General features: G+C 37.1%; 4 protein-coding genes across 4 annotated transcripts; 2 read left to right on the forward strand and 2 right to left on the reverse strand.

Moving 5' to 3' along the window:
- The first annotated feature begins 8,342 nt into the window (after window positions 1–8,342).
- Window positions 8,343–12,998, forward strand: gch2 (GTP cyclohydrolase 2). The gene is made up of 6 exons (XM_073828175.1): window positions 8,343–9,047; window positions 10,156–10,265; window positions 10,492–10,547; window positions 11,692–11,723; window positions 12,087–12,171; window positions 12,401–12,998. Exons 1-6 carry the CDS (start codon window positions 8,735–8,737, stop codon window positions 12,528–12,530), a joined length of 726 nt encoding a protein of 241 aa, XP_073684276.1. The 5' UTR covers window positions 8,343–8,734; the 3' UTR covers window positions 12,531–12,998.
- Window positions 12,999–13,374: 376 nt separating this feature from the next.
- cript (cysteine-rich PDZ-binding protein) lies at window positions 13,375–17,989 on the reverse strand. Its single transcript, XM_073828176.1, has 5 exons — window positions 17,879–17,989; window positions 17,511–17,576; window positions 15,025–15,079; window positions 14,835–14,938; window positions 13,375–14,217 (listed from the first exon to the last, which is right to left on the reverse strand). The coding sequence occupies exons 1-5, from the start codon at window positions 17,892–17,894 to the stop codon at window positions 14,153–14,155; spliced, it is 306 nt and encodes a 101-aa protein (XP_073684277.1). The 5' UTR covers window positions 17,895–17,989; the 3' UTR covers window positions 13,375–14,152.
- Window positions 17,990–18,225: 236 nt separating this feature from the next.
- pigf (phosphatidylinositol glycan anchor biosynthesis, class F) lies at window positions 18,226–28,616 on the forward strand. Its single transcript, XM_073827736.1, has 6 exons — window positions 18,226–18,419; window positions 18,668–18,917; window positions 19,007–19,098; window positions 19,176–19,292; window positions 21,768–21,876; window positions 28,165–28,616. Exons 2-6 carry the CDS (start codon window positions 18,690–18,692, stop codon window positions 28,276–28,278), a joined length of 660 nt encoding a protein of 219 aa, XP_073683837.1. The 5' UTR covers window positions 18,226–18,419; window positions 18,668–18,689; the 3' UTR covers window positions 28,279–28,616.
- On the reverse strand, window positions 27,639–50,373 carry rhoq (ras homolog family member Q). Its single transcript, XM_073827737.1, has 5 exons — window positions 49,881–50,373; window positions 49,276–49,334; window positions 34,587–34,751; window positions 29,238–29,333; window positions 27,639–29,110 (listed from the first exon to the last, which is right to left on the reverse strand). Exons 1-5 carry the CDS (start codon window positions 50,020–50,022, stop codon window positions 28,955–28,957), a joined length of 618 nt encoding a protein of 205 aa, XP_073683838.1. The 5' UTR covers window positions 50,023–50,373; the 3' UTR covers window positions 27,639–28,954.
- Window positions 50,374–72,089: the final 21,716 nt, after the last annotated feature.

Below are 72,089 nucleotides of genomic sequence, written 5' to 3' on the forward strand. Positions count from 1 at the left end.
TTACCGCTGTCGTAAATAATTTAGCCTACCGTCGCGTCACATGCACGTTATTTGTTTGGAGGCTATCCAGGACCGGCTTTGGAAATAAAGATGCCCAGTGACAAGGTAGAGTATGTTGTATGACTTTATAAAAGTATGAAAACCTTTTGTGAAGCCTGCCGTAAAGCAAGTCGCATTTGTAGTCTCATTTGAACTACAAAACCGCGACCCGACGACCCAAACTTACATAGTGCTGTTATGGCCGATAGAGGATCGCAAAGCGAATACGAAAGTGCCGTTTCACCCTGTTATGAGTTGATGAACCACTGACACGAGTTCGGAAACATTATTTTAAGGTAAAAACTACTCTTTAGTGTTGACAATTCTGCTTCCAACCTGTAGGGAGCGTTGAGGGAAAAGTTACTTAGTGTTGCTTTAAAGCACCTTTTTTTTTTAAGAGTGTACTATGACACATACAGGTGCATCTCAATAAATTAGAATGTCGTGGAAAAGTTAATTTATTTCGGTAATTCAACTCAAATTGTGAAACTTGTGTGAATTCAATGGACACAGACTGAAGTAGTTTAAGTCTTTGGTTCTTATAATTGCGATGATTTGGCTCACATTTAACAAAAACCCACCAATTCGCTATCTCAACAAATTAAATTATGGTGACATGCCAATCAGCTAATCAACTCAAAACACCTGCAAAGGTTTCCTGAGCCTTCAAAATTATCTCTCAGTTTGGTTCACTAGGCTACACAATCATGGGGAAGACTGCTGATCTGACAGTTGTCCAGAAGACAATCATTGACACTCTTCACAAGGAGGGTAAGCCACAAACATTCATTGCCAAAAAAGCTGGCTATTCACAGAGTGCTGTATCCAAGCATGTTAACAGAAAGTTAAGTGGAAGGAAAAAGTGTGGAAGAAAAAGATGCACAACCAACTGAGAGAACCGCTGAGAAAATCGATTCAAGAATTTGGGTGAACTTCACAAGGAATGGATTGAGGCTGGGGTCAAGGCATCAAGAGCCACCACACACAGACATGTCAAGGAATTTGGCTACAGTTGTCGTATTCCTCTTGTTAAGCCACTCCTGAACCACAGACAACGTCAGAGGCGCCTTACCTGGGCTAAAGAGAAGAAGAAATGAACTGTTGCCCAGTGGTCCAAAGTCTTCTTTTCAGATGAGAGCAAGTCTTAGAGTCTTGAGGAAGGGTGGAGAAGCTCATAGCCCAAGTTCCTTTAACTCCAGTGTTAAGTTTCAACAGTCTGTGATGATTTGGGGTTCAGTGTTATCTGCTGGTGTTGGTCCACTATGTTTGTTGAAAACCAAAGTCACTGCACCCATTTACCAAGAAATTTAAGACACTTCATGCTTCTTTCTGCTGACCAGCTTTTTAAAGATGCTAATTTTCATACCACCATACCACCTCAGCAGTGCCACAGACTGATCACCTCCATGCCCTGGGGCGCTGTAAAGGGGGGGTAAAAGATGACGATTCTCGGGGCCCATGACTGAGAGGGGGTCCAGAGGAGCCCCCAGTAAAAAGGTGGGTTTGTAAGTAGGCCTAAATTGTTAGTGGACCGCCCGTGAAAATGATCCTAGCCGACGGCACTTTTCTGTGCGTACACTTTATTGGCTGAATAATATTTACCTTCTGAATGTTGAGCTTTAACTGTTGAATAAATGCTGATGCGGGACAAAATGCCCGATTTCCCAACATGCTGAACTGAGCAATGCCATTGTACCATTTTAATAGGCTACTTTTAAACGATTATAGCTCAGTAATGTCAGTTTTATGTATTTTCTGAAAGGGGGTGGGATTTTTGTTGGGAAAGTCGGGTGAGAGACGCACACTTCGATTAGACTGGATAAACACATGCAGCATCTTAATTGTTAAGAAAATGGTCTATTCCTAATAAATGTCTCGAATATTTTGATTATGTCCAATGCTTCTCTTTCTTTTTGGAATTATTAGACACATTTCACATGTATTTTCAAATGCCTAGGTCTGTTTAATTTCCTTAATTATAAAATTTCTAGCACTATTTTTAAACGTTTATTCAAGCAATAATATATAAATTATCTCATGTATATGCTTGTTTAAAACCAGGGATTAAAAACGAATTCCAAGTAAAAACGGTATTTTTTCGTTACATTTCCAGAGAGCGAAACCAACGAAATTAAACATAATAATAACAATAATAACATATTTAATAAATTCAAGGCACTATAATTTCCCTATTCATTTGATACAACTATTATAGCTATACAGTTAATATATATAAAATAATATTATTTTGTCATATTCGTGATTTCTGAATTTATATATAAAAACTTCGTTTGAAGTGCATTCGTTATGTTTGTACAAGAAAATTTGTTAACCTAGCCTATTAAGTTGATTTAATATTCTTGATAATTTTTAGAAGAAGTTAAAAGTTAAGAAATTAGCTTGTAGTCTATATATATTTAGAGCTATAGGCTAATCTTTTTCTTAACTTTTATTACACTGTAGATCGAAATAAAATAATTCTTGATCATATAACATCAGAGAATCACTGACATAATTTAGAGTACTTCGAAAACGAAACTATGTAAATCTGTATAAAGGAAAGACAAAATAAATCACAACAAGAACAATCTGTGTTTTTCTTGTAATCAAGAACATTTCTTTTGACAAAATAACCTAATTAATGCCGAATGATGTTTGACAGTGAACGCATCTCCACCGCATAGCCGCATTTAATCGCTGGTGTCAGTCGCAAATATTAACAAGTAGGGCTCGCTGCAGCCTGCGGTGGACATCCAACCCCGCCCACATCCATGTGTGACGTCAGACACCACGCCCACGTCAATGCGTCATCGTGTGACTCCCCTCCCCATCGGTAGCTTTAAAGCGGTGCATTTCAAAATACTTCACGAAATTTATCCATGTAAAGTAGCTCTTTCAAATTCATGGACATTGATAATACCTGCAGTTTCTGTAAAACACATGATGAAGACTTGTGTCATTTGTTTTATAATTGTGAATTGTCTCTTAGTTTTTGGTCTGATGTTAGCACCTTTCTATTTCTGCAAAGAAATGTTAATTATTTGCTTTCTTTAAAAGATGTTATCTGTTCTTATTCTCATAAAAGTAAAATGATTTAGTACGTTGTTAACTTTTACATTTTGCAAGGCAAATATTATATTCATAAACAGAAATTTGCTAAATGCATACAAAATGTAATTTATTTTTATCAGAAATAGAAGTTTTTAAAAAGTCTTTAAAACAAATGAAAACATTTGTTGTTACATTTCACGGAGAACTTTTTTTCTGGTTATGCTCCTACAATATAATTTTTGTATATGTAAGGGAAAAGGAAGAAATTGAACAAAATTTGAACTATTGTTTAGTTGTTTCTAGGTTTTAATTTAGTTTTTGTTTATTTATTTACTTTTTATTTATACGTTTATTTTTATTTTTTTTCTCTCTATGGTATTAGTTTATTTTTATTATTATTTCCCCCCCTCTTTTTACATATTGTATTACTGTATACAGATTAAGCTTGTATTTTGTGTATCTGTATTTCTATTTCAATATTTTTGTAATGTCTAATTATTCTTTAATAAAATAAAATAAAAAGAATCCCGATGTTGTATGCATGTGCAAGAATGGCGGAAGTATTTTGTATCGGGGATGTAAACAAAACAGTTTGTATTAAATAATACAAATTAAACCTAGGTCATCTTCCATATGGAACTAATTACATTTGAACAGCTGGTAAAACGCTTGCTTTGGTTGATTAAAGTTAGGAAAATGGTAATTGGAAATAAAAGATTTAAACCTTACCCTATTTGTTTGTGTAATGACATATTCACGTTAATTATAATCGATTTTGACATAGCTTAGACAAGATCAGATTTAGACGAACAGTTAAGTTTTGTTATTGTAAAAGTAACACTTAGCATATTTTCATTTTCATCTAATTCTCTAAAGATATGTCCACAAATGTGAACATTGCTAATCGTATTATCACTATTTTAATATGTGTTAATACTATTTAATATGTTGGATGTGTGACGTGTTTGAACATGGGCGTGGCGTCTGGCGTCACACTTGGATGTGGGCGGGGTTGGATGTCCACCGCAGGCTGCAGCGAGACGCTCCTCAATATTAAAGGGTCAGAAAGCGGGTCGGGTACAATATTTTCTTTTTTTTTTGCGGTCCGAGTTGCGGGCGGGTTAGTTGAAAACGTCGGTCGGATTCGGGTAGTTTATACATTGACCCGCGCATCACTGAAGGCGATCGCGAACACACCCCTAACCCCCACCTTTTTTGGGGGGGGCCCTTAGCTGAGTCAGTGCACAGGGCCCAGAATTCCCAGCGACGCCCCTATCCATGCCACACCGAATTGAGGCAGTAATTAAAGCAAAAGGAGCCTCTACCAAGTATTGAGTACATATACAGTATATGAACATGCTTTCCAGAAGGCCAGAAGGCCAACAATTCACTAAGAATGTTTTTTTATTGGTCTTATGAAGTATTCTAATTTGTTGAGATAGTGAATTGGTGGGTTTTTGTTAAATGTGAGCCAAATCATCACAATTTATAGAACCAAAGACAGTCAGTTGCGTTGCTGTCTATGCAGGGTCAGAAAGCTTTTGGATTTCAAATTGGATTTCATGCCTGTGAAGCACTTTGAGTTGCATTTATGTGTGAAAAGTGCTATACAAATAAAATTATTATTATTATCAAAAATACCTTAATTTGAGCTCTGAAGATGAACAAAGGTCTTATAGGTTTGGACTGACATGAGGATGGATAATTAATGACAGAATTTTCATTTTTGGGTGAACTATCCTTTTTAATGTTAATCCTAGTCATTTAAGAATTAGTCTGTTGAATAATTAATTATAATTAATAATTAATTATAGATAAAATCTTGCAATATGAAGAGAACCAGTGTTGTTACATTACATGCATATCAATGTATATCAACCCTACAAATACATGCTTGTTCCTTCAAGGTTTTTTTCAACAGTTACTTAAACTCTTACTTTGCTCATGTACATGGGTCATGAACAGTGCACAAAGCCTAAGGGGCCAAGCATTTTGTTCGCCTGGTCTCCACGGTAACATGGCTTATTTGATCTGCTTGCATGGATACTGATTAGAGCCATGCTCTGATATCCTGATCTTGTCATACACTGATGACGTCAGGCCTGTTAACAGCAGAACAGCATAACCCTTGTACAATGTCACAGCAGGTCTACATTAAGCAGAGCATGCAGCAGGTCTTGCCACTTGTGATAAGAACTCTGGCTTTTTAGTGATCCTTCAGTTCAGCTCAGCTATATATTTTGGTTTCTGAATAGTTCTGAATTTAAATAGTCATTAATTACTCACCCTCACGTCGTTCCATACTCATAAGACCTTTGTTCATCTTCGGATCACTAATTAAGATTTTTTTTTTATAAAATCTGACAGCTTTGTCACATGTCACATGAACTATTTTATACATGTCTGGGGCTTGAACGTGCCAGTTGCATTGCTGTCTATGCAGGGTCAGAAAGTGTCATGATCTGGGCTGTGGGGCTTCCCTCAGCCACCTGAGGTCGCTGTTTTCCCTTTCCTGCACTGCACTTCTGATAGCATTCACCTGTCCTTGTCGTTAACACTGATTCACTCACATCTGTTCACTATTATCCGGTCTTTAAATACTCTCACCTTTCACTCCTGCTTCATGGCTGCATTGTCTTCTGTCTTCTGTGTATTTTGTGTTTCAGATCCTGGCTCTTGACCGTGTTTCTTGTTTTGTTAAGCTTATGTTTCAGTTTATGTTTAGTCTGCCGTGTTGGCTTTTTGTTTGTTTTGTTATAATTCTCATTAAAACATCTTCTCACCTGCATTTGGACCCAGACCTCCTATTTCCAACGTGACAGAATGCAGCCATCCCTAATGGGTCCAGCGGGGAAGATTTTTTTTTTTGAGGCGGCGGTCGGGGCGGCGACCATTCCCTCTGCTCCCAACACGGAGGGGATGTCCTTTGAGGCGGCGTCGGCAGCACGCTTCAATTATATCTACGCCTGCCTGGCGATGGATGCCCGTGTCGCAGAGGAGATGCGGAGGCGCCCCTTCGTTGCGGTGGGAGTGGAGACAGTGTGTCGTGGGAAGGCGGCGGCATCCACTTTCTCTGTTCCTGACACAGAGACAACTGCTCTCGTTGTTCCTGATGCGGCGGTGACCGCTCTCGCTGTTCCTGAGGCGGCGTTGACCGCTCACTCTGTGCCTGACGCGGCGTTGACCGCTCACTCTGTGCGTGATGCGGCGGTGACCGCTCTCGCTGTTCCTGAAGCGGCGGTGACCGCTCTCGCTGTTCCTGATGCGGCGGTGACCGCTCTCGCTGTTCCTGAAGCGGCGGTGACCGCTCTCGCTGTTCCTGATGCGGCGGTGACCGCTCTCGCTGTTCCTGATGCGGCGGTGACCGCTCTCGCTGTTCCTGATGCGGCGGTGACCGCTCTCGCTGTTCCTGATGCGGCGGTGACCGCTCTCTCTGTTCCGGACGCGGCGGTGACCGCTCTCTCTGTTCCTGACGCGGCGGTGACCGCTCTCTCTGTTCCGGACGCGGCGGTGACCGCTCTCTCTGTTCCTGACGCGGCGGTGACCGCTCTCTCTGTTCCGGACGCGGCGGTGACCGCTCTCTCTGTTCCGGACGCGCCGGTGACCGCGCTCTCTGTTCCTGTTCCCCTGGCTGCAGGGCCAACTCGTATTCCTCTGGCTGCGGGGCCCGCGGACGTTCCACTGGTGGCCAGGCCAGCTCTTGTTTCATTGGCGGCGAGGTCAGCTCACGTTCCTCTGGCGGCAGTGTCCACTCACGTTCCTCCGCTGCACGGGCTTTGCCCGCCATCCCTCCCCCTGATGCACCTTCCACCGTTCCTCCTCCCTCCAGATTTTTTTTTGTTTGTTTTGGGAACGTCTGGAAGCCGTTCCCTTGAGAGGGGGTACTGTCATGATCTGGGCTGTGGGGCTTCCCTCAGCCACCTGAGGTCGCTGTTTTCCCTTTCCTGCACTGCACTTCTGATAGCATTCACCTGTCCTTGTCGTTAACACTGATTCACTCACATCTGTTCACTATTATCCGGTCTTTAAATACTCTCACCTTTCACTCCTGCTTCATGGCTGCATTGTCTTCTGTCTTGTGTATTTTGTGTTTCAGATCCTGGCTCTTGACCGTGTTTCTTGTTTTGTTAAGCTTATGTTTCAGTTTATGTTTAGTCTGCCGTGTTGGCTTTTTGTTTGTTTTGTTATAATTCTCATTAAAACATCTTCTCACCTGCATTTGGACCCAGACCTCCTATTTCCAACGTGACAGAAAGCTCTTGGATTTAATAAAAAAATATCTTAATTTGTGTTTCGAAAAAAAAACTAAGGTCTTATGGGATGTTTTTCCTAGGAAGAAATAATTATTAGGTCAGTCAGCCTGCTTTCCATTTCACCTCTCAAAGGCCAGATGTACCAGAACCTTCACCATCATCACGAGAAAAAAAAATAAAAAAAATCCAGGTGACGCAATATACTGATGCAATGGAGTTATTTTTGTACATTGCATAAAGGAGTAATCTCCTTTTGGTCATGATCTTGGATTCTGTGTTCTTTTGTACTTTCTTAGCAAATACATTTGTAAGTAGCACTTGCGTAATTACAAAACATTCATGTTAACTTAATTTATTGTTCATTCATTTATTCATTACTTTTTTCCCATTTTGTATGAAATAAAGTCTAGCTGCATACAGTCAAAACAAAACCAACTGTAAACTATTCTAATATCAACTTATCAGTCCACGCCTGACATTCACATGATTGAATTTCAAGGAAAAATCCCAAGAAAACTAACCTTTTTTTCGGAAAACAAGCTTGGTCACAGAAATCAGTCTTGGATATGCTGCTATGAGGAATTACCCTATTTTTAAATTTTTCTGTCATATGACTCCAATACATTATAAAAAATAAAATACAACCTTAAAAACCTTTCCTCAATAAATTATTTGTAATTATTTTTAACAAAGTAAATGTGCCCATAAAGACAGTCACTAAATCGTTAGGAAACACAAGGAAAATATTACATACAAAATAATAATTGAATGTAATATTAATTTGCAATGTGTGCAATTTGTTTAAGCTACACCTTTTAAATTGCCATTAACTAAATCACTAACAACAAACCAATTATTGTTACTACTACTACTACTATTAGGCTATAATTCAAAACTTTTCAAAGAATTTGACGTGTCTAATACAGCTCACGGGGGTCTGGCTTATGTGTGAGCACGTGAGGTCATATGCTCAGAAGTTTGACGCTCATTTCTGTCTTTACATTCAGACTAGCAAATCACGAATCAGTTTCTGCCGTGTGCATGACTGTAACGCATTATTCAATTACACCGCATAAAAAGGCTGTGACATGTGTAAAACACAATAGAGCGCGTGCTCAAACTAAATACCGGCGTGTTCAATTGGACAGTGATAGTGGAGGGCACCTATAAATGCCACGCTGAGTGGGAGAGACTTTACACTGCAACTGAATCTCAACTCAGAAGCACTACGTCGATCTACCTGAGACGCCTACCTGAGAACCAGTTGCAGTTCTGAAGAAACAGAGAGCTATTTGCTTTACGACTATACTTTTAAATAAGTAATACTACTTTAATTATTGCTTAATTTTACCATTTTAATAATCTATACTCTTTTAAATAATAATTATCCAATGGAATACCAAAAGACGGCAGAATTGAACGGTTTGTGCAATGGCAAAATCGTCACAGAGTATCTCTGCCGTAACGGCTTTAGCGAGCTGACAGAAAATTTCGATACGAAAAAAGTCGCTGTCCAGCACAAAAACGAGACATCCCGGAAAGAGGCGGAGGATGAGTCGCGGTTACCTGCTCTGGAGGCGGCGTACACAACCATCCTGCAAGGTCTGGGAGAGAACACGGACCGCCAGGGGCTCCTCAAAACCCCGCTCCGTGCAGCAAAGGCCATGCAGTTCCTGACCAAAGGTTACCATGAGACCATCTTCGGTAAGTATCATATTATTATTAATCAGAAAATAATCACATTATAGGCTTACAGTTTCATTTTAATATTTTGCTTTAAATATAAATATAGTTCAAACAACGCTTTAATAAGCGATTGCAAGTTAGTCAGCAGAAATCACTTTCACCGGAGGAGGTTACTATAGCAACAGCAGCTACGCTGCTTGAACACTTCCAGCTAGAATCAGCTAGGATAGAAATATACTACGTTTGTGCTTTGTTTAAAAGTATTTAAACTCGCTGACTGTGTCAGACAACATTTGTGTTGCTTGAGACCGAGGGTACTCCCAAAATCACTGACAGACAGGGTTGCCAGGTTTTCACAACAAAACCCGTCCAATTTCGAAAGGGGTCCCCCGATAAAAAAAAAATCGTTCGTTTGGAGGGTGAAACACACGTTTTTTTTTTTTTTTTTTGGATAAATATCACGTTATTGGGGTCGCTTCGACCCGCGGACGTAATACAAAATAACCAACAGTGTTAAAGTAGCCTAATTCTGCGGGAAAACCTCGGATTTGGCAACAGTACTGACAGATAAAGTAGGCTAGTCCCTCTGAAACTCATTGAATTATTGGCCGATTGGGTATATATAGAAACTTAAACATTAATATGTTTTAGATATATTTTAGTTTTTAATACATAGTTCCATTGTTTATTTTATTAACCCTTTTCAGACCTGTTTTTTCACTGAGCATTTTTCCACTCAGTAGTTCTTAGCTCATCACTGAACTGGGTTTTTATAAATTACATTTACTCGTATGAAAGTAGCCAAAGCTATGATAACTTGAAGTGCTTTTCAGTGGGTTATGTTTGGGCAGTCACATAATGATAAAAATTATTTTATCCAATTCCACTGGTGAGGTATTGTATAAAATACTTATAAGTCATTGTGGAATTGCTCAATAAGCACCAGCTTCAATAGTCTGGTGTGAAGGACTACTTTAAACTAATCACACTCAAGCATTTGCTTTCTCCTGAACTGACCTGATTTATGAGAGCTTTTAATGCATATTGTTTTCTCGTTCTTTCATAAACCCTTTAATATTTTTATTTTGTGTCAGTTATATTACATTTCAACATATGTTTTCCACAGATGTCCTTAATGATGCCATCTTTGATGAAGACCACGAGGAGCTAGTTATTGTAAAAGATATTGACATGTTTTCACTTTGTGAACATCATCTAGTACCATTTTTTGGCAAGGTATGTCTCAGTGTCTGCTGATAATATCAATGAAAGATGCTTTTAGCCACTCTGTTCATACTTTTCATGTTCTGTGTGATGTTGCACCACTAAGCAAGGCGGTTTCACGGGTTGTAAGGGAATCATTGACGCATACCTTTGTGTTGAGTGCTGGGAGGTCAGTGGGTTCTTTTCAATGAGCCGAAGTACATATGAAATAAATGACTTTATGTTTATTACTCTGTAGGTTCACATAGGATATCTGCCGAGTAAAAAAGTTGTTGGCCTCAGTAAGCTTGCAAGGTCAGTATAACTTACAAACACACACACATACATACAATTTAGTGTGCCAGTCTCAGACGGATGGTAAAGGGCCTTGTTCTCACATCAGAGTGGGTCTGAAAAAGAGAACATATTAGTTACAAGCGGCTGAGTTCTTCTGTTATCACAGCCCATTCACTTGAGGCTTAGATCCAAAGCCTGGCACAGTGTCCCATCTGAAAAATGCCAGACTAGCTGACTTCTGGCGCTGAGGAAATCCCCCTCAACTCCCACCTCCACTGCGGGTAGTTGTGGGAACTATTAACATTGCAATCCTCACAAAATATCACGTGAAGCCTGATGCTTCCTTTGCATTAGTAAAATAAACCAGACTTCATGAGACACCATTCATCAGTCTCTTTGATATCTATTACTTATTCTATCACAAATATGTCTACGATATACCATTTGCACTACCAGTCTAAAGTTTTTGAACTTTAAGATTTTTATAAAGAAGTCTCTTCTGCTCGCCAAGCCTGCATTTATTTGATCCAGAGTACAGTAATATTTGTACTATTTAAAATAACTGTTTTCTATTTGAATATATTTTAAAATGTAATCTATTCCTGTGATTTCAAAGCTGAAATTTTAGCATCATTACTCCAGTCACATGATCCGTCCGAAATCATTCTAATATTCCGATTTGCTGCTCAAAAAACATTTATTATTATTATTATGTTCTGATTTTCTGTAATTTTTCTTGAACAGCAAATCAGCATATTAGAATGATTTCTAAAGGATCATGTGACACTGAAGACTGGAGTAATGATGCTGAAAATTTAGCTTTGATAACAGGAATAAATTACATTTTTAAATATATAAAAAAGAAAACAGTTATTTTAAATAGTAAAAATGTTTTAAAATTTTACTGCTTTTGCTGTATTTTTGGACCAAATAAATGCAGGTTTGCTGAGCAGAAGAAATTTCTTTAAAAAACATTAAAAATCCTACTTTTGACTGCAGTGTAGTTACGTACGTTTGAGAAACAATATTTAAAAATGGATGTTTATGAGAAAGAGTCAGAACAACACCATATAACATAAAACATACAGGAATATTCTGCAAATATTGTCATTCTTTGATTTAATAAGTAGCATGTTTGGTTAATATTTTTGTCCCTCTGTAGGATTGTTGAAATCTACAGTCGCAGACTTCAAGGTAAATATCACAACATTATCTCATTATTATCTGGATACCAAAAAAGAGAGACAGACCTATACTACTCTTCAAAAGAGTAATAAAAGAAATATATATTTTGTTCAAATAAGTAGTTTTCTTTTTTCATTCATTAAGGAATCCTGAAAAAAAAATCATATTTCAGCATATAAGCAGCATATAAAAATGATTTCTGAAGGATCATGTGGCACTGAAGACTGATATAATGACTGCAGGAACAGGAATAAATTACTTTCTGCAATTTAATAGAAATTTGGATTTTATTGATGGAAAACTCAGTTATGAATATGCTCCCTAATCTAAAGTGTCACAGTTGTCAGTGTTTTACTATTACTTTTATTACAGTCCAAGAGCGCCTAACAAAACAAATTGCAATGGCAATCTCTGAGGCCTTGCAGCCAGTCGGTGTGGCCGTCGTCATTGAGGCAGCGTAAGTATTTGAAAAAATTAAATACAATCATTTGATTATAGATTACAGTACGTTATTCAAAGTTATTAGACATCAAAGCGATTTGATTTCATGTAACTTTAAAGCTGAGAATACAATACAGTCATTCAGCTTCATCGGTCATGGCTGATGAATTATTCCTACAGTGATGAGTGTGAAAATTTGTATTTCAAATGTTATCTGTCAGCTGAATGGAGGTTTGTTGTTGCAGTCACATGTGTATGGTCATGCGTGGAGTGCAAAAGATGAACAGCCGTACTGTGACCAGCGCCATGCTGGGTGTGTTCAGAGAGGATCCAAAAGCTCGAGAAGAGTTTCTGGCCCTGACTAAAAGCGCATAGGGATCACACTTCCCTCCCTGCTCCAACTCCATCTCCATGAGTGTGTTTACAGCTGAACAGGTCAATGATTATTCTCAACATTTGAAACCCTCCATGGTGCTAAGAGAATCTCACTGAGCCAGAGCTGTAGATCCTTCCACAGCTACTGAGACCACTGAACTCAGAGGTCAGCACTGTTTGCATATATACAATGTGAATATTAAAGGATCAGTGTTACATGAACTACTACTACTAGACCTTGAATAGCCAAACATTCACACAGCTGCCTTAAAAACTGACAGAATATGTGAATTTCTATTATTTTACTTCTGTTATTAACAACTACTAAATTAACATATTGTCTCAGATTCTTGTCTAACCTTATGACTTCATACAAAAGATACTAGAACTAACTTGTATATAACTTTGTCATATACTCTGATTAGATACTATTTAAGAGGTCATAAGCTAACATGCTGAATAATTTATAGTTCTGTAAGTCGATGGGAGATTGTGACATTACTGTGTGGCATAATTTATATACGGTTAGAAATAAACAACACTGCCATTAGGATATCGTCACTTTTTTTTTTTTTACATAATACATAGGACGGAATTGTATAAGAAAACAAAGCAAATGTCAACTATGCCAACTACAAAATAAAGCACCATCATGAACTGCATTTGTCGCTGCTTTCTTATGCAAAAGACTGATTTCTGCAACATTTTATTTCTCAAGAAATATTTACAAATGTGAAAACAGTCCTGGACCATTCCTAATTTAATTGAAATGAAGGAAATTATTTTGAAGTATTGCCATTTTGTGACTTCTTACACTTAAAATGGCAAAAAATTACACATACTATAAGAGCATCCACCACATTTACTCTTTACAAACCGTATTATCATACAAGTATGTGAGAGCAAGAGACATGAAATCCAGAACTATGTATTTCCAAACGATCACTGAAAAAGAAATAACAAACTGATCACATAACATCTGCAACAGTGGAAACTGGTTTTAAACATCACTGTACATTGAGCTGATGGTCTATTTGTTTCATATTTACACTAGATTCTGTAATAGTGCACTGCAATGGAAACAGGAGAGGAATTATCACGGCAAACAAGATGGATGTATATATTTTTCTTTTTGAGCATTTGAAAGTCAAAGCCTAGATTTTACATAAGGTCCAATGGCTAAGTAGATAAAAAGGGCAATAAATTGCCATGAGGAGAATGTATTTTTAATAAATGTCAAATAAATGTCTAACTAAAGTCGTCATGTACGGTAGTGTTAAAAATGATAAATTATTTCTTAAAAAAAAAAAAAAAAGAGGTTCCAACTGAAAAAAAAAAACATTTATAAAATATGTTCCCTAGCAAAAGTACTCAAGGAAGGCATCTAAATTGTCCAAACAGTACAAGCCGATATATTGCTCTAAGGTTGTAAAGTGAGAGAAAAATACCACTGACATATTTTCATATAAATACAGTCATAAACTAGTGCACTCCTTTCGAGGTCTTTGCCACAAAATGCCACAAACTTAACTCTCTTGTGAACTAAAATGATCATTCTCAACACTTGGAAGAGTCAACACGGTCATCCACGAACATCTCAATCTCCAGCAACAAATACTAAATCAAACTGAGGTCTGTTTGTAGTTCTTGGTGTCAAGAACCTTCTTCCCACACATGGCGCAAATTCCTGCAAAAGAAGAAAAAGAAGGGTTCATAATTAAGATAATACATTTAAATAATATGGTAAGACACCATTTCTGTTTTGTACAGCTAAAAACAGCTGGAAGCGGATGAGACTGAAATCCAAAGCCATAAAATTTACAAATGGCCATGCCCACTCTTACTAAAAAAAAAAAAAAAAAAAAGCTTCTAGAAGCTGCTAAATCATATAGAGAAGGACTTAGTAACTAAGAAAGGGCGCAATATTTTGACAAACTAAAGTTAATAGGTGGTAAAGATACGTATGAGCAGTATTAATTAAGATATTAGGCTAATATTTCACCTACATGACCGGAAATGATAAGAACAAACATGAATGTTGTCAAGATTCTTGTCCTGGAAAACTTGATTCAGTTTGGCCAAGCACAAATGCATTTTGTTCCTCAGACAGTTTTTTTGCACTCTTTTGGCAGTCTATTGTACTCTAAATGTTTTTCCCGGTCTGACTGATTATTAAAGCCCAAAACATGACAATAATTGACACTTTTCAGCAGCAATGATCAGCGAAATATGTGTTTAGTTTGGTTCAGTGCCAGCAATACGGCCGATTGATGCCGCGTTGAGAAAACACTCCATACATCTCACCTTTTTTGTAAGCACATCCTTGACAATAATGGGAACCAGACTGATGGACGGAGCTTTTGCATATTCTGCAAGTGGCAAATCCAGACTTTCCATAAGGATCGAACCTGTAAAAATCGCATACATATTGTTATTACGTTATTATAACTTTCACATTTAAATGTATTTTAAGACTAAATTCCAAGCAACTAACCTGGCTTTTTTGGATGTCAGCATTTTATTCTCATTAAGCTTTCGACCACCACTCTCTGTAATATAACAGTTTTCAGGTTAGTATTCAGTGTTGACAAAGCATACACTACCAGTAAAAAGTTTTTGAATAGTTAGATTTTTTTTTTAAATAAGTTCCTTCCGCTCACCCAACCTGCATTTATTTGATTTGATAACATTTTGAAATGTTTTTACTATTCAATATATAAAAATGTAATATATTGAAAATATATAAACATTTATTTATTTTCCTGTGATTTCAAAGCTTAATTTTTAGCATCATTACTCCAGTCACATGATCCTTCAGAAAGCATTCTAATATTCTGATTTGCTGTTCAACAAAAATGTTTTATTAAAGGAGTAGTTCACTTTCAAAACAAACATTTACAGATAATGTACTCACCTCCTTGTCATCCACGATGTTCATGTCTTTCTTTCTGCTGTCGTAAGGAAATTATGTTTTTTGAGTAAAACATTTCTGGATTTCTCTCTATGGTGTCTTCTATGGTGCCCCCGAGTTTGAACTTCCAAAATGCAGCTTCATAGGGCTCGAAACGATCACAGCAGAGGAAAGAAGGGTCTTGTTTAGCAAAACAATGGCTTCTTTTCTAAAAAAAAAAAATTACAATTTATATACTTTTTAACATCAAATGCGTTTGAGATTAAAAAGTATATAAGTTGTAACCAATAACGCTAGATAAGACCCTTTTCCTCAGCTGGGATCATTTAGAGCCCTTTGAAGCTGCATTTAAACTGTATTTTGGAAGCTCAAACTCAGGGGCACCATAGAAGTCCATTATATGGAGAGAAATACTCAAAAAACAACATTTCTTTACGAAGAAATAAAGACATGAACATCTTGGATGACAAGGGGGTGAGTACATTATCTGTAAATTTTTGTTCTGAAAGTGAACTGCTCCTTTAAGTTTTATTTGAAAAATAAATCTTTTGTAATATTATAAACATCTTTATCATCACTTTTGATCAGTTTCAAACATCCTCGCTAAATAAAAGTATTAATTTCTGTAATTTCTTTAATCCCCAAAAATAAGTAAAACAAAATAAAAAGACTGACTCCAAACAGTGCAAATGTAAAAAATCTTGAAAAAAAAAAAGTACTCAACTGTTTTAAATATTGATAATAATAATAAAAATGTTTCTTACAAAGCAAATCAGCAGATTAGAATGATTTCTGAAGGATCATGTGACACTGATGACTGGAGTAATTAGGTGCGTTCGACTTCATGCGGCGCTGCGCAGACCGATCGGCGACTGACTTGAAGTAGTGCATGCCGGTTAGAAATTTTGTCCGACTTGAACCGGCGCCGACGCCGAGGAAGAGGTCTCTGCAGAGCAAACGTGGGCGTTTCTGAATTTTGTGGGTGTTTTCAAACTGCTGGGTGTTTCTAAATCATGATATCGAAATGATTCCCTTTACCTAACCCCACCCCTAAACCTACCGTCACTATGACGTCAGCCAATCAGGTACCATGGTCTAAAAACGCCCCGATCTAGTAACTCCCATTACTTTCCTGCAGAGACCTATACTTGCCGACGCCACGTGACGTTCACGTGTGGCATCAAAGTAACGCGAGAGCGTTTCAAGAACAGCCGGCTTGCTCAGCCAGCGCAACATTTCAGAAGGGACTGCGCCAGGCTGTGATGACGTCACAGCTTCTCATGATTGGCCACATTCACCACATGACGATGATCACGCGTGTTTCGTGCATAACAAATCAATTTGCATGCCATTTCGTAAATAGTTTACGATCTTTTGACTGCAGTACATTTTTTCCCTTAAATTCTTTTTATTGGATTTGTGCATAAGTTTATTATTGTACTTTTTTCATACAGACCACTTATAGTATTCAGCTGCATATTTAAGTAATATTTTTTATGGAATAACTAAAATGTCACAGACATTTAATCTAATGTGGTCAACATTGATTGATGCTGAAATCTGTTGCTGCTTTACTTGCATGTGCTGCATTTCTTCCAACAAAAAAAGGTATTTCTATAGCTTCCAGTTAATCTGCAATAAAGTAGGCAAACGCCACGTGATCTGCCATGTTTGAGGGAGCAACGAGATCTTCAATTTGTCCGACTTCACGGCTCCGTTTTCAGCTCCTCCCCGACTGCTTTCGGCTAATCTCGCCGATCGGTCTGCGCAGCGCAGCATGAGCTCGAACACACCTATTATGATGCTGAAAATGTAGCTTCATCACGGGAAAAATAAATAAATTTTAAAATATATTAAAATAGAAAACAGCTATTTTAAACAGTAAAAATGTTTCACAATATTACTGGTTTTGCTGTACTTTGGAATAAATAAATGCAAGCTTGGTGAGCAGAAGAGCCTTCTTTAAAAAACATGTAAAATCTTACTGTTCAAAAACTTTTGACTGGTAGTGTAAATACAAATATATAAGAGGGTAGACATAAACAATACTGAATCTTTAAAACAATGACCTGTTGTGTTTCTAGCCCCATCTTTCCAGGTATCAGGCGTGATGACTCGCCCCAGTTTCTTCTCGCCTGCGGAGATCGAAACATACGTAATTCGCAAACGTACTTACGTCAGTCCACAAATTTAATGTTTGATTAACATCAGAATTAACAGCAGGTGTGTTTATCATCGTCGACATAAACAACTAACGTTAACGTTACAAGCGACGTTCATATTTATAGCCACTGTTTTGTTTTCTTTCGCTAATCTTGCTAACGAGCCACAGCTAACGTTACTGAATTATTGCATACGAACTACAATATTAATGACGCAGACATATACATCAGCATATCCTTTGATATACAATATGATTTACAGTGTAAATACTTACACTTCTCGCAAACCATCTTCAAATATGTCCAAAAATCGATGCTAACACGTCTAAATAGTACTGAATTGTAAATACGAAGCTAGAAACACTGCTTAGTCTAGTGGCGTATTATGATACGTTGTCAAAACAAAGGTCCCAACTTGCTATCTTTAGCGAAACAAAAATTAGTTTGCAGTAACAGTAATAGTATAATAATAATAATGTTTTAAATTATTTTATTATTGGAATCGTTTATTATGTACAATTATTTATTATGTACTATTATCGTTGATTATATACAAAGCCTTAAAGGGACTTTGGTTTTTGCCTAAATTAGAGCTATTGTTGGTGACTTCATTCTACCGGAAGTGCACGGCAGTCATGTTTTGTAAATAAACTGTTCGACTTTTACATTTATTTGTAGTCTTATGGCGTTCGGTCTGGAAAGGGTACGATTGTAAATTGTACATATTGGTTTAGGTGCTCGATGAATTTGGTTAAGCATTCGTTTAGTAATATTTATTCGTGGATATAAAACTAAACTAGGCACAGCACTTCATTGGTAAGTCTTTATTTCAAGATCAGTTGAATTTATCGTTAAACAATTACTTATTTTAGCTGTGTGCAATATATTGTCATGTGCTTTCTATTTTTACAACTGGAGATTGCCAGTCTCGTTATTATATATTGTGTTCTTATCTGTTTTGTGTCCTTTCTTTGACCTTATATGAAATAATTCAAAAGAAACGCAATCGCACTTTTGCAATCGTTCATTCATCCCATTGATTTACTCTCATTGTTCTTTAACAGGTCCCTTCATTTAACCTCCATAATGTGGGATGTTGAGATCAGGGGGATGGCATCGGCTCATGCCATTATAGCCTCCTCCATATTCATGGCAACTGTGATGCCCGCTGTGTTTGTGGAAAACTTCTCTGTTTATGGGACACACATGGTTTGGTTGTATTGTGTGGCCGGATCTGTTGCTGTGGTCAACATCGCAGTCTTTTGGCTTCTTGGCATCAGCCCACCAACAAAAAAGCACACACTGAGCTACAAGGTAGAGATGGGTAAATGTTAGACAAATGATACACAAACATAATTGATGACTTTAATAATTTAATGTTTAATTTGTTATTTCTTTCACAGATCAACAGATTGTTCAGATCCTGTCTGTACTTTATACTGTCATGCTTATTTTTTCATACTGTGGTGGTACTATACGGTGCACCTTTGCTTGAGTAAGTATGTGTTTGGTGTTTTGTTCCTTGTCTAAAAATGTAAAATACCAGTGTATAAGTCATACCTCACTTTGTAGGTCTGCTCTGGAGACGTTTTCTCTGGCCGTGCTGCTGTCCACACTCACTACATTGAGATGTCTTTGTATCCTGGGTCCTAATGTACAGGCGTGGATCCGAGTTTTCAGCCGAGATGGGTAAGTGCAGGACTAATTCTCTGCATGAACCACTTAATGCTGAGCAAGAGCTTTGATTGTTTCACATATACTATCCCCAATCCACTAGATGGAGACCTTGTCCAGCTTTGACGAATGGGCGCAACAGTTCTCTCATAGAAAGTCACAGTAGCATTTCACATCAAGAGATTATTATAGGGATGAAGGCCTTGTATCTAGAATACATGAAGCAAAACCATTTTGAAATGGCAGTTGCAATGGTCCAATCCCCATTTTTGAGCAGTTGGAGTTGAGTGTGGCTTAAGGCTTTGAAATAAAATCCTGTTTTTTATTCGCTGCAGGGTGGGGCATGAGCTGGGTCCTGTTTTCTGATTATATATCCGTGTTTTATTAATAAAAAATTACTAAAGCTTCTTTGTATGTATCATTTTAGCTTAAAGGGTCACTGCAGAATTAACATTTCCTGATCATTTACTCACCCCATGTCATCCAAGATGTTTGTCTTTCTGTCTAAAATACTTTTTTTTTTTTGAGAAAAACATTCTAGGATTTTTCTCTATAAAGTGGACTTCAATGGGTTGAAGGTCTAAATTGAGTTTAAATGCAGCTTCAAAGAGCTCTTCACGATCCCAGCCAAAGAATAAACGCCTTATCTAGCAAAACAATGTCATTTTCTAAATAAAAAACCCCAATGTGATTAAAGTAACCCTCCCCATTTTTTGGAAATAGGCTCATTCTCCAACTCCCCCCGAGTTAATAAGCTGATTTTTACCGTTTTGAAATCCATTCAGCCGTTCTCCTGTTCTGGCGATATCACTTTTAGCATAGCTTAGCATAGATCATTGAATCCTATTAGACCAATAGCATCACGTTCAAAAATGACCAACGAGTTTCGATATTTATCCTATTTCTCAAAAACCTTAATTTTCTAGACTGTAGAAAGAAAGACATGACTATCTTGGATGACTTAGGGGTGAGTACATTATCAGGAAGTTTTAATTCAGGAGTGAACCAACCCTTTAAAATAAATGCTTCGGACTGACTGAAGTGTTTTGTAATAAGACTACAGAATGTTTGTACTATTATTATTTAGTGATGTTCCAGTGGTATGATAGTCAGAGATACTGTGTGTTTATACAGCTGCAGTCTCTCTGCTTAAGCACTGCAGGAACTTTGTCTCTCACATGGAAATATGCAGTTGTGCACTGTTTTTATAGAACATTCATAGTCCTCTTGTATTCTACATCATTGCTCTGTATACTAGCAGTCCTACACTAACAGTCAAAAGTTTTTGAACAGTAAGATTTTTAATGTTTTTTTAATGAAGTGTCTTCTGCCCACCAAGCCTGCTTTTTTTGATCCAAAGTACAGCAAAATCAGTATCAGTATTTAAAATAACTTTTCTATTTTAATATATTTAGAAGTACAATTTGTTCCTGTGATCAAAGCTAAATTTTCAGCATCATTACTCCAGTCTTCAGTGTCACATGATCTTTCATAAATCATTCTAATATGCTGATTTCCTGCTCAAGAAACATTTAATATTTATTATATTCTTTGATGAATAGAAAGATCCAAAGATCAGAACATTAAATTACAGAACATTACATACGATACCATTCAAAAGCTTTTATTTATTTTTATTATTATTATTTTTTTTGGTAAAGAATATATAGAAATGAACACTTTTATTTAGCAAGGATGCTTTAAATTGTTAAAAAGTGATGATAAGGACATTTGTAATGTTACGAAAGATTTCTATTTCACATAAAATTCTTCTGAACGTCCTATTCATCAGAGAAACCTGAAAAAAAATCTACTCTAATTCATGCTTTTTGAGCAGCAAATCAGAATATTAGATTGAATTCTAAAGGATCAAGTGGCTTTAGTAATGGTGCTAAACATTCAGCTTTGAAATCACAGGAATTAATTACATATTAAAATGTATTTAAATAGAAAACAGGTGTTTTTAAAAAGAAAAAAAATATTCCAAGTTTTAATGTTTTGGCTGTACTGCTGTTAATATTGTGAAATATTATTACAATTTAAAGTAGCTGTATATATTTGAATTTGTTTAAAAATGTAATTTATTCCTGTGTTGGGAAAGCTGAATTTTCAGTATAATTATTCCTGTCTTCAGTGTCACGTGATCCTTCAGAAATCAATCTAATATTTTAATTTGGTGCTCAAAAACATTTCTTATTGTTATCAGTGTTGAAAACGGTTGTGCTGCTTAATATTTTCGTAGAAACCGTCATTTCTTTTTTTTTTAGATTCTATGATGAATAGAAGGTTCATAAAATCAGCATTTATTTGAAATATAATTTTTACTATCACTTTTCATCAGTTCAGTGCATCCTTGCTATAGTATTTATTTCCTTAAAATATTTTAAACGGTGGTGTATTTTCATATTAACACTCTTGATAGGTTTTAGTTTATTTTCGGTCTTCAAGAGCATTGTTTGAATTTTATTCATGTTAATAATGTGTTTTCAGGGCGATGTCTGTGTGGGACACCTCTCTTCAGATTACTACTGGCTGTAGTGTGATTGGAGCCTGGTTGGGAGCTTTCCCTATTCCTCTCGACTGGGACAGACCCTGGCAGGTAAGTGTCATTACACTCTTGTAACACTGCAACTGACTGGCCTTAAAATTCCAGTCATTTTTAAAGAAATGCCAATTAGCAGTTAACACACATGCATCTGACTCATTGAGATGTGGGGCTCAACTGGGTGATGCAGGTCTGAGTCTGGCCTGCAACACCCCCCAATGCATTTCTTCTGTCTCCCCGTCCCCACCTATGATTTCCTGTGACTCTCCAAAAGAAAGCCCCTCAACACTGTGGCGTTTAATGAGAGCATTGTTTAGTCCCATACTTATGCTTAGATTTCTGCCGTGGCAGCAAATTTTCAGTAAAGGGTTCCTTGTTTCAAAGCTCTTGCTCCCATGCTGTATCAAACCTCAGAAAGGAGGAACATGCCGGAGAAGTGTTTTTGCTTTGTATAAATATTTTGGTTTTGTTTAAATTTATGCTTTCTGTTTATATCATTTTGTATATATTTATTCAAATTCATTTTTCTGTTTTATTTTTAACTAGCACATGTACGCCTAAGGGAAAATTTACCAAAAATTTAAATTAATGTACTCCGTGTCATTAAAAAACCTGTGGTGACAAAAGGAGATATTTTAATTCACTGTTTATGTCCATATAATGAAAGCCAATGGGGTCCAATGTTGCTTTAGACTCCACTTACTTTCACTGTATGATCAAAATGTATTTTTTTTCTCCGACAAATGAAACTTGCTCTTTTATACTACGTCTGGAAATGACTTGAAGAAACAGAACAAACTGGGACAGACTAAATCCAGAAAAACTAAAAGCAAAAATCCTGAAAACTATGCACTTGGGGCAAAAGCTGCTTTAAAGGAGTAGTTCACTTCCAGAACAAAAGTGTATAATGTAGATAATGTACTCACCCCCTGTCATCCAAGATGTTCATGTCTTTCTTTAGTCGTAAAGAAATAGTTTTTTGAGAAAAACATTCAGGATTTCTCTCCACATAATGGACTTCTATGGTGCCCCCGAGTTTGAACTTCCAAAATACAGTTTAAATGCAGCTTCAAAGGGCTCTAAATGATCCCATCAGAGTTAGAAGGGTCTTATCTAGTGTACAGTTGTATATAATGTACAATTTCTATACTTTTTAACCTCAACCGCTAGTCTTGTCTAACTGTGCGTGAACTCTGTGTATTCCGGTTAATGGCAGTTAGGGTACGTCGGAAAACTCTCATCTAATTTCAAAATCATCCTACATCGCTACAGAAGTACCGATCCAGTATTTACAAAGTGAACATGCAAAGAAAGTCAAACACCCTTTACAAACAAAAGGGAAAACAGTGATGTAGGACGTTTTTGAAGTTGGGAGTTTTTTGACATTCCCTAACTGCCATTAACCGGAACACACAGAGTTCACCTAGAGCTAGACAAGACAAGCGTTTGAGGTTCAAAAGTACATAAATTGTAATTTTTTCTAGATAAGACCCTTCTGCCAAGGCTGGGATTGTTTAGAGCCATTTGAAGCTGCATTTAAACTGCATTTTGGAAGTTTAAACTCCAGGGCACCATAGAAGTTCATTATATGGAGAGAAATCCTGAAATGTTTTCCTCAAAAAACTATTTTTTTACGACCGAAGAAAGAAAGACATGAACATCTTGGATGACAAGGGGGTGAGTACATTATCTGTACATTTGTGATCTGGAAGTGAACTACTCCTTTAAAAGCAAAGGATGGTCACAACAAATGTTGATTTAATTTAATTAATGGAAGTTAATTGATAAAGAAAATCTATTGATGACCTTTTTTTGACCGTATCCTCATTTTACAGCATTTTTACACAAGTGCCTAAAACTTTTAACAGTACTGTAGCTTCTCAGTTAGGTTTCTTGAAGCATCTTAGAGACGTTGCCGCGGTTCTTCTGGATTTATTCTGTCTTAGTTTGTTCTGTTTCTTCATGTCATTCCAGACACACTGGATGATAATGAAATCAGATCTCTGTGTGGAGCACTGGCTGTTGACTCCTTGTGCCAACAAAAATCTCATTGGATTATTACAATTACTGGCAAAATGAATGTTTTTAAATGTAAGCTGATATTTCCTACTGACACACTACAGCAAAAGATAGAGATAACTGACTTTTTTTGCTGGCGAATGTACTAGTGTTCTACTAATCTTGGCCACCACTGTAAACGCAGCCTTAATGAGCATACTAAGCATCAAATAGAAAACAAATTATCTGTAGTTAACACTGAAAACGACATTCCTGAACCAATAAATGGTGCAAGATAGCCATAGACGGGTTGTGTTGGGAATGAACCAATCTTAATGAAAAATTGAATGTTCTCCAAGCATAGAAAGACTGCACTGGTACTTCAATTATTCATGTGTTGTACAGAGGCATTGATCAGAGGCCAGTGTTTGCCCTCGTTTCTCCCTCAAAATGTCACACTGAAGTCTCCCATGTGTGCTTTTTGACACGCTGTCTACACACAGATGTCTAGACGAGAGCAGAGAGATGAGACTGATTCATTATGGGTGTGAGGAAGCTGTAGGGAGGGGAGCGAGGCTGCCGTACAGTGATTCCTCAACACATGATGGTGGGAGTGTGAACTAATGGGAAACTCTGGGGTGGTTCAATCCAGATGTCTTTCTTTAGAGTAAGAAAGAGCGGTGTGACTCACACAGACTCTCTTTTTCTCACTGCCACGACATTCTTGTTATATCGCAGGCCATATTATGGTCTTCTTGAGATAATTGAATAATCAATTTGAGACACAATTGACTGTCCGCCACACGCGACATATCATCTTCTCACGCAGTTAAAATACATTGTAGAAGAGCAAAGAGAAAACTGACAATGCAACGACTCATATGAAAAAGTCTCAGCTTCCAAATGTTATTTTGCAGGAAATTTAAACAATAAATACCATTTTGTGGTTCTTTAATCGTGACAGATCGCTGTAGCTCCTCAGTTCAAGTGGCATGTGAACCGATCATCTCTTTATCTTTACTAAGTATAGCATGAAAGAACATCATTAGGTATTCTGTTTTAACTGTGGAAGACATATTAACACTTTTTTTTTTTTTTAAGTCCACCAACGTTAATCTACTCTCCTGTCTGGTTCATTTGTCGGACAAAAATGGCCATCTAGCAATCAAACTGCCTGCGAAGGGACACAAATTTTCAGTCATTTAGAGGTCAAGTATGAAAGGAAAAAATCTTATTCTCTAAAAAAAAACAAAAAAGAGGACAAGAAAACGATTGGATAGTGATTATCTAATGTTTTCTGTTACAATATCTCTCTTTATACACGCACACCATTCAAAGGTTTGGGGTCAGTAATTGTTTTTCTTTTTAAGAAATCTATATTTTTATTCAGAAGAATACATTGCATTGATTAAATTTGACAGATGAAATTTATTTCAAATATATGATGTTGTTTTGAACTTTTGTACATCAAAGAATCACAAAAAATAAGCAGCTCAACTGTTGTCAACATTAATAATAATAAATGTTGCACAAATCAGCCCATATGGATGATTTCTGAATCAAAATGCTGAAAATTCTGCTTTGCTATCACAAGAATAAATTACATTTTAAAATATATTCAAACAGAGAACTGATATTTTCAGTAACGATTTCATAATATTAGGGTCATTCCATGTCGACTCAGCCTGAGGTCCCCGGCATTGTTCATATTTTTTTTCTGTAGAAAGACAAACACATATAATGATGAAAGCTAAAATATTAAATGTCACAGATGTATATTTTCTGAGTTAATCCACTATTTTATAGAGAAAAATTTCACCTAAGATTTGGAGCCAAATTTCAGGGAAGTAAAAATTACTTTAGAAAGCTGAAATCGTTATTTATATTTTACAGAGATTGGTAGGTTTATTAGTAAATTTGTTGACTTTAGTAATTTTTCTTTTATTAGTTAACAGCTGATAGTTATTGTGTTTAAATAGGAATGCCTGAAGAACAAATAATCCTGAAACTTGAAATTTGAAAAATCATTTTAGTTCTTATGTCTTTAGTTCTTATTTTAGATCTTATTTCTTAAATTTTATTACTATATGGTGCATAAATATCAGGATGTCAATCCGGTAACATGGTTACTTTGTATTTGAACTCTTGGTAGCTTAAGAAGCTGTTAAAATAAACAAAATCCCTTTATCCAAATATCTTTAAAAGGGATTCAAATATATATTCTTATAAATACACTTTTGAGAGCAAATGAATGTGCCTCAACTTTACTATTTTCAGTGGATTTTAGTATTTAGAGTTATGTTTTATGCAATTCTTTTGATAGAATGAAACAAGATACATTTTTAAACACTATTTATTGTTCAAATATTCCTCTTTAAATGTTGTAAGCATCAGCTGTGTGCAAAGTGAACCACACTTGGTTCAACAATTTCAACATGGAGCTGCTTTGAAATCCTCATATCTATGTGAATGAACTATATGGGGCTTTAAAAATTAAGATTTCATAAGTAAAGTTTATTAAGAATCTAAAAGAATATTAAAATATCTTGAATACTTTGAGTTACAGACATGCTAACTATTTATGGCAAACTAAATAACTACTTATTTTATTTACTAACCATTTATAGCACTTAGACTGGTATGATCCATCCAATTGTGTTGATAGAAAATCACGAAATACTTTCTAATTTCAACATTTGTTCTTTAGATATTCCTCTTTAAAAGAAAAAAGTATCAGCTGGATGTGAAATGACCCACAATTTACCAATTTGCTCATGGATTGTCATATCTCTGGAATTGAACCATCAATGGCTTTTAAAATAAAGATACCAAAAGTAAAGTTTGTTAAGAACCAGAATCTAAAAGGATATTAAATAATCTTTAATACCTCTTGAGTTGCATGCATGAAAACTTGAGGCAAAAAACACAAGAAGTGCTTTTTGCCACTTTTGAAGCATCACAGTTGGCATATAATACAACAAAGATTGCTAAAGGCAACAGATTGTACTAACAGAGCAACCAATCTCTGTGTAAAAATAAAATAACAATGCTGCCAGCTTTCTAAAGTCATTTTTACACCCCTGTAATTTGGCTCCAAATATGAGGTGAAAATTGACAAATTGGTGGATTACTACATACAGCTGTGACATTTAATATGTTGCCTTTCACAACTATATATATATATATATATATATATATATATATATATATATTTGTCTTTGTACAGAAAAAATATTAACAAAATCAAAAATTCGAGCTGGGGAAGTTTACAGAATTTGGTTGATTTGACATCGAATGACCCTTTAGTGTTTTTACTTTTACTTTTTTAATTAAATAAAATTAAGAGTTGGTGAGCATAAGAGACTTCTTACCAAAGCATTCTTGCTGACCCCAAACGTTTGAACGGTAGCATTTTGTCACTTAATTATACTGCCCTACAAAAGGCAAAGTGCTGTAACTACGCCAACACTGAAACTGAGAAAAATGCCTTTAAAGTTTTTACACCATATATGGTATTAGTTTGGATTTTGTAGTTACTGCAATTTTGACACTTTCTTTCTCTGAAACGGGACAAAATTGAACCAAGAGACTCTGCCACAAGACCAAACGGTTGTCACAACGCCCATTTTAAGCCTTAACTCAATTTTGACCAAATGTGTAGTTACTGCACTTTGCCTTTGGAGGGCAGTATAGCATAATGTAATTAAATATAATTAATTAATTTGCATATTTTAAAACATTTTATGTGCAAGGCTTAAAAAGGCATTCAAATCTACACACATAAGCAATAAGACTAAATAAAAAAAGGACAAAATATGTATATAAAAACTTGTTTTATAGTCAGCAAATATTTTGAGGCAATCATTAAATTTACATTTCATTTATCCAACTGCGCATTGGGCATCAACAGTGAGTTTTTCATTAATTCCGTTCTCTCAGAAAACCATTGTGCCTTTTCATTTTTAGATTTGCATTCCATATATCTACTATTTATAAAGGCTTTTTTTTGTTGTTCACAATGTGCTGGAAGCTTCAAAGACCACTCAGACCACTCCACATATTTGCATGGACTGCAGGAAATTCATTTTAAAAAAAACACAAAAAAAACAATTTGAAATCACCTTGATCATAAGAAGCAAAAATTCAAAATGCAAAGCAGTCGGCACACACCTGAGAGGCAAGGCCACCAATACGTAACACTCAAAACTACGATAAAAAAAGAAAGGGGAAGAAAGCAGTCTCGAATACAAAATTTGGTTGGTAAAACACCACAGTGATTCTGTAGAAGTTGCAGTCAGTCACTTGTGCTCCTGCAAAATGACATTTTGTGACTCCTCTGTCCAGATTTGGCCCATCTCCTGTACGCTCGGGGCAACTACTGGATTTCTAACTGGCCTCCTCGCTGCTCCTGTCTGGATCCACTGGCATCGCAAACAGCTCACCTACAAGCTCAAGTGAGGAAAAGAAGGACACGATCACAGGCCACCAAGAACTGAGAGAGAGATCCAGGCACAGAGTCAAAAAACAACTGTCCGTCCCAGTACGCACTCCAAGAAATGATGCACGACTCTGAGGTCACATTTACAATACAAAAATCTGTTTCTGTGTATGTAGAATAGATATTTAATTTGTCCAGTGTTCCTAATGGCAGTATATTTATTCGATCATTCCTCTCGTTCTTCCTGTAAATAAAACCAGTACTGAGACATTTTGTAAAAAGCAACAGTTTTGCAACCCAAATTGAGATGCGGAGTTTCCCTTTTTGAAGTTAAATAAAGTCCTACTTCTGTAAATGACCGATGGGTTTGGTTGTGCTGTTTAGGCTTGTCTGGGTTTCATCTCTCGAATGACATGAAAATACAGTTCGATTGTTCTTAGTCATTAGAAAGTGCTTCTCAGACATCTTTCTCGCTGTTTTCTGTGCTTGAATGTTCAAAAAAATCATTTAAATGGTTTGTATTCCATCTCAGTGTTTAGTGTTCTTGTGTCATTTCTCCATTCTTCAGCCATAACTTAGACTTACTGGGCCTATTGGTTCACCTTGCTTTAGTTCTGAAGTCAGATTGAAATCTGGTTGGTTGTCAGTTGGTCACCATCAGTTCTTCTCTTTCGCTGGATGCCCCTGAGCTGGTGTTCATGTGATGAGGCAGCAGTTGATGCAGCGTGGGCCCAGTCTTCGCTTGAGTGCACCTTTCTTAGGAGCCAGAATGGCTATAATGGCCTCATCAAACACAGTCTTCAGGCCTTTTTGTGTCAGCGCTGAACATTCAACATAACAGCAGGCACCAATCTGGAAAGGCATAGAAAACCAGACACCTTTTTAGGTCAACCGGCACTTTCCTTTTGAGTTCTTTCTCAGAACCAAGTTTCAGTTTTATTTTGTACTTAAGAAAAAGGAAGTATTCATTTTCCCTCACCTCCTTTGCTAGCTTTTGTCCTTGTTCTGTAACAATGGGTTTTTCCTTCACGTCGTTTAGCTTGGCAATAGTCTTAGGGTCGTCCCGCAGGTCAATCTACAGCCAGAAGAGAAGTTTGAAAGAGTTTAATAAACCAAGCTCAAAGTGAGGGGTTAACTGTATGAGCACATGCGCTCGTTGCATTTCTTTGGAGGACGGTGGATGAGATTCCATACGATGGGGTTTGTTTTTAGAGCAGAAGGCTCCGGGAAATTCAACCCAAGACCAGATGGTGGCATGCGTCTGCAGACTCCCCTTTCACCTAAAAGTACCACCGCAGTTGTCTAGGAGGGTCTCCGTCTTCCCTGTTTCTAATTAAAATTCCACTTCATCTAAGTTTGAGTTTTTGCCAGCTCCTCTCCACAAAACCGCTCTCCATACATCCACTGAGGTATTACCAAAGCCACTACACAGAGCGGTACTGCCTTCACATCTTCCAATTAGGCATGTGGAGCACAAATTGAAAAGGTCTCCTTTAAATATATCAAGATTTGTAGGGTTCAGAGTAGGGCTGAAAGATTTAGGGGGACTTTTATTTTTATTTTTTTTATGTTCTTGTTTGTAGGACTGCACATTTAAGTCAAAATATTGTGGTTATATATCATTACGGCTATAAAACGTTATATCTTAAGGTACGACAGCGTTTTAGTGCCACGTTAAAATCTAAAATATCTTGTAAAAATAAAATTACGAGATGAAAGTCATAATATTTTGAAAATCAAGTCGAAATTACAAGAATGAAGTCAACATGTTTCGAGAATTTGGTTGAAATTATGAAAATAAAGTCAATGTTAGAAATTTCAAGAATTTCTTTGAATATATGTGGGATTATTAGCAGAAATCATACCATGTGTTAAACTAGCAGGGGCAGTATGCTTGGAAATAATATTTCACGTCTTCAATTGCATTCCTGTTTTATAGTGATATACAAACAATGCGTTTTGCAATGTGTTTTTCACACTCTTTAATGTGAATCGATTGTCTTTTCGATTATGAGACATTTGTTTTATTAAATTATACTGTTTTTGTGAAATTTCCACCACCCACTGCTTAAACACGTCTGTGGTGTCTTATCTTTCATTCCTCACATGTATTTAATTAAAAACAACAATAAAACGTTCTAAAGGTTAAAGTGGACTCGTTAACAAGTTATATTGTTCTTTTCTGAGGTATAGTGACTGTAAGTGACAATTCACAAGCTGTTTTATTCATGGTATAATACATTAAAAGATTGGAAATAACATTTAACATCTTCCATTCATTATTTGTAACGCTAGCCACCAGTAATCACAATAATTTTGTGCTTTGTTGCTTTTAATATAACACAATTTTTAATATAACTCTTTATTTTAAGTTAATAGCACGATATAAATGAAGAAATATCAGAAAGTATGAAAAAAAAACTGTATAGCCTAATTTAGCGAAACAAATGTCTCATTGTAATCGGAAAGATGACTAATTCGCATGCCGCTTAAACTGAGGTGAATACAGCGATTTGTCCCGCCACATTAAAGAGCGTAAAAACATACATTATTGTTTGTATTTTGCTATAAAACTGACAGATTTTGAAAGATTAGACTTTGGAATATCTCCCGGTGCCATATGCGCAGTAGGCTAGAATATACTCTCAAAATATTAGAACTTTAATCTCGTAATTCCTATGAATTATTCTAGACTTTATTCTCGTAACATTTTGACTTTAGTCGTAATATAATAATTAGTCGAAATGTTTCGAGAATAATCTCGTAATCTAAGATTTTTTTCTTTTTTTAATGTGGCACTTAAAACATGTCGTATTAAAAGGATAGTTCACCCAAAAATAAAAGTTCTGTCAGTAATTGACCACCTTCATGTCGTTCCAAACCTATAAGACCTTCAGTCATCTTCGGAACACAGATTAAGATATTTTTGATGAAATCCAAGGGATTTCTGATTCTCCATAGACAGAAATGTAATTACCATGTTCTAGGGTCAGAAAGGTTGTAAGGACATTGACAAAATAGTCCATGTGTCCTTACAACCTATCTGGGCCTTAAAGGGGTCATACGGATGTGTTTACTGAGGTATAGAGATGAACGCGATGTGTTTACTGAGGTGTATAGCTGATTGAATGAGAGCAAAATGTGACCGGTTAACATAACTTACCCCGTCCTAATATTGAAATACATAAATGTGAGTGTTATGGTCTTTACTCATGTGCAGTTGCGGGCTGTAAACACTTTTGCAGGTATTGTGTTAACGTTAGCATTCTTAATGCAGTTATAACTGATCCAAAACGATTTAAAATAATTGTACATGACATCTTAATATTAAACCATCTAGCAATACAAAGCTAAGGTTAATGTAGTTTTACTACAACACACACAATTTGTAAATAGTCAGTCACCTTAATGCATTGTTCATTATAAATGTGATTATATTGAGACGGATGTACATAGAGAAGACGACATAACCATGTTCTCTGAGCATAAAACACTTTAGCCGCATTCATCACGAAACGCAGTAACTTTAGCACATTATTTAATAGGTGATTAGCAAAGATTCATATAAAAAGAAATTACACTCACTTCTTCTGGTGGAGATGAAGCAAGAACACGAATAGTTACAGACCCATTTTTCAGCAGCAGCATTGCAAAAACTGCTTTATACTGACCCTCGTTTTTAAAGCAGTATGGTGAGAAATGATTCGCGTAAACATGAACCCATTTAGGTAGATCGGCGGCCACATTCCCTCAGTGCTGTCAGTTTACTTCACTCAGGGCGGGTCTATGCTAAAACACTGCTGTCTATCAACTATCGCAGGAGCGGCCTCTGTCGGTGTTACGCCACAACGACAGGCATCTGAGAACGGCTCGATATGAGAAGAGGCAAATTATTTTACTAAATTAAAAGAAAACTACTGGGTGGATCTTTGTCATTCTAGGGTGGTTGTGTTCTAAAGATAAACGAAGGTCTTACAGATTTGGAACGACTATCCCTTTAAATCATGAAACTTTTATTTTGAGGGAAAACCACAGGGAGCCCTTAATGCTTCTCTTTTGTTAATAAGTGCTTCTCATTACAAGTATGAGAAGACATTTGGAGCATGTTGTGTTCCCAAATGTACATTAAAGCAGCCCAAACTCACAACTAAACACGCGAAAATGAGTTTTCAGGGAGCAGCTTTGATAATCGCACTAAGCTGTATCATGATTTTGGTTTTATCCCTATTTACCGTGCAGCCCTAGTTCAGGGCCCTTGCTCCCATGACTCTCTCTGGCCCCCTTTCTTATCGATTGCACTGCATCTGTATTCATCTCACTCTATGGTCTGATTATGACAGGAAGCGTGCACATAGCAATAAACATGACCTGACAGGACTGGGGCTGATGACAAACCCTCACTCTTAACATACATACACAGGTTACAGTATTTGGCAAACCACAATTATAGGCCATTTGGACAATTTTATTGACGATATCATGCGATGAACACTGTATGACTGAACCTTTCATGATGGCACACAAATCAATATATTCAACAATAATATTACCACAAATTAACCACACATCAGTTATGAACACATTAGATTCTCCCAGAACATAAATACATGTAGTATCAGTAATTCAGACAGTCACCACAGAACGAACAAAAACAGAAAATAAATGTGCTTGGGCATTTTGGGCAAATCCAGGAAATTCACCATAGAAATATGATGTTTTTATAATGTTTATGACGTTCAATTTCCTTAAAACTTTACATGCTTGTTTAGAATCACCTGACACAAGATGCTGAACAGATTTCATGAAGTTTTGCATTTTCCTTTGGGCTTTACAGGATTTTGGGTAAATTTGGACAGGGCTCCTTTCTAAATGACCCCGATATAGCTTCCCATTTTAACATTTTTTGTTTTGATAATTATTGACCTACAGAGTCCAGAGAATTGCACTGCAGTGTTTTTTTTCCAGATTGAGTGATAATCTAAGTTCTAAAAAGACACAATATACAATCGTTTACGCCTTATAAAAAAATGCCCTCAGTGGCCGATTTCTTTCAAAGTTCTCACAGACCTTTACACAGTTCTCGCGCCACACCACAACAGGTAAAGTCTGTCAACACTGGACGCGACAAACCGTCCATTGCAAGTCATTTGAACTTTTGTGTGAGCACGTCATAAATAGAATGCGGCAGCAGTTTACTGTCCGGGATTTGTTGTGTCGCGCCCCACCATGCCGCATCCAGTGTAGACAGCACATAAGGTTCTATTACATTTTGCTGAGTTTCGTACAGATCAGCATCCATTAACCTTGTCTGATAGGTGCTCAAAAGTTAATCGGCCAATGGCGGCCATGTTTTTTGAGTTACGCAGATGTTCTTTTAGATGCTTGTTGCACTTTAGACCAAGGCCGTGAGCACTGATTTTCACGTCGATAGGACAAACAGTTGCATAGTTATGGTTTTTATTTTTTATCCCTCTTACAGCACCACCAAGTGGCCATCTCCATAACTTTTTTCACGGGACCTCAGATTCAGCGCTTACATACATGTTGTTTGGCGAAGACATCTCATTCCGTTCAAAAGTTATAGCCATTTTTGTAAAGGTGGCCATGCCCCTTTTGAACGTTTTGGTGTCCCTTCACGAGTCGAAAGTTCTTCTTTTGAATTTTATTGATATTCACTCTGCAGAGAATCTCTGGTTTGGTTCCGATCAGGCAAAAAAGCTAGGATTAGTCCGAAAAGTAGTTTATTTATTTATTTATTTATTTTTATTTAGCCGGGTTCATGATCAAATCTGAGGCACGCATTTTGGTCCGTCGTGAGCCAAGGATGCTGACAACATAAGACACTTGAGCCTGCAAAGAAGCGTTTAAGAGTTTTAAACTATATTGTACTTTTGATCACTGTAGCACCCCCGTCGGGCCAACTGGGGCGAGCCTTGGTGGGAGTACTACCATCCCTCCAAGTTTCAAGTCTCTATGACTTACGGTTTGGTCTGCACGATCAATTTTACGTGGAGACTGCTGATCCTTGGCCATTTTAACAATTACAATAGGGTTTCAGCGCTGTGCGCTTGAACCCCTGATAACCATATTAGCATCCACACCAGCCGCTTGTGATAGCAGGATTGATAAATTATCATTTATCAGTTTAAAAAAAATCATTCTGAAAGTATTTCCAACTAGATTGTTTTTCTAGCGCCTTTATCATTATAGCTGTGGTATGGATGCTGCTATAACGCTGTTATGTTTGAAATGTTTTTTGTTCACATTCAAATCACAGAAAGTATACAGTATATGGAATATTACTGATGCATGTAGCAGGTTTGTGTACCTGAGTGCCGATGAGCAGGTAAGGGACGTTGGGTGCGTACTCCTGCAGCTCAGGGACCCACTCTTCTCTCACGTTCTGGAAGCTGGCTGGATTCACCACAGAGAAGCAAATGAGGAAGACATCTGTCATGGGGTAGGACAGGGGTCGCAGTCGATCATAGTCCTCCTGTCAGAGCAGAGGACACTAGGTAAAAACAAGTCTTGAGCCCTTTTCACTGTTCATCCAATCAGCAATGGTCAAAAACTGTCATCAGAGGCATTTACTTGAGTAAATTACCCTAATATGGCTTTGCTTTGAATCAAAGTGTAATTTCCTTCTCTCCCATTTTTAACTAATAGCTTCCAATGCTGTATTGAGTCCACAAATGCTCTGCAATGGAGCATTATCAACAATCACTTAAGCAGCAACCAGAAATTACGCTGACCCCAATGATCGAGATTAATATGATTTAGATTACGGCTCATGACCCATAAATCCATATTTCATTCAATAGCGTTTCCTCCATCTCTCCATTCGTCCTCTAAAGCAACACAGAGGCAAAGACATGTCCTCTGGAAACCAGAAACCCCAGACGCTACAACAGATAAGCCTGGATTTACAGAGGACATGTGACTGATATTTTTGGGAACTTGTTTTTTCCCTACGTCTATGTGTGTGTGTTTGTGTCTCCACAGGCAGCGTGTGTGTTGGTATGCAATCATCCATGGTTATTCTTTCTAATGAGAGTGTGTCTAAACTATAACAGCATGTGCCTCTGGCCATGCGTTGCAGTATAAACATTACATTTGCGACAGGGAACCATCCTGGGCTTCCAGAAATGAAACCTCAGAAATGTGGAGCCAGTTTCTAAGCTTTAGAGTTTAATTTACCGTGATGCCTCTCATCTTGGAGCACCTTCGCATCTGAACCGCAAGGGACGTTACTAACAACTGCCAACAGAAGATTGCGAGGCAAAAGTACTTCTGCGAACTTGGAGCCCTTCATGATTTCTGAAGCCTTGAGGTGCGGTCAGATTGAAACATCCAAAAAAAAAACTTCCATTGTCTATTTTCAGTAGCATGAAGATGCAGAAGCACAGCTCAAAAAGTAATTTCAAAACAAGCAGGTTTCTTTTGGTCAACATGGTGAATTTGCGTGACTAACTTAAACACAAGTGAAAATCTGTATGGAGAACTGGTTCGCCTCACGCAAAAGGCCAAAACGTGAGGATTCCTTTTGGAATGATTTGATTTTGCTCGTGAAATGTGACCTCACCTTTAAAGGGGACATTGGATGCAAAATTCACTTTTACATGTGTTTGCATAGAAATGTGTCTTAGCAGTGTGGACACAATCACCCTACAATGATAAAAATCCATTCACTCCTTTTTCTTAATCCCCAAAAACCTAAACAGTCTCAATTATCAAGCGTTTTGATTTTCTGAGCAGTATTACGTCATACTCAGGCTCAGGCTTTGCCAACAGCTTCTGAAGGACTAAGCCATATAAGCATATTTTTTTAAAAAAATCCTCAATTGCATTTTGCTCATGTCGAGTAACCACCAAAATACTGAAAGTAGTACATTCCACGGAAATGCATTATTAGACCGTTTTCCAAGGCTGATATATTAAACCCATTTAAAAATCATAATAAAGCATAATGCTATTGTGAATTCACACTACCATTCAGTTTAATAAACATATGTGATATAGGTTTAATATATGCACTTTAATTAATTACATGTGTGTAGGTTACGTAAGTGTGTGTCAGAGTGGCTCTGTTCACAGTAAATGCTGCTCCACACAAACAGCTATCATTTACAGGTGTGGAATGAGTTTGGGTTTATTATAATTTTCATCTGGGAATGCAATGTGCACCATTTCATCAGATTTGTAAGGTAAATCCTTTATAAAACTACACAAAAGCAGGAGAATATGTCAATATCTTTCTAAATATGCTAACTGTTCATTGAGATTTCAAAATAAAAACTCAAACTCTAAGATGACAAGTTTTTATGTCTACATATTCAAGAAATGACTGAGGCTGTAGTATTTCTGTCATAACAAAATGGCCAAATATTAAAGATTAAGTGTACATTTGAAATAAATGTTGTTTAGGTTTACATTAACATGTAAAAACAATTGTCAGGCCATTGGTGCCCTCTACAGTTATTTGTTGTACATTATCTCTATTGTTTATAATGTATTTGAGCAGTTTTGTTCAATAAAGCTATGCGAGTACTTGCTTCTAATACTTTATTTTAACTAATTATTGCCTCATTGCTATTATATGTGTATTTTAAGTAGTGGTGGGCCGTTATCGGCGTTTACGTGCTGCGTTAACGTGAGACTCTTATCGGGCGATTAAAAAAAATAAATATCGCCGTTAATCTATTCTCCAAGTTGGGTTAGGAGCTGGGTCTATTCCACGCAAGCTATGATAACTTTCACCTTGATAGTTTAGCGCGGATGTATACCTAGCCGAATTGCACTGTAGGGGGCGAGAACGAGTTTTCGACCAAAAATATCTCCCATGCAGAGGATTAAAGTTAAGCGAAAGTGCCGATCCCGATCTACATATGTGTCTATGTTCGTGCAAATCGTTCCTGATGCAGCTTCACCCACAGCAGAAGTGAGTATAAGGGTTTTCATGCATCTTTGCAAACGGCCTTTCTTAATAATGTGCTTGTTGGCAAGTTTCGTCGTTAAACGCGGCTAAAGTAAACATTACGGCTCATAATCCCACAGCAGAGAGGGGCGGGGTGAGCAGAGCTCATTTGCATTAAAATGGCCCATGCAATAAAATGAGTAGATTTTTTGCAGAGCTGATTTTGACGGTTTTTTTACACTACTATTGAGAATTTTTTAACCAAAGTATATTATAGACTTTTCATTAAGACCCTAAAGAATCATATGAACTTGTAGAAAATGGGCATCCGATGACCCCTTTAAGTTGTCAATGCTGACAAATGATCATGGTATAAGCGGGATAATCCACGGCTAGCTGTGCATTAAACAAATGTAATGCACTCTGCGGAGGAGTCTTTTAATTTGTGTAATGCACAGCTAGCCATGGATTATTCCTCATCTATAAAGCAGCTGTCCAGAGTGTTAATGTTTTTACTCATCATGTCTGACTCTAACTGGAGAAGATTTCCATGTCAAAGAAGGCGGAGCCCCAGAGCACACCATCCTATTTACATAAGTCATTACTATGGACCAATGGAACCTGGAAGGTGTTACCAGCTGGAGGGAACTTTTCTGGAGAGTTCACTTTGACAAGCTGTTTTGAACTTTTGAAACAAAATCCAAACAAATTCATTTTGGCCTAATTTTGTTTAAAATGACATCCCACCAGTTTGTTCTTCAAATTAGCTTGAAGTATACCAGGGCCTTTAGGGTGGATCATAAGAAAGTTTAGGAAAGCTCGCTTTGAGCAACGTCAAGCACACACACTCTCATTACACACAACACAACCCAGCCAGACAGGCGCTCATCCATCAAGAAGATTGGCGAGCGATATAAACCTTCTGTTTTTACTTGCAACTGTCAATGTTTCAAGGCCAAATGTGGCGTTCTGTGCCTCAGATATGAACCTGCGATATATAGCCTTAAGAATTACAGCCCAAAACAGTTTGCTTCTGCTGTTGGGAGACCGCCCTTTTTCTTGCCACAGGACAAATCATGATTTGTTGCGACGTAACCTGACAAAACAAAGTTGAGCAGGTGCATCTGTGGTGTAAGTGAGAGTGTTGTGTGAGTAGTGTGTGTTGGCCCTGCGGGGCAGCAGCGTTATAAATACACTCGCTGCCCATCCTCTGGTCTGTTCAAACATTCTACAGGGGGCAGGGTGGGAGGGATGGTATTATTTACAGCTGCCCTTTGCCAAAACTGAATGTAGAATAAGCTAGCACACCATACACCCACATCTCCAGCATATCTCCTGCTACCTCCAGAGAAAACACATTTAACACAAATGTATGTCCTTGTTGGGGAGTCGCTAATGAAATGTTAAATGATACTAACTTAAAAAGGTGAAATTACTACACACGCACACACAAAACCACATTTTTTATTAATATACATAATTTTTTAATTTTATAATAATGTTGAGGATCTAGAATATTGGCTGCTGACAATTCAGCTTTAGAATCACAGGAATAATTTGTAATAAAATAGTTATAATTTTAAATTGTAATAATATTTCGCAATATTACTGATTTCACAGTACTTCTGATCAAATAAATGTAGCCTTATCAAACAAAGTATCTGCTGTTCAAAAGACTGGGATCAGCAAGAATTTTAATGATTTTTATAGACTCCTTTTAAAAAAATCATCAAAAAAGGCCTTCACTCCAGAAAATATTCTAATATGCTGATTTATTATCTATGTTGGCAACAGTTTTTTTTTTAAACCCTGTGATACTTTTTTAATTCTTTGATGAATAAATTAAAAAGAACAGCATTTATTCAAATTAGAAATATTTTCTAACATTTTAAGTCTTTACTATCAATTTCGATCAATTTGACACATCCCTGCTGAATAAAAATGTTCATTTATTTCAAGAAAAGAAAAAAAAAAAATTAACTGACACCAAACTTTAGAATTGTATTTTAAATAAATGCTGTTCTTGTTAATGTTTTATTCATCATAGAATCCTGAAAAAAATATCACAGATTCGAAAAAATAAATTAAGTGGCACAACTGTTTCCAACCTTGATAATAAATCAGCATATTAGAATGATTTCTGAAGGATCATGTGATGCTGAAGACAGGCGTAATGATGCTGAAAATTCAGCCTTGAATCACAGGAATAAAGTCTATTTTAAAGTATATTAAAATAGAAAAACACTATTTTAAATTGCAATAAAATTTCATAATAGTATGAAATGTAATTTTATTTATATATAATTGTTTATGTACAGAAATGTAAAGATATGCACATAAATGTATATAGAAAATCTAAAAATTTTACAGTTTGACAGTAGAAAAATTACATTGAAACTTTAGCTTTTAAAGCTACAAGCTCTTCCCGTATTTCCACAATACTGGTTAGCATTAAAAACTCAGCTAAGCTGAAACAGGCTGCTTTACTGGCTTCTAATAGGGTTAAAATACATTTTAAATTGTGTTCTGTGAAAACCAGTTGATTAAATAGGTTTTTTATATTAGTGCTTCATTCCCTTGAAAACGCCCAGTGACGGCTTATCACGATTCAGAGCTTGTTAATAATGAAATATGTGACATTTCTGTAGAAAGCGCGTATGTGTGTGTGTATACCTGTGTGTGCGTGAGCGCCCTGCTCTTTTGAGAGCTGAGGGAAATGGATTGAAAAACGCAAGACAGCAGTCTAATGCAGTGAACCTGGAAACACCCTTCTCTGCTGCCTGCTGCCGTCATTACCATACAGCTCTCCCTCCAGCTGATACCACTGACAACAGACAGCCTCTGAATGCACGCATTTCTCCTGGAGTATGAACACACTGACAATACAGTCAATTGTACACAGTCTCTGCTCCACACATAGTACTGTATAAGACAACTCCAGCCTCTGTCCTTCTTGTTTCTTACAAAAGCAAATATCTGATATGGGATGGAGGAGGACTATCAGGCATGTTTTCTGTATGACATGCCTAGTCACTGTCCTTTACTTGCTACAGACATCAGAATTAGATATTCCTTCAATCTCCCTAACACACACACACTTTAAATGTTTGTGTGTTGGAGTCTACATAAAATAAAAATACTATTTTATACTGAAATACATGGGCCATTCTACAGAATTGGTGCAAACTGCTGTCTAAAAAACACATTTAAAAAGCACTTAAAGGGATAGTTCACCCAATTCTTTTTTTTTTTTTTGATGTTTATCTGCTTACCCCCAGGGCATCCAAGATGTAGGTGACATTGTTTCTTCAGTAGAACACAAACTGGGATTTTTAACTCAAACCGTTGCAGTCTGTTAGTCATATTATGGCAGTGAATGGGCACCAAACCTTTGAAAGTTAAAAAAAAAAAAAAAATGCACAGAGAAATCCAAATAAAACCCTGCGGCTCGTGGCGATACACTCATGTCCTAAGACACAAAACGATCAGTTTTTGCAATTAACTGAACAGTATTTATATAATTTCTCATTGTTTACACATTGCACAGAGATTGTGGGTATTCAAAATAGTAATTACTTGTGCTTTTCCTGATTGTTCAAACCGATTTAAAGCTAAAAGATTCAATTTTCTCGCGCAAACTCATCCGGGACTGCTGATTTTTTACCGATTTCCCCTTCCGGCGCTTACGTATACTATGCCAGAGCGCGTACACAAGTAACGCACCTGATGCTGAGAGCGTGCTCAGGACAGTTGTGTATCAAAGGTAAAAAATTATATAAATACTGTTCAGTTTCTCGCAAAAACCAATCTTTTTGTGTCTTAGGACATCAATGTATCGTCACAAGCCGCAGGGTTTAATTTGGATTTGTCTGTGCATGTTTTTTTTTTACTTCCAAAGGTTTGGTGCCCATTCACTGCCATTATATGACTAACAGACTGCAACGGTTTGAGTTAAAAATCTTCGTATTCTACTGAATAATCAAAGTCACCTACATCTTGGATGCCCTGGGGGTAAGCAGATAAACATCAAATTTTCATTTTTGGGTGAACCATCCCTTTAAGAATTAAAATCTTAGATGTTTACTAAGATCCTTCTATTATCTACTGAAACCCACAATAATGTTTAAAATATCAGTAAGTTAATATGTATAAAATCATTTATTGGGTACTTTTTTAACCTAACCCCTAAATTTCAACTTGATTTTTTTTACCTTTTCATTGTTTTAAAAAATAGCTTTTGGATTTGTGAAGTTCAAAAAAAAACAAAAAAACAGTAATTATATTTTCTTTGTAAATCGTGAAACTTCATGTTAAAAAAAAAAAAAAAAAAAAAAAGTGTCCCACATTTTTCACGTCACTACTGAAAAAGTGTATGTTTTAGTCTATTGGCTGAGACTGCTTTTAATTACACCCCTACATTTAATGATTAGGAACTATTCGTGTGCCCCTCTCTCATTTCTTTACGGAACGTCACTACCGAACACCATTCGTCTATAATTAAGCACTGGTTTTTGGGAGTTATTCCATAACATTTAGTTGTTTTTATGTGTGTACAAATGTACAGAACTGTGCTAGATAACCATGTGCTGATTAGCATCTTTGAGCTAGGTAAAATTGTCACTACCAAAACTGTCACTACTGAACATTTTGTGAAGTTTCGGTAGTGACATCTTGTTTTTTGGGGGGGTGTTATTCTCTAAAATTGTCACTACCGAAACAGTCACGACCAAAACATGTCACCATTGTTTCGGTAGTGACAAAAGGGAACACATAATCCTTTATTTGGGGCAAATAAACAAAATTTTAGTACAGTTTTGCAGATTTCAGTATGTTTTAGTAGTGTTTTAGTAGTATGTGGGTTAAAATTCTATAATGTGATGTGGTTGCTACCAAAATATTACTGTCATTACCGAAAATGTGCTGTCACTAACGAAACATGGGATGATTTATCAAAAATTAAGTATAATGAATTATCAACTAAGATGTTATGATAGTGTTTGGTTTAATATATATATATATATATACACACACTTTTAAATGTTTTTTAATGACGTATCTTATTCTCACCAAGGCAGCATTTTTTTGATCAAAAGCACAGTACAAACTATTTTTTTGCTAAATATTATTACAATTTAAACTGTCATTTATTCCTGTGATGGCAAAGCTGTATTTTCAGCAGTCTTTAGTGTCACACGATCCTTAAGAAACCATTCTAATATGCTGATTTGGTGCTCAATAAATATTTCCCCCTTATTCTTATTACTCAATACATTGTATAATATATGTTTCATATCAGCACCAGTCAGCATTTATTGAAATTTATGCTACACTGTATTGTGTTTCAATCGTAGTCTAGCTTTTATTGCAGCATAATTTACAACACGGCTAATAAAGCAAGCATCTATCCATCCATCACTCTGAGTGCAATTGCCTTGCCCTTTTCTCTTCCCTCGCCCCTTGTCTTTCAGATCAGATTCCAATCGGTCTGTCTGTACAGTCCTCCTGAAAGATTCCCACAGTCACACAGATGAGTTGAGAGAGACCAATATGGTAGAGAGAGAAAGAGTGTTTTTACACTGATGTTCTTATGAAACATTTATCTCCAGAGCCCCCTGCTCTCCATTTACTGCATGTGTGCATGTCTTCCTGTACTCTTAATTCGATCAGATTTAAACAGTTTGTGTGTGTGAGTAACTATACATTCTGAAATCTGTCTTTGTTTGTCAGACTTCTCTATAATAAGTACATAAACACGTTAGGTTATCTGTATGGATTTGCTGTGGTGAAATAAGTGGGTCAATCTGCAGTTGATAGTCTCTTTGCTGTTAGCACCTCACTTCTTACATAAGACAACAGGAATCAGAGGGAGAGATTGAAAAAGCAGCAAACTAAAATTACCCACGAGGCCCACTTATGCAAGTTGAACAAGAATAAAAGTGGAAAAGAAATGGTTGGGTGATTTTCCACAGAAAGCTTTCTATTCAGAATGTATTCAGCAAGAAGGACACTTGAGGAAGAGAAGGAGATGAAGAAAGAAAGAGGCTCCTGTGCTTTTATCCAAAGAGAATAATTCATGGCTGTGTTTACTCAGACGATGCAGATTAATTGAAGCTTGCTGTGCTGTACAGCGAATAAACACACACACACACACACACACACACACACACACACACACACACACACACACACACACACACACACACACACACACACACACACACACACACACACACACACACACACACACACACACACACACACACACACACACACACACACACACACACACACACACACACACACACACACACACACACACACACACACACACACAGGCGGATTACTCAACCCAGATGAAGCTCAGTCAGGTCTTTGCTCTCACAGTTCCTCCAGGAGCTGAATTGGATTGGGACTACATGTTCTTAACCAACCAAGACAAATGTGGTTGGCAAGGATCCACAGTATTTCAGTGACCTTATTGGTCTCAGTCTGCTGCTATGATCCTGAAAGTGGCTGCACGTTTGCTCTCACTCCATTGGCTCCCTGTAACTGCCAGGCCAGCATCAAATTCAATGCTCGGATCTGGCATTTGTGACTGACTCTGGAACAGCATTCTCCTACTTTACCACACTCCTACAGGTCTATGCTCTCTCCCGTCCTCTGAGGTCAGTAACTGAGCCGTGCCTGGTGGTACCATCACAATGACACGTTCATTTACAAGAGCCTTCACTCTCTCAATATGTTATACCTGATATGCTGAGACCAAAACAACCTGTCAGTGTTCATTTTGACAAAAAACTTGACACTTCTGTAGTTATATAGTGTACAAAAACCGGCAGAAAATGTAAAGCTGCGATTTTCTAGGCCGATAAGATTAGGAACTACACTCCCATTCCGGTGTAATAGTCAAGGAAGTTTGCTGCCGCAACATGGCCGAAGCAGGCGCAGTAATATCACACAGCACCTGAAATTAGTTTCCAGCTAGGCTTTTTAGTACACAATATAATTACAGAAGAGTCAGGTTTTAAATAGGAGAAATGTGACCCTGGACCACAAAACCAGTCATAAGGTTAAATTTTACAAAACTGAGATGTATACATCATATGAAAGCTCAAATAAGCTTCTATTGATGTATGGTTTGTTAGGATAGGACAATATTTGGCCGAGATACATCTATTTGAAAATCTGGAATCTGAGGGTGCAAAAAAATCAAAATACTGAGAAAATCACCTTTAAAGTTGTCCAAATTAAGTTCTTAACAATGCATATTACTAATCAAAAATTACATTTTGATATATTTATAGTATGAATTTTACAAAAAATCTTCATGGAACATGATCTTTACTTAATTTCCTAATGATTTTTGGCATAAAAGAAAAATCAATAATTTTGACCCATACAATGTATTTTTGGCTATTGCTACAAATATACCCCAGCGACTTAAGACTGGTTTTGTGGTCCAGGGTCACAAATATCGAAACTCGTTGGTCGTTTTTGAACGCGATGCTATTGATCTAATAGGATTCAATGATCTATGCTAAGCTATAAGCTTTATAACAACTTGTTTACCACATTCTTCATTTTTTTCAAGCAGGCATGTTTATTTATATAAATACATTTACAAAATCTTTATTAGGGCTACTAAAGTGATTCAGTCAAGAGCAGTGCGTGATTTTCTTTCTTTTGTTGCTTGATTAACATCATTGCCACAAACAACAACAACAACAACTAATTTGTCCCTTTAAAACTGAATGCATGGATGCAATGTACTGATACATGTCCGATATTCTCCCAACTGTTTGCGTTCACATAAGACGTAACCGAGTGTGTTTATGTGAATACTCATCAGAATTCACAATTCGACAATCATTTTGAGTGTATTTCACCCCAAATTGAGCTCTCTTTTGTGTCGTCAAATTTATTAGGGCTTCCAACTCTCACGCATTTAGCGTGAGACTCACGCAATGACACTTTTCACACGCTCTCACGCCACACATTTATTTTCTCACGCAGTCAAAATCACCCTTAGTTAAAACTGTGATAATAAGATATGAATAAAATAGAACTTGTACATACCCTGTACAAGCAGCAATGTTTCCTGAGTGATAATGAATGAAGGATTTATTTTCAAATGGGAGAAAAATATAATTTTCCAAAACAGATGTTTAAGCAATGCAGAATAATAGATTAATAGATAAATGTTTGATAAATGACTAGCCTAAATCTTGCAAGTCTTTCACTGTACATTATTTTACATCATTTTTTATAATAAAAACACAGTATGAAATAATGTCCAGATGTCAAACAAAACTCTGCTGACAGGTGTTTTATGTTAAAATGATAAAATCTAATTTAAATTAAAAAAAAACTGCTCGTTACATGTGTGCAGCATTTTTGTTTGTATTGTGATTAAAATGCAGTGTTTGGTTCTAATTTTCTAATTTTTATTGAGATTTTGAGGTCCAAAAAAGTGCATCCATCCATCATAAAAAGTAATCCACATGGCTCCAGGGGGTTAATAAAGGCCTTCTGAAGCAAATCGATGCGTCTGTGTAGGAAAAATATCCATATTAAAATTGCACAAACTGTAATCTCTAGCTCCCGCTAACTGTCATACCCATGTTCATGAGAAAGTGGCGTTCCAGTGGATGATGCTAACCCTAACCACGTTTTGTTAACAGCAAAGGAAAACCAGTTTCCTCTTGGCTTACAGCGAAAATCCTCCACCATTTTTCTTTACAAATCCTCGTTTTGTACTTCTTATTCATGACCAGTGTTTTGTTTTGCTCTTTACTATGCCTGCATCCTACATTATCCACTGGAACGCCACTCTCAAGTGAACAAGTATACGACAGTTAGCTAGAGATCATAGTTTATAAAGCTTTTAATATGGATATTTTTCTTACACAAATGCATCGATTTGCTTCACAAGGCTTTTATTAACCCCTTGGAGCTGTGGGGAGCACTTTTTATGATGGATGGATGCACTTTATTGGACTTCGAAATCTTAACACCCATTCACTGCCATTATAAAACTTAAAAGAGCCAGGCCATTTTTTTAACTTAACTCCGATTGCAATAATCTGAAATAAGAAAGTCATATACAACTAGGATGACTTGAGGGTGAAAATAAATCATGGGGTAATTTTCATTTTTGGGTGAACTAGTTACATAAAATAAAAGAGTGTGCTAAAGAATAACCTTAATTATCATAAGACAATTTTTCATTCAGTGTACGAATAGTGTGCTTTTCCAGGCTTGTCTTCACTAATAAAAGACTAATTTGTCTTTGTGACTCGAACTCAATGCTCTTTTTTATTCCAGAAATAGAATTCAAAGCAGTTGAGAATAAAAGGAACATATTATGTGAGCACTTTAAAACAAAACTTCCTATGGTTCAAAATCCCTTCTAGTTATCAGCCTGGTCATGAGTAAGCCTGAGCCCCAAAAGGGGCAAAAGGCAGTCGGGTACTCAGGGTGGGAGGTTTTCCTTGATTGAACAAAGCAATGCAAACTGCAGCTGTACTTCACATCTGGGGCCCAGTTCCTTCTCTGAGGCTCATTAAGAGCCTGTCAACTCAAAGCCATGTTAAAACATCACCTCAGTGAAGAAAGAAGGACTGAGAGTAGAGGACAAAAGGTCAAGATTAGATGGTTGAGATTGAGCTGTGAGACAGATGCCAACATCTGAGAGGTTGCCCCTTTACTGACACTAGCCAGCTTACTCTCTGACTCCTCCTGAGGCAATTAGTATGTCAGGACCAATCAGACAGAGAGACAGTGAAGGCATCCAACAGACATACATCTGCTTATGAGCCAAGCGACGCCCTCCTTCTTAGAAACCACAAGCCTGAAACTATTTTTAACATACTAAAATAGAACGAACACCTGCCTATTTTTCCAATATCGATACTCTTTATTCACTGCACAAACTCATCGCTCCTTTCTCTCCTCCCAGTGAGGTTAGAAATCATATGGCATTGGAGCACACACTCATTAACACACATGTCCGAGAAGGGCAAGTCACCCTTTGTCATACAAAGGGAATTCTGATGAGGTCCTTTATCTAGTCAACGCAGAAGGGAATGCATATGGAATATATAAATTGGAAAATTCCAGTCAAACACATTATAATACTAATGGAAAAAAATGTAATTATAGATGTCAGATGTTTAAAAGTGCAAATAGCTGATTAGTTTGGACACAATTTTCATGCGCCATGGTACTCTCATGAACTCACATCAAAGACTGACACGGAAGACAAGAAATTGTTGAATAAAGTTGCCATTTTTGTTTTCTTTGCACACAAAAGGTCTTCTCGTAGCTCAGAAAATTAACTAATGTCACATGGACTATTTTAACAATGTCCTTACTACCTTTCTGGGCCTTGAAAGTTTCAGTTGCATTGCTGTCTATGCAGGGTTAGAAAGCTTTTGGATTTCATCAAAAATTTCCTAATTTGTTTTTCGAAGATGAATGAAGGTTTTAGGAGTTTGGAACGACATGAGGGTGAGTAATTAATGACAGAATTTTCTTTTTTTTTTTTGGGTGAACTGCTTCTTAAAAAACATCAGCTTTGAATTTAACCCTCTTTCCAGTTCTCCAGTAAACGAATCCTCTTGATCAAGTGATCGTCATGGTTTCTGTACGGTTCTAACTGGTGCCAGCTGTGGAGAGAGAGTGCACGTTGGGAGAGTTTTCTGTGTTTGAACTGCCTCGGATCTAATCCCCACCACTTGGCCCTCAGTGACACTTCTACACATCTGGCCCACTACTCACATTCTTTGTCTTTTTAAAGGACGACACTCAATAGAAAAAAAGCCAACCGTGTCAGATGCACTACTCCACTATGTCTACGAACTAAGAACTTCAAAGTGGATTTCATAGATCTCATGGACTTGGTATGTCCTGAAGTTCTGGCAATCATTTTGTGTGCTTCATGATCATCATTCAAACAGCACTGAAAATACGAGGATATAGATATCATATCTGAATGAAACACTACGCACACTAATCCTACATTGCAAATGACTCTGATGTCTTTATTTGAACAGACTGGAATGTTAATTGAAATCAGCCATCTTCAAATGTTCAAACAGAAGAGCAAAGAAAGTTTCACTAGACTTTAAATCCATAGAATAAACAAATCATCAGAGATCAAAGACAGATATTCAGCTTTCAGATTTTTTTAACAGTTTCACTCGATACTGCTTCTGCATAATTGGGCTTGGGCGTAAAGGCATCAAGCTCAGAGTTCAGTCTACATTTACAGCTACTTTAATAGATCCACACATGTACAAACACATAGTTTGGTGTCATGAGAAGAACCTTAAAAGGTTAATAAGTTGAGTTTTACCGTTTTGAAATCCATTCAGCCGTTCTCCTGTTCTGGCGATATCACTTTTAGCATAGCTTAGCATAGATCATTGAATCCTATTAGACCAATAGCATCACGTTCAAAAATGACCAACGAGTTTCGATATTTGTCCTATTTAAAACTTGACTCTTCTGTAGTTATATCGTGTACTAAGACCGGTGGAAATGCAAAGCTTCAATTTTCTAGGCTGATAAGATTAGGAACTACACTCCCATTCCGGCGTAATAGTCAAGGAAGTTTGCTGCCGTAATATGGCCGAAGCAGGAGCAGTAATACCACGCAGCACATGTGCAAATGCTAAACTAGCTGGGAACTCATTTCTGATAATACTCCGCCTGCTTCGGCCATATTACGGCAGCAAACTTCCTTGACTATTGAGTTCAGCAGTCGCTTAGAATCTGTAATCTCACACTTAATATGACTTTCTTTATTCTCATAGTTATTTGACTTTCTTTATTCTGTGGAACACTAAAGGAAAAGTTAAACATAATTAAGAAGTTCCACAGAAAAAAAGTAAATCTTAAAGTTTTTGAACGACCTGAGCTGAAGTAAATGATGACATATGACATTTCTGGATGAATTCTGTCTTTAAATCACTTGCATACAATGCCAAGAAGTCTCTGAATGCATCTGAACAGGCCACCGTGTACTTTGCTTGAATCGATCGAGTTACTATTGCTAATGAAAAGGCCTCAGGCCAATGAGAGAGAAATGGTTTAACCCTACCTGACCCGCAGTGTCATATAGCCCCAGCAGGTACTGTTTTCCCCCAACCGTCACACTCACTGAAAACAAAATCACAAATTATTAGTTTAAATAGGGGACTGAAATTCTCATCTGAAATTAAGGCTGTTGGTCATGTTTTAGTTATTTCTGAAAAGGTGAAAGAATAATGTAAATGAATATTATTTTCTGATCTAGTGAAAGAGGAATGCAGTTTATTGAAATGTACTTCTAATGAAAGACGTACTCAATTTAGTTGTTTATTTCAAAACATTTAAGAGAGGAATGCAAATGTGTTTATTTCTGAAGTGAAAGAGGTTTTAATCAGACTGTATTTAGTTCTGATCAAAAGAAAGAGGAATGTAAACAGGGTTTGTTTATTTCTGATCAAGGATGATGAATCGTGGCATAAGGATGCTGATGTGCACCAGTTGCATCCTCAGCCCACAGGTGGTTTCCATTATAGAAACACAAGCGCAACACAATGCAAGTCACTCTGAGGTCTTGCAAATACGACTAAATGAATGTTAAATACATTTATACATCAAACAGACACTGAAATATTAATTCCTATTCATTATGTCGCAGTAATACGCTGGTATGTTTACCTGCATAATGATCAAAGACAGTGGGCACATATTCCTCTGGAAAGGCGTCGTTGGCATAGCTCATCAGCAGACAAGTTTTTCCAACGGCGCCGTCGCCGACGACCACGCATTTCAACATGATGCTGCCGGTTCCGTTTGCCATGACGATAACAAAACACTTGAATTCACCATCTTCAGCTGCTAGAGATATATCCCGCGTTATTAAAGCTCTCTTCAGGCGTCACCACCAGCAGCAGCAGCAGCAGCAGCGCCGCGCTCGGGCTGCAAATACAGCTGAAATGCCATTTCCTCCACCCCGCTTCCCAAATTTGGCAGTGACTGAGGTTTCCCCCTCTCAATACTGGCACACGCCAAGCTTGTGCCGCTTCCGTGAGATGGAAGCAAGCGACAAACTTCGCGTTGTCAAGACATCAACCTGAAAGGCGCGTGCACAACACCATACGCCCTCACCGCTGTCCCACTTTCCCTACTTTCCAACCCCAGTATCACCTCCTCTGACTCTTGAGCCCAACACGGATTGACTTGCGACATAGGCGGGGTATTAACTCTGGATCAAGGGATCTAGTATAAAGACTGGTTATCGTTGTTTAGTGTCTGAATCAACCAAGCATTAAGCAAACCATTATTCTGCATCTTGTGGATGTGCGAGAGTCAGACTAAAAGGCTAAATAACCAATAAAATAGGAGGAACATAATAGTACTAAAGAAAATACCTCAGAAAAATATGATTTGTTGCTATTTTCCAAACATTTGTGGGCTTATCGTACAATTGCATTAATATATTGTAGAGATTATTTTCTTAATATTGATTATTAGAATTAGTGAATATGTAGGAGTTTAAATACTGTGGTTTAGGTTAAACATTATATATGTTTTTAACAACTGCTTTGATAACATTAGAACTATTTAACACTGTATTCTGACAGCAATTCTTTGATTAAACCTGTACTCGACTCGATTCCATTTGCTAAATCGGTTTAGGATTTAATATTCGTCTTTTTAAGTTGATCATTTGTTGCTATCATATTCATAAGTAAGAGTCATCTTTTTCGTTTCTGCACTTTCTAGATGATCCCTAACACCTGATCGCAGTCCAATCAGCTGGAAGCGGGCAGGCTGGTCAAGGATGCGCTGCTGTATCACTTTTGACAGCTACTGCAGGAGTCATGTGACCAAACAATTACCTCATACCTTGTGAGCGGGTGTGTGCTCTGTGTATATGGATTTGTGTGGGCGCGCACCAATAAAACGGTGTGGTGCAGGCGCGCCCATTCGCTTTGACATCACTGTGTCCGTGCAGACTCTCTTGTCAGATACTTGGTTACATTTGGGTTTTTTTGTATGTAGAAAAAAATATTGGGGAAAATACGAAAAAATAGGCTACCAGAAAACCACCATATTAGTTTATTTAAATATTTAGCAGTTAATGAAGGATTTATTTTTTTTTTTACCATTGTTAAGCTATTTGTTGCATGTCATTCAAAACTGGGAGTTTAATGATTCGTGTCACAATAATTGTATAGTTCAAACTTATTAATCAACATTTTCAGCAAGACCTTACACTTATATATTTAGATGTCATAATACAAATCATTCCTATAGCAGTAAATACGGCCAGATGTAAATATGATTTGGTAATAACTTTTATTCAGATATAAATGTGAAAAGTTTCTGAACCACTGAAATGTGGTATTGTGGTATTACATCTGACTGAACTAATAAGAAGCGTTTTAAGGGATTATCATGATTATATTTTGACTGACTGGGTCACTGTGTCATTTCTTTAAAGGTACACAGAGTTTTTTTTTTTTCTCTCTCTCTCTCTTGGTGGGCCAATATCCAGCAGTTCAGCTTTAACCAGTTCCAACACACTTGCCTGGAGGTCTCTAGTGAGTCTGAAGATCTTGATTAATGGGTTCAGCTGTGTTTAGTAAGGGTTGGAGCTAAACTCTGCAGGATAGTGGCCACCAAGGAACAGGTTTGGACTATAGATATGTAGGCCTATACGTAGAGGACACATTCGAACACTCTAGACATGTTAGACATCTTGAAACGACCAATGTGTTGTCACTCATATTGAGTTTTCCAAGATGCCACAACATTAGAATGAGATAATCATTCACAGTTGAGAATGTTGATGTCATGTTAGCCTATGTCTTCATACTGATACTGTTTATAAAGGCATAGAGGATGATATATTTAGCAAAATCATCTACTTGTCTATTGCATATATAAATATTTATACATGCATATAACTATGGCTACAGATGTACTGTCAGTGTGAGTTTTCACAGACTATTCCCATGCCTTTGACCATTCTAATATGGTGGATGGCTTACACATAGCCCATAACTACCACTGATGAGGTATCTATGTTTATAAATCTATGGTTTGGACACCCCTGTTTTTTTAACATTGAAGTTTTACACATAAAAAAAAGTATTATACAATTATTGATTACAGAGCTTAGTCATCGATGAACTACATAGAACAGATGTTCTCAACTCTGGTCGCGAGATACATTTTCCTGCAGAGTTCAGCTCCATCTCTCATTAAACACACCTGAACAAATTCATCAAGGTCTTTAGGATCACTAAAAAGTTACAGGCAGGTGAGTTTAATCAAGGTTGGAACTAAACTCTACAGGAAAATGGATCTTGCGGGCCAGAGTTGAGAACCCCTGACATAGAAGAATAGCACCTCTGTGGATTTTGATAGAATTATTGCTACGTTTTGTTTGCTATGTATCAGTTTTTGAGTGTGTAATGTGGCTGTAGGTTTCTTACGGCCTACAGCTTTTTGGATATCCTAAAATAGCTCAGAAATGATCTAGAATCACAGATACGTGCAGAGGCAAAATGAATTCAGAATGATTTGACTTTGTTTTTTATCAACAGGTTTTAGAGATTCACTGGATCTCATGACTCATCCACAATGTTCATTTCAACTGGACAGTAACATGAGTGAGAGAGTCCCAAAAAATTGTATTACATCTCCCTCTAGTGGAGAGTTCAAGTATTTCAGTGCAGATGACAGGTTTTACATTATAATGCTAAAATTACACTGCCAGTCAAAAGTTTTTGAACAGTACGATTTTTAATGTTTTTTAAAGAAGTCTCTTCTGCTCACGAAGCCTGTATTTATTTGATCCAAAGTATGGCAAAACCAGTAAAATTTGAAGTATTTTTACTATTTAAAACAACTATTTTCTATTTGAATGTATTTTAAAATGTAATTTATTCCTGTGGTTTCAAAGCTGCATTTTTAGCATCATTACTCCAGTTACATGATCCTTCAGAAATCATTCTAATATTCTGATTTGCTGCTCAAAAATGTATTATTATTATGTTGAAAACAGCTGAGTAGACTTTTTTTAGGTTTCTTTGATGAATAGAAAGTTCAGAAGAATAGAATTGATCTGAAATAGAAATCTTTTGTGACATTATAAATGTCTTTATCAGCACTTTTGAATAATTATCATCAATTTAAAGCATAAATGCTAAAAAGGTATTCATTTCTACAATTTCTTTCCAAGAAATAAATTATAATAAAAATTATTTAAGCTTTTGAATGGTATAGTGTATAATGTTACAAAGGCTTTTTATTTCAGATAAATGCTGATTTTTGGATCTTTCTATTCATCCAAAAATCCTAAAAAAATATACTCAACTGTTTTAAATATTGATAATAATAATAATAATAATAATAATAACAACAACAACAACAACAAATGTTTCTTAAACAGTAAATCAGCATATTAGAATGATTTCCGAAGCAAAATGTGACACTAAAGTAATGATGCTGAAAATTTAGCTTTGATAACAGAAAAAATATTCAAATAGAAAGCAGTTATTTTAAATAGTAAAAATATATTACAATATTACTGCTTTTACTGTATTTTGGATAAAAAAGCAGGCTTGGTGAGCAGATTTCTTCTCTCAAAACATTAAAAATCTTGCTGTTCAAAAACTTTTGACTGGTAGTGTAGTTTGTCCGCAATTATGCATTGCTTGATAAATATAGACATAGCCTATATGCTCTCTAATCGCTGTTCCATCTGCTTCCAAACCACTAGACAATTTATCTTGTGTCAGCCTTGTTGTTCAACAAATTATGATTCACAATTCTGGTCACAAATCGGTACACAAGAGCTTAAAATAAGACAAGGCTGGTGCAGAAGTTGCAAAAGTACACAAACTGGTAGGCTACAGAATAATGTATTACAATCTATATTTAGCATAAAAAGTGCATAAAAACATATAATACACTGACAATAAATTAAAGATTAAATGTTACAAGATACGAGTCTTAAAAAACTAGTCCTGATCTCTGCTTTACAAAAATTAACCATGGTTTTACTACATATAAAAAAACATGGTTACTTATTGGTCCTATAGTTAAACCATGGTAACCACAAATTAACCATGGTTTTGCTACACTAATCCTAGTTTAACCATGATATTTGTAGTAAAACTGTGGTTATACAAATGGTAATCAATACGCCAAAAATCATGTTTACTACAATAAAACCATGGTTAGGGCATAAATGATCGCACACTCAACGACGCCCCAACTGCAACCAATAGATGGCGCAAATGGTTTATTCACAGTGAACAGTTTAATAGCCAAATATCGGAGGATCGTAAAATAAGAATTATAGCACGACATTAAATTAATCAATGACAGCAATTTTGAAAACTTTGTAATGTATATTCTGTTGTAAAATGAGAGGATCCCTGAGTGACTCAACAGCAGTAAAAGTAAGAGAAAGAAAGAAAGAAAGAAAGAAAGAAAGAAAGAAAGAAATGTAGTGCTGTGGCTCACACAAAAAGGTGCAGCGAGTATTAGGGCTAATAAATAATGTATGGCTCCGTGAAACATTGCCTTTCCAGCAATGTGGAGTGTAATTGGTCGCCTGCGGCCTAGTAGTTCGATGTGAGACCAAACTAATCTCAAATTCACGAATCCCTACATCGATTCATCTCAACCCTCTTCACACGTCTGTCTTTGACTCTTTCGTCATTTTTTTTCCTTCACGTGGCAAGAGTTTGTTTATTTTCCTCGGTCCTCTTCAGTTTTACGTGGCATCTTTTTTTTCTGACACTTGTTGGGATCTCAAAGCACAAAGACTGTCGAGAATGAGAAGGTGGGAGGGAGAATTTTGCATTAATGCTTTTGCATTGCCTGTCTAAGTGCCACTTACCCTTTAAACAAGAGCTGAAGCCGCCCTATCTGTTTATCAATTCATTTCTCCCAGGCCAGTCATCAAGTACAGGGCTATAATTTTCACTCTCTTGGATATTGATGAATATGGTGAGAAAGACAAACAGTAAGAATGAGACTAGAGAGGAGGTATTGTCTGACTGTAGGCTATAATATATCTCTTTTTGTGTTATATGAGGCGCAGTCGAGCGAATTGTGCGAGCGCTATGATATACTAGGCCTACTACTTGTTATGCTGGTTCAAATCCACAGAGTCTGCGTTAATATATCAGCTTGACTGATGAACATTTTGGGGGAGCCACGTTTGAGAAGTTCCCCTACAGCTGCGAGAATGAGAAAGAAACAAGAGCCATTTTAATATTAGAGCAGCTCGACACACTTGACAGATCTTATGAAGGAATGGACATGAATTTTTAATTTCATTCTGAAATATGAAGTTATATTTTATTGAGGGCATTAAGTTTAGCCTGGGAACATCGTTCACATCCAGGGAGAAGAAAGAAATACTTGATGTTTCAATCAGCTAGGGGAAGGAAATGACACTACGTTGTTTGACCTGTTAGGTTTCTGCAGAATCTATTAGAAGAGTGTAAATATTTGCCTTGCCTTTCATTTTAACTGGAAGAGTTGTAAATTACAACATAGTTTCCTCTTTAGAGATCAGAGTGCAATTGAATATTTAACAAAAAAAAATCCTCTGACCTGTGCTTTAATAATCTTCCACGGTCCATTGCTTAAATCATTTTTAGAAGAGTGTTTCTGTTGTGTGGTGTGTGTCGAAAGCTCTACTGGCAGAGTTTATTTTGTTAGAGCGTCTGGCCCCTTGAGATGGGTTTGTGGGTTCATGGGCCATTACTGGACCATTTAGTATTTCCAATGCTCTGGTTTCCACAGTAATCCTTCTTGATTGAACACACTTTAATCATCTTCTGCAGGGCCGGTTTCAAAGTAGGGGAAATGACTCCTTTGCTTTGTGTCAATATAAATAACGCTTCATTTTATCAGGATGTCTGATGCTTGAAAAACATGATTTTTCAGGGTCGCATGAAACGGAGAAAGTGCTATTTAACGTAAGAAATTCAAGTTGATCTGGAGAACGCAATGGGTTATTGATTTTTGTCACAAATAAGTGGGCATTTTATTAGTGTTTTATTAGTAGCCTCAGATTGCTTCATTGAGCAAAGGTATTAAGTCAGTTTTGTGAGAAAGCAGACATCCTGCATGTGGATTTTCTTCTCAAGATCTGAAAAATGCCAAGACGTTCCACCTGACAACATCAATATAAACCATAATACTGGGATAAACTGTCATGAATCCATTCCTTTTGCCTGGAGACACACGTATACCACACTGAGCATCTATCTAAGGTCTGGCACTACTGTTGTAAGACATGGACTTTAACATCAAGGGATTTAGCACCATGGGGGTCCCGAGTCAGATTTGGAAATAAATGAGGTCAGATGCTGCTCTTGCTTTTAGTGGCAGGGAGTCTTTTTGCAGGTTACATCGTTGTGCATAAAGACAGAGTGAGTCACAGAATCATTTATTCAGCCAACACAGATTCATTATGGAATGAAACAAGTTACATTCTATGTGAGTGAGTCATTGAATCATTCACTCTAATTTGTTCAAAGCACTAAGGATTCATACACACAGTCATAAATGTCATAAAATGCTTAAAGGGTTAGTTCACCCAAAAATGTAAACTAGCCCATGATTTACTCACCCTCAAGGCATTCTAGATGTATATGACTTTTTCCTTTCAGTCAAATCCAATAGGAATTATATGAAAAATTGTCCTAGCTCTTCCAAACTTTATAATGGCAATGAGCGTGTATTTCTGTTCAACAGTCCAAAAGAAGTCCAATAAAGTGCATCCATCCATAATAAAAAAATGCTCCACACAGCTTTGATAGGTAAATAAAGGTTGCCTGTAGCGAATCGATGCGTTTTGTAAGAAAAATATCCATATTTAAAAACATAATAATCACTTTTCCTTAGCTTGCGCTAACTGTTGTACATGGAAGCCATTCTGGGTCGATGATGTAGGACACGTAAGAAGTGATGTACGTGGAAATGGAGAGGAGAGAGCTAAACAAAACACTGTTCATGAATAAGAAGTACAAAAGGATGATTTGTAAAAACTTTGCTTCCTTTGCTCCTGTAAACAAATGTTGGTTTTGGTGCATACGCAACGCATATGTCCTACGTCATCTGTGATTATTATGTTTTAAATATGGATATTTTTTCTTAAAAGTGCTACAGGAGGCCTTTATTTACCCCCAGATGTGTGAAGTACTTTTTATTATGGATGAATGTGCTTATCGGACTGTTGAACAGAAACACCCGCCAACTGCTGTTATGATGCTTGGAAGAGCTAAGACACTTTTTAATATATCTCTGATTGGATTCGACTAAAGAATGTCATATACACCAAGGATTCCTCAAGTGTGAGTAAATCATGTTGTAGTTTTCATTTTTGGGTGAACTAACCTTTTATTAATAAAATAAATGTCACTCTATAGAGTTTTTTCACAACATGTCATCAATCAGCCATATTGGTGGCACTGAATGTAAGCAATGCCAAAAACATTTTGGAGTACTACAGACTGACAAAGATTATAGCAAATCAAGGAGAAGAGTGCAAAAAACTGTATGAGGAACAAAAGGTGTTTGTGGCTGACCAGACTGAACCAGGTTTTCCAGGGCAAGAATCTTTACAACATTTGTGTTTGTTCTTGCCATTTCCAGCCAGGTAGTGAAATATAAGGCTAACATCTTAATTAACACTGCTCAGATGTATCTTTACCACCTATTAACTTTAGTTTGTCAAAATATTGTGCCCTTTCCTGCTTACTAAGTCCTTCTCTATATGATTTAGCAGCATTCACAAGTTGTGTTCGTCGTTTAGACAGTATAAATTAGCAGAACAACATATTCATTAGTAAATTAATCATGCAATCCATGCTGTTGTTCACATCTGAGTATCGCCAATATGGCCGTGCATCCAGGTAACTGACCAAATTGTGATGTAAGTGCAAAGCCTCTATTCACACAAATAGTAACATTTTCCCACAAGATCAGTTTGATTATTTGGTCAGCTCCTCTTAACTGATAATTCAATAAGGCTCCACTCCATTTTATCATGTGTGAGGACAGATAAACAGTGTATAGTTAAATCATTTGTCAAATCTTTGTTCTGTTATCGAGTAGAATAGTCTAGGTTACAGGCAGTGGTCTTCAGTGCTACAGGACTTGATTGAGTCCAGCTGCAGCTATTTTCGCAGGGCATGTACTGCATTTCACACTGTGGAGCTCGACTAAGGCCAGGTCACGTAGGAAACATGAAGCAGCAGAGCTAATCAGAGCTGCGATCACGGCCCTCCTGCTTCTCTCTCTCAGCTCTAATGACCGTATTCACTCCCTTTGGCAAAACCAGTTACAAAAGCCCTCGCTCCATCTCCAAGGCTGCTTTTCTTCTTCAGAATAACCAAGTGCTGTGTTAAAATCCTTATTAGTAGTTGTCTGAATGAACCCTATGAGAAATCAGCTGATAAGTGGGTCACAGGTACACTGGAATAGTCGGATCTGCGTAATTGAAGTGATTCCCTCAGGGTTCAGGAGTGGAAAATACAAACAAAGAGAAAACATGAAGAGGTGCCATTCATACTGAGGGTAATTTTAGAGAGGTAGACCATGTCTCCATTATCCCTGTGATAAAAGGCTACGAGAATTATGTCTCTATGTGGGTTTTGAGAACTTTGTTGTGGTTCATTTTTGCTTCAGAATAACCAACAGCTTTTTTGGCACCTTAATAAACACAAACAGCAGCACTCTGGCATGAGAGGAATACTAATGAAATGAGTACAAGCCTATCACAAAATCATTTCAGTGTAATCTGAAAATTGCTCTCTTCATTCTTTATTTCACTTCGACAACCTCTAGAGCTCCCATCGATTACACATCCTTTGCTCGAGAGGAATTTCGCCTGGGCCGTGTCTATAATACTTCATCAAGGTGTAAAGAAAAGGCAGCACAGGGAGTAATGTATAATGACCTTCCCCCACAGCCAAGTTGATTAACAATAAGGCTGTTTTTGTGTGTGTGTTTAGTTGACATATGATGGCGAAGTCCCATAACAGAACCCGCTACTAAAAGCAAGAGAGCTACAATTATAGTCTAAGCACCTTGAAGAGCCTGCAGACTCAGGGACTATCAGAGAATAGTGCACTCTATATGGCTCTTCAGAGAAAACATGGTATACATGCTTTCACCGAAGATCACAGTGAAGGAAGATGGCTGTGGCCAACATGAAGGGAGAGATATTAGGATGATAAGATTACCAGGAGGGAACATCATGGAGATCACAGACAGAAGCCTAATTTTAAGTTAAGATCAGAAAATTCCCAATGCAATTCTGTGTGACTGCTATGAAGTAATGATAGTTCAGTAGGGGGTGATATGTTCAATTCTGACATATACTGTAGGATGTAAGTTACAAGACACAGTGACCTGATTGTGTTTTACTGTTAACGGGATAGTTCTCCTCAAAATGAAAATTCTGCTATTAATTATTCACCTTAATGCCGTTCCAAACCCGTAAGAGCTTCATTCATCATGGAAACACAAATTACTCAGGAGGAGCACAAAGGAGTGGATGTGGGATGGTGACAGGGAATGGCAGAGGGATGGCAGGAAGGCAGGCAGACAATACTGGAGGAGTTTCAGGTGGAGGACGGACACCCAGGAGAAGGACGACGAAGTCGGAGTCCAGGGGAAGCTGATTGAGGGAGGAGCCAGGGAAAAGACAGAAGAGATTTGGAGCAGGAGGAGCCAGGCGGGCCCCAGGCCACAGCCAAGATAACAAAGGAGGGTGAAGCCATGGTGGAGGAGGGGCTGACGACTCCAGGGGGGCAACCAACGGCGGTAAAGCAGGTGGTGGTGAAGCCCAAGGCAGAGACGGAGAGGTGGTGAGCCAGGGCGACGGGGAGGATCCAGAGGGCCAAGGCAGAGGTGGGGATCCGGAAGGCCACGGGGGCCGGAGCAACAGAGGACCAAAGTTGAGCCAGAGGGATGGAGGAGCCTGACAGAGCTGGACGGACGGAAGGATAATGTGTAGCCAGAGGAGCTCGACGACGGCCCAAGGCAGGGCCGGAGGGACGAGGGAGCCTGGCGGAGCTCGTGGACTGACAGGAGAGGAGGGAGCTAAGAGCCGAAGGGCCGAGGCAGAGTCCGGGATTTGGAGGCTGGAGACAAGGGATCCTCCAGCCACAAAGCTGATGGAGACTGGCAGACCCACAGCGATCCCACCACACAGATGGTGGGTTGAGGGTGAGCTAAGGGGCTGCCAAAAGACAGCAGTGGCGAGCTGAAGCTAGGATGACAGAGGGAGGCAGGAAAGACAGGGTGGGTGGGAAATCCAGGCAGGTAGAGGTTCAGGGATGGTGTGTGCTGCCCACATGCACCACATTGCGATTCCTAACGTGTGGCAGACAGGGAAACGATCTTCGTGGTCGTTTTGGGACAAGCAGACAGTTCAGGGCAGACAGATAGTTCAGGGCAGGCAGGGAGTCCGCTCTCTCGCTATCCATAGTGCTCTCCCCCCAGCGAGCTCTGTAGCTGGCTCTCACACCTAATCTGACGTATGGAGCTCTACATGTGGGGCGTTCCCCAGCACTGTTGCTCTTGGCACTTGGCGATGGCTCGTCAGTCGCGGCAGGCTCTGGCTCTCCATCAGTGGTGGGCTCGTGCCATAGGAACAACAAAGGGAGGGAAGGGGACTCAGGAAGGGGACTCAGGAGGAGAACAAAGGAGTAGATGTGGGATGGTGACAGGGGATGGCAAAAGGCTGGCATGCAGTGGGGTGATGGCTGGGCTCTGGGTTGAATCACGTTCTGGATCGGGGCAGGACACTCTCCAGACATCGGACAATGGCCTCCCTCCAGTTCAGTTCTGCAGTGTCTGGGAGGTCGACTTCAGCCAGTGGTGAGGCGAGGGTATATGGAGTATACCAATTTCTTTATCAGTCAGCTTTGCATATACACACACATCTACATCCGCTCTGATGCGCATCATTCAGTAGTGTCCTGCATTAGCCAAAATCATGATAGTCCACCTTCACCACATGAATAACTAATCCAATCAAATAAATGTGAATAAATGCAAATTTTCCCTAAAAGCACCCAGTACAGAACAGAGCAAAAGAAAAACCTTTTAAACAAAAACAAATACGTACTTCCACTTTAGGTCTGGTCTTCTGTCACGCTACTTAGGAAATGAATGCACGAAGAAGATGAAGATAATGCAAATAGTCTTTAATAATCCACAAGAGGCTAAGGACGGACAGGCAGGAATCACACATAGAGACATAGTAGACCGGATAACAAACAGTGAACTTAACACAACTAATATAGTGGAGCAAATGAGGATAATTAACCAGACACACCTGAACCAAAAGACATAATCAAACGAAGACAGAAACTGGGTCAAACAGAGCACATGGTCGAAAAAACACAACAAAAAGTCTTTAGGTCTGACAATAAGTGTAATTAAAATATCAGGATGTGTTGTATAAACTATAAGCAACTATATAGTAGTGGACATTTCTATGTTGGAGAAGAGCAAATATCAAGTAGGTATTATTATTTTGCTCGAAAAAGTAGAAACGTAGAGAAAAAGGTTGCAGGTTTGCACCAAGGGTTGTTATTTTACCAAAATGTGAAACTGAAATGTTAACCCTAAAGTCATTTTGCTAGCTCAAAAGTATACTTAACATTTAAGTATCAGGTTGATTCATCATGACTTTTTCTAATCTTGTGAAAACTGATTATAAACAAAATGTCAACTTGATAACATGCTTAAAACGTCCTGTAAAAAAAAATGCTACTTTGCTAATATTTGGGTCTCAGGGACCCCATAAAATTGTCAATAAATGCAATAAATATGAAAAAGTTTTTATTTATTTTAAAAAATAAATGATTACATGTAAATTAATTAATTTTTCTTTTTTGTATTGAAATGGATAATTTCATGTAAAAAAGTGGTTAATTTTATGTAAAAGGATTATGACAGATATTACTGTGTGTCATAAAATATTTTTTTTCTAATATTATTATTTTAAAATAAAGCATATGTGTGTTTGTGTGTTTAAAAAAGACTATGTCTTTCCAATCAGTGATAACTCTGAATCTGCAGAGAGGCTCTTGCTATTCCCTGCAATTGACAGATCCCTCATTACCCTGAAGAGAATAAGAACAGATTGTTATCTTCTTTTCATCACTGTTTCATGATTATTCACTCTGTACCAAAGCCAGACACAAATCATTCCAGTACATCATTGAAATATTTGTCGTTTTAATTCAGTGCGAGATGTAAAGTGATTCATTTTGTGTATTGTATCTATTGTAAATCAGGAAAGAGACTGTTTAATTTTTTTTTCTCTGGGAATGATGGAAAGGCTTATTTCAATAGCTATTATTTGCTGTTCTTACAAATACACATTGCTGACAGAGATGTAAAAAAAACATACTACATTTAGAAAATCAATAGTATTGTCCTCTAGTTAACCTTGTCTGCTTTTCCTGACAGATTCAAACTCAACTGCAGGCTTATATCATGCAATTCTGGCTTTATAACTCGCAATTGCGAGTTTATATCACAGAATTCTGAGAAAAAAGTCACAATTGCGAGATACAAACAAAAGTATATTATGAGATAAAAAGAAACTATAAAGTAAATTTAAATTTTCTATTTAAAGTAATATTTAGGGCCCGAGCCCAAAAGGGCGAAGGCCCTATTGTTCTTCTAAGGGTTCTTATTAGGGCCCGAGCCCAAAAGGGCGAAGGCCCTATTGTTCTTCTAAGGGTTATTATTTTTTTTTTTTTTTTTTTTTTTTTTTTTTTCTTTTTTTCAACCTTCCGGGCACTTTTGGGGGCCTTAACATACTCAAAAACTCTTGAAAATTTGCACACACGTCGGAATCTGCGGCCATCAGGACGCCAAAGAGGCTGGGACCCGGGCGTGGTTCAGGGCCTCTACAGCGCCCCCTGGAACACAGTTTGAAAACTTGATGTACTGCGCACACATACTTGCATGTATTGATATGAAACTCGGTACACATATAGATCTCACTGAGCCAAACAACTTTTGTACTCTATGTCATGGGCTCCACGCAACAGGAAGTGAGATATTTAGGGCTGTTTAAAAAGTGCATGCTCTGGAATTTAACGTACTCCTCCCAGGAATTCCATGGGATTGTCACCAAACTCGGTCAGCATGATCTCAAGACATTGGGGACGCTAAATTGCGAGGAGATTTTTGATATCTCGAACGGTTTGGCCGTGGCAAGGCGACAAAGTTATGGCGAGAAATGAGAAACAGGAAGTGTCTAATAACTGTTGACCACATTGCCTGATTCTGATGAAACTTCACCAGTTTGTTCGTTGTATGATGCCGATTCCATAAATGTGACTATTATGAGTCAAAGTTATAGCGCCACCAACTGGCAGTAGGAAGTGTGTCATTTTCAAAATGCTTTGATATCAGCCTCTTAATTTTACTCGATTTTCTTTAAACTTCATCAAAATCATGTCAAAACACGGCCGATAAGAATATGTAAAGGGGTCGATGATAAATCGAATGCTGTTGCCATGGCAACATGTCAAACTTTAAAATTAGATTCCTGTCTTTTCGAGGCAGTTAACATGCTTAGAATTTCATGAAACTCAACACACACATCAATATTTATGATAGTTAGACACTGGCAAAAGGTCATAAATGGGCGTGGAGCAGGCACTCTATAGCGCCATCTTTTGACAAAAGTTGGGGGGTTAGTTTTTCCTACAGTCACTAAACTCTGTACATATATTAATCTCATCAATTTGGACAACTTTCTAAATCAAACTCATTAGCTGAGACCAACAGGAAGCCGGCTATTTTGATTTGAATGTGGATTTTTGGAAAAATCAGGCTGTAAACAAATGCACACTACTTCTAAGAACAACCAGCTGTTCACACCAAACTTTTTTAACATGAAGAGAATATTCTGAAGATGTTAAATTGCGACCGGATTTTGGATATCTTGAACGGTGTGGACGTGGTGATTTTTTAAAGATATAGTAAAAAATATTTTTATATCTTTAAAGTGCAGCATCCAAACTCTTTAAAACTTTTTTCACACAGAGATCTAATCATTCTGAGCAAGTGCTGGAAATAAAAAATGTATACAAGCTTCTATGAATTAAAGAAAATTTAAAAAAGAACTCAGAAACCTGCTGTCACTCTGGTGAATGTCTCTACAGTATGTGTGTGCGTTCAGTCAGGCACAGAGAAGCTCATTATTGCAGGGGGGAGGGGTGAGAGGCAGAGAGGGTGACAGAGTAGAGAGCCATCCTACAGACCATCTTTGAACAAAATGCACATACTGTATGTAGTGTAATTACATAAATATGTCTGATCTTTGAGAGTCTGATATTGAGAAAATATAAAGGGTCACTAAGTCTTTCATTGTTCATTTTTTGCAGTTGTTGTTTTTTATTTATTTTTTACTTAACTGTACCATGAACTTGTCCTATTCAGTCACATAGCAAAAGATTTTAAAAAATACAACTTTTTAGCATGATCAATTTATCTTCATTGATAGACAATATTTACATAGTGTTATTTATTGAATATAAAATCATAATAATAAAAAATTAAGACAAACTTTGACAACAAAACAAACGTTACTGTTATCTCTTCAAAACATCTGAAAACCATAATTTTAAGATCAGTTATATATATGTATCACCCCGTTAAAATACTCAACTTGATTTTTAAAGATATTTTGAAAGAATGAAGCGTTTATAGAGCACTTTATTGTGTATTGCTGTACACCCACATGAACTGTGTTCATGTTCATGTTAATTCACAGTACATAAACTTTATATGAATACTTTTTTTAGCTTAATATTAATTAACATTAATAAATGCTATTTATTTATTGGTCATGTTAACTGATATAGTTAATTTTAACAAATGAAACTGGATGGCAACATTTTATATTTTGTGTGTATGTGTCTGTGTGTTGATTTTAAAGTGTAACCCTTTCAATTCTGTAAACTTAAAATCCAAACTAGCAGATGGTTACTGTGAATGCATGTGCCAACTGGGCACCGTCTTCCTTATTGATTCTTAGTTATGACAACAATTGATTTTATACAAAAATATATTATACAAAAATTGTACAGATAGGTAACAATGACATTTAAGCAGAAGTGGTGGATATAAAGGAAGCAATAATAACATTTTGCTATCATCATGAATTACATGTTCTTATTTGTAGCATACTGGTTCACAGTTGGCATCTATCTGAAGTCCTTGCATTGATTGCATTTAATTAAATCAACATTATATTTGGTCAGTCTGATCTTGAGGCCTTAGAGATGTTAAATTGTGAAGATCTTGAGTTTTCATTAAAGGGCATGTCCGTGGTGGCCTGACAAAGTTTGATGTTTCTGCATAGACATAGAAGTGGTTATAACTTAGCCTGAAAATGTCTGATCTGCCACAAAATTCACAGGTTTGGTAAGAGTCCTGGCCTGAAGACACCTAAAGACCAATATTCAGATATTATCATAGCGCCACCTGTTGGCAGCAGGATATCTCATATATTTCACTAACTCAAACACACCAAGGTCAATCTGCACCAAACTTCATATGTTTGATAATAGTGCTGGCCTGAACACATCTACATGTCAATAATCAGTTATAGGCATAGCGCCACCAGCTGGCAGCAGCAATTTTGGCACATTTAAATGACTTATGACATATTTTTTCTATATTTACTGTATTAAAAGCATACTGCCCACCGATTGCTGTTTTCCTGAAGCCACCGGTCGGCGGTGAGCCCGGGTGCGAGGGCCCGTTCATCGCTGCTCGCAGCTTTAATTTTTTTTTTTTTTTTATTTTTTTAAACCTTCTGGGCACTTTTGGGGGCCTTAACATACTCAAAAACTCTTGAAAATTTGCACACACGTCGGAATCTGCGGCCACCAGGACGCCACAGAGGCTGGGACCCGGGCGTGGTTCAGGGCCTCTACAGCGCCCCCTAGAACACAGTTTGAAAACTTGATGTACTGCGCACACATACTTGCACGTATTGATATGAAACTCGGTACACATATAGATCTCACTGAGCCAAACAACTTTTGTACTCTATGTCATGGGCTGAACGCAACAGGAAGTGAGATATTTAGGGCTGTTTAAAAAGCGCATGCTCTGGAATTTAACGTACTCCTCCCAGGGTTTCCATAGGATTGTCACCAAACTCGGTCAGCATGATCTCAAGACATTGGGGACGCTAAATTGCGAGGGGATTTTTGATATCTCGAACGGTTTGGCCGTGGCAAGGCGACAAAGTTATGGCGAGAAATGAGAAACAGGAAGTGTCTAATTACTGTTGCACACATTGCTTGATTCTTATGAAACTTCACCAGTTTGTTCGTTGTATGATGCCGATTCCATAAATGTGACTATTATGAGTCAAAGTTATAGCGCCACCAACTGGCAGCAGGAAGCGTGTCATTTTCAAAATCCTTTGAAATCAGCCTCTTAATTTTACTTGATTTTCTTCAAACTTCATCAAAATAATGTCAAAACACGGCCGATGAGAATATGTAAAGGGGTCGATGATAAATCAAATGCTGTTGCCATGGCAACGTGTCAAACTTTAAAATTTGATTCCTGTCTTTTCGAGGCAGATAACATGCTTAGAATTTCATGAAACTCAACACACACGTCAATATTAATGATAGTTAGACACTGGCAAAAGGTCATAAATGGGCGTGGAGCAGGCACTCTATAGCGCCATCTTTTGACAAAAGTTGGGGGGTTAGTTTTTCCTACAGTCACCAAACTCTGTACATATATTGTTCTCATCAATCTGGACAACTTTCTAAATCAAACTCATTAGCTAAGACCAACAGGAAGCCGGATATTTTGATTTGAATGTGGATTTTTGGAAAAATCAGGCTGTAAACAAATTCACACTCCTTCTAAGAAAAATAAGGTATTCACACCAAACTTTTTTAACATGAAGAGAAGATTCTGAAGATGTTAAATTGCGAGCGAATTTGGGATATCTTGAACGGTGTTGACGTGGTGATTTTTTAAAGATGTAGTAAAAAACACAACCCTAATTTTTTTATATCTTTAAAGTGCAGCATCCAAACTCTTTACAACTTTTTTCACACAGAGATCTTATCATTCTGAGCAAGTGGTGTAAATATCAATTTTATACAAGCTTCTATGAATTAAAGAAAATTAAAAAAAGAAATTAGAAACCTGCTGTCACTCTGCCTGTGCCTGTCTGTGTTCAGTCACCATTGAGTCACTGAAGAGTGACTGAAGGGGGGAGGGGTGTAAGGGAGAGAGACCAGTGGAACATGCTGTTTTGCTTAAGACCATCTTTGAGGAAGATGCACATTGCTGTAGCGTAATCGACATAAATATGTCTGATATTTTGAGAAAATATAAAGGGTCATTAAATCTTTCATTGTTTGTATTTTGCAGTTGTTGTTTTTTATTTATTTTTACTGAACTGTACCATGAACTTGTCCTATTCAGTCACATAGCAAAAGATTAAGAAAAATACAACTTTTAAGCATGAGTGAATAATCTTCATTGTAGACAATATTTTCATAGTGTTATTTACTGAATATAAAATTATAATAATTAAAAATTTCAAGACAAACTTTGACAACAAAACAAACTTTGCTGTTATCTGTTCAAAACATCCGAAAACCATCATTTTAAGATCAGTTATATATATATCGCCCCATTAAAACACTCAACTTGATTTTTAAAGATATTTTGAAAGAATTAAGCGTTTATAGAGCACTTTGTGTATTGCTGTACACCCACATGAACTGTGTTCATGTTCATGTTAATTCACAGTACATAAACTAATTTACCTTTAAACAATATATGAATACTATTTTTTTAGCTTAATATTAATTAACATTAATAAATGCTATTTAATTATTGTTCATGTTAACTAATATAGTTAATGTTAACAAATGAAACTGGATGGCAACATTTTATATATTGTGTGTATGTGTCTCTGTGTTGATTTTAAAGTGTAACCCTTTCAATTCAGTAAACTTAAAATCCAAACTAGCAGAGGGTTACTGTGAATGCATTTGCCAACTGTGCACCGTTTTCCTTATTGATTCTTAGTTATGTAGCGCTTAAGAGTGATGTCTTATAACAGGAGTCACCAGCAAAGCAATATCCACATACAAATTGTACAGATAGGTAACGATTTAAGCAGAAGTGGTGAATGTAATGCAAGCAATAATAACATTTTGTTATCATCATGAATTACATGTTCTTATCATCATCATCAGAATATAGGGAAAATGTTCACATTTGGTTCACAGTTGGAATTATCTGAAGTCCTTGCAGGGGATTAGGTTTATAGCAAACTCCTCCTAGACATTTATTGAAATCAACATTATATTTGGTCAGTCTGATCTAGAGGCCTTAGAGATGTTAAATTGTGAAGATCTTGAGTTTCAGTAAAGGGCGTGTCCATGGCAGCCTGACAAAGTTTGATGTTTTGCCATGGACATAGGTGTAATAACTCAGCCATAAAATGTCTGATCTGCCTCAAACTTCAGAGGTTTGGTAAGAGTCCTGGTCTGAAGACACCTAAAGGCCAATATTCAGATATTATCATAGCGCCACCTGTTGACACCAGGATATATCATATCTTTCACTAACTCAAACATACCAAGGTCAATCTGCACCAAACTTCATATGTTTGATAATAGTGCTGGCCTGAACACATCTACATGCCATTTATAGGCATAGCGCCACCAGCTGCCAATGGGAAGTTTGGCACATTTAAATGACTTATGACATATTTCTCATATATTTACTGTATTAAAAGCATACTGCCCACCGTTTGCTGTTTTCCTAAAGCCACCGGTCGGCGGTGAGCCCGGGTGCGAGGGCCCGTTCATCGCTGCTTGCAGCTTTAATTAGGGCCCGAGCACCGATGGTGTGAGGACCCTATTGGATCTGCTTCGTTTATTATTAGGGCCCGAGCCCAAAAGGGCGAAGGCCCTATTGTTCTTCTAAGGGTTATTATTTTTTTTTTATTTTTTTTTTTTTTTTTTTTTATTTTTTTCAACCTTCCGGGCACTTTTGGGGGCCTTAACATACTCAAAAACTCTTGAAAATTTGCACACACGTCGGAATCTGCGGCCATCAGGACGCCAAAGAGGCTGGGACCCGGGCGTGGTTCAGGGCCTCTACAGCGCCCCCTGGAACACAGTTTGAAAACTTGATGTACTGCGCACACATACTTGCATGTATTGATATGAAACTCGGTACACACATAGATCTCACTGAGCCAAACAACTTTTGTACTCTATGTCATGGGCTCCACGCAACAGGAAGTGAGATATTTAGGGCTGTTTAAAAAGCGCATGCTCTGGAATTTAACGTACTCCTCCCAGGAATTCCATGGGATTGTCACCAAACTGGGTCAGCATGATCTCAAGACATTGGGGACGCTAAATTGCGAGGAGATTTTTGATATCTCGAACGGTTTGGCCGTGGCAAGGCGACAAAGTTATGGCGAGAAATGAGAAACAGGAAGTGTCTAATAACTGTTGACCACATTGCCTGATTCTGATGAAACTTCACCAGTTTGTTCGTTGTATGATGCCGATTCCATAAATGTGACTATTATGAGTCAAAGTTATAGCGCCACCAACTGGCAGCAGGAAGTGTGTCATTTTCAAAATGCTTTGATATCAGCCTCTTAATTTTACTCGATTTTCTTTAAACTTCATCAAAATCATGTCAAAACACGGCCGATAAGAATATGTAAAGGGGTCGATGATAAATCGAATGCTGTTGCCATGGCAACATGTCAAACTTTAAAATTAGATTCCTGTCTTTTCGAGGCAGTTAACATGCTTAGAATTTCATGAAACTCAACACACACATCAATATTTATGATAGTTAGACACTGGCAAAAGGTCATAAATGGGTGTGGAGCAGGCACTCTATAGCGCCATCTTTTGACAAAAGTTGGGGGGTTAGTTTTTCCTACAGTCACTAAACTCTGTACATATATTAATCTCATCAATTTGGACAACTTTCTAAATCAAACTCATTAGCTGAGACCAACAGGAAGCCGGCTATTTTGATTTGAATGTGGATTTTTGGAAAAATCAGGGTGTAAACAAATGCACACTACTTCTAAGAACAACCAGCTGTTCACACCAAACTTTTTTAACATGAAGAGAATATTCTGAAGATGTTAAATTGCGACCGGATTTTGGATATCTTGAACGGTGTGGACGTGGTGATTTTTTAAAGATATAGTAAAAAATATTTTTATATCTTTAAAGTGCAGCATCCAAACTCTTTAAAACTTTTTTCACACAGAGATCTAATCATTCTGAGCAAGTGCTGGAAATAAAAAATGTATACAAGCTTCTATGAATTAAAGAAAATTTAAAAAAGAACTCAGAAACCTGCTGTCACTCTGGTGAATGTCTCTACAGTATGTGTGTGCGTTCAGTCAGGCACAGAGAAGCTCATTATTGCAGGGGGGAGGGGTGAGAGGCAGAGAGGGTGACAGAGTAGAGAGCCATCCTACAGACCATCTTTGAACAAAATGCACATACTGTATGTAGTGTAATTACATAAATATGTCTGATCTTTGAGAGTCTGATATTTTGAGAAAATATAAAGGGTCACTTAGTCTTTCATTGTTCGTATTTTGCAGTTGTTGTTTTTTATTTATTTTTTACTTAACTGTACCATGAACTTGTCCTATTCAGTCACATAGCAAAAGATTTAAAAAAATACAACTTTTTAGCATGATCAATTTATCTTCATTGATAGACAATATTTACATAGTGTTATTTATTGAATATAAAATAATAATAATAAAAAATTAAGACAAACTTTGACAACAAAACAAACGTTACTGTTATCTCTTCAAAACATCTGAAAACCATAATTTTAAGATCAGTTATAAATATATATATCACCCCGTTAAAATACTCAACTTGATTTTTAAAGATATTTTGAAAGAATGAAGAGTTTATAGAGCACTTTATTGTGTATTGCTGTACACCCACATGAACTGTGTTCATGTTCATGTTAATTCACAGTACATAAACTTTATATGAATACTTTTTTTAGCTTAATATTAATTAACATTAATAAATGCTATTTATTTATTGGTCATGTTAACTAATATAGTTAATTTTAACAAATGAAACTGGATGGCAACATTTTATATTTTGTGTGTATGTGTCTGTGTGTTGATTTTAAAGTGTAACCCTTTCAATTCTGTAAACTTAAAATCCAAACTAGCAGATGGTTACTGTGAATGCATGTGCCAACTGGGCACCGTCTTCCTTATTGATTCTTAGTTATGACAACAATTGATTTTATACAAAAATATATTATACAAAAATTGTACAGATAGGTAACAATGACATTTAAGCAGAAGTGGTGGATATAAAGGAAGCAATAATAACATTTTGCTATCATCATGAAATACATGTTCTTATTTGTAGCATACTGGTTCACAGTTGGCATCTATCTGAAGTCCTTGCATTGATTGCATTTAATTAAATCAACATTATATTTGGTCAGTCTGATCTTGAGGCCTTAGAGATGTTAAATTGTGAAGATCTTGAGTTTTCATTAAAGGGCGTGTCTGTGGTGGCCTGACAAAGTTTGATGTTTCTGCATAGACATAGAAGTTGTTATAACTTAGCCTGAAAATGTCTGATCTGCCACAAAATTCACAGGTTTGGTAAGAGTCCTGGCCTGAAGACACCTAAAGACCAATATTCAGATATTATCATAGCGCCACCTGTTGGCAGCAGGATATCTCATATATTTCACTAACTCAAACACACCAAGGTCAATCTGCACCAAACTTCATATGTTTGATAATAGTGCTGGCCTGAA

The sequence above is a fragment of the Garra rufa genome, chromosome 22, assembly GCF_049309525.1.
Source record: "Garra rufa chromosome 22, GarRuf1.0, whole genome shotgun sequence".
Taxonomy (NCBI): domain Eukaryota; kingdom Metazoa; phylum Chordata; class Actinopteri; order Cypriniformes; family Cyprinidae; genus Garra; species Garra rufa.

What these genes read in the sequence shown, in the direction of transcription:
- rhoq (XM_073827737.1), bottom strand. Translation starts at nt 50,022, where the DNA reads ATGGCAAACGGAACCGGCAGCATCATGTTGAAATGCGTGGTCGTCGGC. An exon ending in TGTCTTTGATCATTATGCAG is followed by an intron (nt 49,335 to 49,880) that starts GTAAACATACCA and finishes TTTTGTTTTCAG; the next exon opens with TGAGTGTGACGGTTGGGGGA. An exon ending in ACCTGCTCATCGGCACTCAG is followed by an intron (nt 29,334 to 34,586) that starts GTACACAAACCT and finishes TTCTGGCTGTAG; the next exon opens with ATTGACCTGCGGGACGACCC.
- gch2 (XM_073828175.1), top strand. Translation starts at nt 8,735, where the DNA reads ATGGAATACCAAAAGACGGCAGAATTGAACGGTTTGTGCAATGGCAAA. An exon ending in TAGTACCATTTTTTGGCAAG is followed by an intron (nt 10,266 to 10,491) that starts GTATGTCTCAGT and finishes ATTACTCTGTAG; the next exon opens with GTTCACATAGGATATCTGCC. An exon ending in GGCCTCAGTAAGCTTGCAAG is followed by an intron (nt 10,548 to 11,691) that starts GTCAGTATAACT and finishes GTCCCTCTGTAG; the next exon opens with GATTGTTGAAATCTACAGTC.
- cript (XM_073828176.1), bottom strand. An exon ending in TGGGGCTAGAAACACAACAG is followed by an intron (nt 15,080 to 17,510) that starts GTCATTGTTTTA and finishes GTTATATTACAG; the next exon opens with AGAGTGGTGGTCGAAAGCTT. An exon ending in AGGATGTGCTTACAAAAAAG is followed by an intron (nt 14,218 to 14,834) that starts GTGAGATGTATG and finishes CTTCTTTTGCAG; the next exon opens with GAATTTGCGCCATGTGTGGG.
- pigf (XM_073827736.1), top strand. Translation starts at nt 18,690, where the DNA reads ATGTGGGATGTTGAGATCAGGGGGATGGCATCGGCTCATGCCATTATA. An exon ending in TACGGTGCACCTTTGCTTGA is followed by an intron (nt 19,099 to 19,175) that starts GTAAGTATGTGT and finishes CTCACTTTGTAG; the next exon opens with GTCTGCTCTGGAGACGTTTT. An exon ending in CGAGTTTTCAGCCGAGATGG is followed by an intron (nt 19,293 to 21,767) that starts GTAAGTGCAGGA and finishes ATGTGTTTTCAG; the next exon opens with GGCGATGTCTGTGTGGGACA.